The 72,089-nt window shown below is 46.2% G+C and overlaps 2 protein-coding genes across 2 annotated transcripts; one reads left to right on the top strand and one right to left on the bottom strand.

Annotated features, from left to right (window-relative positions):
- Window positions 1-26,040: 26,040 nt before the first annotated feature.
- On the bottom strand, window positions 26,041-46,401 carry OVOL1 (ovo like transcriptional repressor 1). Its single transcript, XM_088468430.1, is given in 5 exon segments — window positions 26,041-26,075; window positions 26,078-26,332; window positions 32,171-32,345; window positions 33,544-33,716; window positions 46,302-46,401. Coding segments are annotated over 5 exon segments (738 nt in total).
- A 4,933-nt stretch (window positions 46,402-51,334) lies between these two features.
- LOC148530728 (uncharacterized) lies at window positions 51,335-59,723 on the top strand. The gene is made up of 2 exons (XM_088468287.1): window positions 51,335-51,413; window positions 58,009-59,723. Exons 1-2 carry the CDS (start codon window positions 51,335-51,337, stop codon window positions 59,073-59,075), a joined length of 1,146 nt encoding a protein of 381 aa, XP_088324413.1. The 3' UTR covers window positions 59,076-59,723.
- The last annotated feature ends 12,366 nt before the right edge of the window (window positions 59,724-72,089 follow it).

The raw sequence follows: 72,089 nt of genomic DNA, 5'->3' as shown, positions 1-72,089 counted from the left end.
GTGACTTATGATAAATAAGGCCCTATGGTGTAAATATACTAAACATCGGTTTTGGTTCTAACCAAAAACCGACAGTCAATGGAAATCACCATCGTTTAGAAGTATAAAAGCTGTATATATTTATCATCAGTTCGGTTTCAGCTTCATTTGAAACCCGATGTTGATGTCAGTCGATTTTGCAATTCTTAATGGCGTTGGTTTGGATCTTTCATTTCAAAACTGACAGCAAAGCCCTCTGAACAGAAACACTGCACACTGCAGGCTTCACTAGATTAAAAAGAAAATAAAGGGTTAACATTTTTTAAAAAATGTGTTGGTTCCCCCCTCCCAAAATCAGTATCCAGCCCGCACCTCTCAACCTGGGTTGGTACTGCAAAATAGGGAGGAAAAACTTCCCCCTATTTTCCAATAACCAGCATCGGGCTGAACCAGATGTTGGGGAAAATGCCTTAGCAGGGAAACACACAGCCCATAGGCATCTTTATAATGGGTGCAAGATGTGCAGTGCACACGGGCCCCTGAGCCCAGGAGGGCCCACACCGCACACCCATGGTTAAAAAAAAAATTGAACGAAGAGACGGCACTCGGAGACTATACTGTATAAAAAAGTATTCAAAGCATTTAAAATATTAGGCGACTATAAAAAATAGAAAATAGCCCAACCTGCGCCTTCACATATATACCAGCTAGTTTATCTCAAAGGCTGGGCACACCCTTAATTATCCCAGTGAAATAACCTATACAAGCAGAACAATAAGTAGAGTAAACCAGCGCTGAACAAGCAGCTATATACAGTATTATATAATAGCCTTGAATTTTTCGGGATCTTTCCTAGTTTAACGCATTTATATTTCAGAAGTCTTGTTGGAATAAATGAACCGAGATTTACATAGTGATTCAGTCTCAAGTACACCTCAAGGTTTCTTTGTCCACCAACAATAAGGTAGCAGCTTGTGTATAAACGACAACACTTATATTTATATTCTGCCCCGCATTCATATAAAAGTATCTTTAGTCTGGATCCCCAAATGGACACAAGAGCAGTTTAGGTATGGATATAGCACTTACATCTGTATTCTGCCTCGCATTCGCAGAAAGGTATCTTTAAACTGGATCCCCAGCGCTATTTATTCACATAGCCCTTACACGATCATATAATACAAACAAATACCATAAAAAAGGTATTGATGAAAGACCCAAGGTACAGGTGAAGCGTTCTAGGTTCACAGTGGAAGACACGTACCCCCGCGTCTTTATGCTGCAGTCAGGGCCTTAACTTGGGTAGTGCGACCTGCGCCATGGCACAGGGCACCGCAGGGCAGGGGGTACTGTTTGGGCCTGTCAATTTTCCAGTTTATTATCATTCTCACTTGTAGTTTCCTCTTCTTTTATCCCCAGCATCTCCTGGCTGCCCCAGAAGTACCCCTATCTCTTCCCTGGCCCTTCCCCATGAGGCCATTCCCCTTTTTCAGGTGCACTATCTTTTGTCCCTATTTAAAAAATGGGGGGTGGGGAGCCAATGCTCTCTCTGGCACAGAGCACCAAAAAGTCTAGTTACAGCTCTGGCTGCAGTTATCGGGAGCAGGAGCAAACGTCCAGGTGTTCCGTTCTCCTATGTAACCGTAATCCACTTCCAAGAGCAAAGTACACAGTCCTCCTTGGTTTCAACAAATAAAAGATGGTTTCAAAGCGCTTCGAGGAGTCTTCCCCTCTTTATCAAGAATTGCCATCATCTGTGAGAAGCTGATGTTTCGGGCCGGTGTTTATTAGGCTACGTTTCGGGGTGCAACCCTCTTCCACAAGCCTTACATGTGACACAGTTCAAGCACTGGTAGCAAACAGGTGCCTTAGTATAGACATTTGGTACATGGGGTATATCTCTCCCAGTGATGTCAGTGTGTACCAGCCGATCTCGTAAATTGTGGCCTCTACGAAAAGCCGCTAATGGTCTACTGGCGCTAAAGACTGGAATTTCTTTATCTGTGGCCACTATCAGCCATAGGGCCCGGGTCACTCTCTTAATAATTGGGCTTGCAGTTGTATAGTTGCTGGTCGAATTTATAAGCTCAGACCAGATTTTCTGGTTATTTTTATTTTTTTATTTCTGGTGGTGATTTAGTATAATTATATGTTCTGCCTAATGGTGTCCCCTACAGCGAACACCCTCAGCATATACCTCCCGGGATCAAGGCCATCTCTTCCATTGGGCTTGTTGATCAGTTGCCCAAGGGCCCGAAACTTGTAGGGGCCCACCAACCTGCCCCCTGCAGCTGTGGCCAGTTGGTAAATTTGTGATATTTTTATAAGCCAGCCGCCGATGCACTGTATTCTGATCTAACCTCCACCACCCCATCCCCCCGATGATGAGTACTCACCTCAGACCCAGTTTCACTTCATCCGCCGGCTTCAGACCAGTCATAGAGAGTCTCTCTGTACACCGGAGCACGTTGATAAATATTGTGAGTGCCGGCATAATTGAGAACTAATATATCCGGTTCTTTTGGAGGATATTTAAGTATTAGTACTATGGTTATATTGATCAATGCTCCTGGGTTTTCAGTAACAATGGGCATATGTATAAATGTGGCGCCATAATGAATGTTATTTTGGACGATATTCAATATTCTACAACCATAACTAATTGGATGTGCCCATTCTCATCCAATCTTGGAAGCTATACAGGCATGGGTCCCTCCAGTACTTGGATGGGGGACCTCCAGGGAATACTGGGTGTTGTAGAAAACGAAAAATCCTACCTTTGACATCTCAAAGCACCTATAATTACAGTATGCTCAACAATCATTTTTTACAGGAGACATTGATTAAAACAACCCATTTCTCCAAAATATACTACAATTAATATTTATTCATCTTGTTTATTAATAGACTGATGGGCAATTTAATTAGTTCATGCAAAAAAATTAAATAAATTTTATATACAAACACCTATTGACATACTATAGAATATATACATATATATTATAAGGGCACAGTCGCGCCCTTATATTAAGGCTGCATCTAAAAAAACGGATTTCTCCACAGAGAATTCTGAAGGGGGGGGCAGGGTGTTCAAGGGGCTACACCTCAAAAGCTATAGGAGGTACGGATCTGAAATTTGGCATAGCCGGGTAGAACTGTCACTGGGTGCTGCATGCCAAATTTCAGGGAAAAAAAATTAAAAAATGAGGATTTGGGAGTAATCTAAATGCTCCAACTGTCAGTTTTTTTGACATTGTCAATTAGGAACCCTTTTGTGCAGTAGTCTATGGGGGATATTTGGGAAGGCAAAACTCAAGTTAGGGGTGCAATTTAGACTTGGGGCTTGTTTTATTAGGTAGCTATTGTGCCAGGGTACGTGCTTTTGGGGTTCAGGTAAACTAGAAAGTGACAGTTTTAAACTATTACCTCAAGAATGCGCCGTTATAAAGATAGGACTTCTCAACTTGTTGCTCAGTCGTAGTAGGAGCTTCCAGCAGGTGTAGTCATAGTTTCTTCACTTGGGTGCAGCAAGATGGCCATCATTTGCGGGCGGTAGCGGGCAAAGCAGCGGCGGGGACCTCAGCGACCGCGGCAGCGGGCGTCGGGTCACGGTTGTTGGCGGTGGACGTGGGTGTCGGCGGGGGCGCGGGTGTTGGCGGCGGAGGGTGTGGCGGCATTGGCGGCGGTGGAGGGTTCAGCGGCGGTGAAGGGTCCAGTGGCGGTGAGGGCGTTGGCGGCGGGCCTGGACCGGAGAGGATTCAGGGCCTGATTCTGACCCGCTCGTGAGCACTGAGTGCGCATGCACACGACGGAGGCGGCTCCGTCGTGCGCATGCGTGAGACCTGAATAACGACGGCCAATCCGTTGTTAAGGGTCTCGCACCAAAGGGGGCGTGCTGTCGATGGTGATTGACAGCACACCCCCTCTGGTGGGCGTGCCGGGGGCGTGGCTGCCCAGATGGAGGCGTTCCAAAAAGGAGCAGGGATGGCCCTGATTCAGAGCGAGCGCTCTGTCAGAGCGTCCGGCTCTTAATCAGGCCCTCAGACCCCTACAGCCATTGTACCGAATACGGCAGCAGCGCCCATTTAAAAAATGGCGCCCCAGCGCTATTTTTGAAATTCAAAGATGGCCGCCGCTAGACAATCACGGCTCGTGGCAGCCATCTTTGAATTTTAAAATGGGCTCCGCTGCCATACTCGGCTCGCCGCTGCCATCTTCTCAGATCCAGGCCCACCGCCGACACCCGAACAGGCGCCGGTCCCGCAGCTGCCGCCGCCGGTGACGTCGCGAGCTGTGATTGGCTCGCTGCGGCCATCTTTGATTTTCATAGATGGCCGCCGCGAGCCAATCACGACTCGTGATGTAATTGGAGGCGGCAGCACCTGCAGAGGACCATAGAAGCCCTGGGGAGGTGGCAGCCACCAGGTGAAGTCATCGAAGCTCTGGCGAGTTGGTGCCCACCAGGCGAATACGCCAAAGCCCTGGCGGGTTGGCGTCTGCCAGGCGAAGATGCCTAAGTCCTGGGGTGGCGGCGGCCATGCAATAGACCTTAAAGGCTGCCGTCCCCCAGGTGAAGACCTGTAAAATAAAATATTACAATATTAAAGTGTGTTGTGTTATTTTAATATTTTTTTTTACAGGTGGACTACAGGTGGCAGTGGGCCCTAATGCCCAGCATGCTGGTACTTGTGGTTTTCAAAGTACCAGCATGCAGGGAGACGTGCTGGGACCTATAGTTCACCTGCAAAAGAAAATATTCTTTAAAATGCACCACACAACACAATCAACCCAGCACCCACTGCCCAGGGGTGCTGTAGATAACCCGGGCTTTCAGCCTGGGCCTGAGGTGCCCTGAGGAGGGGGACCCCTTTATTGGGGGGGTTACCAGCTCCTCTGGGATCCCCGGCCTGCACTGACTAGCTGTCAGGATTGATGCTGCGGCTGGGGGGCCCGGTGAAAGGGCTTCCCTGGCTGTGGCATCAGCCCCCCATTAGAAATAGTCCAGTGCTGGTCCTGGAGAATACAGGGGTACCCTACTCATTTTTTCCCCCTGTATTTCCAGAACCAGGACTGGATCAGAGCCCAGTGCTGGTTGCATAACCTACGGGGGACCCCTACATCAGTTGTCCCCTGTATTTTGGCAACCAGGGCTGGTTCTGACTAGCCCGGTGCTGGTTGTGCCTAAATATGGGGGAACCCTATGTCATTTGTTCCCTGCATTTAAGTGCAACCATGACTGGCTGCATGTGTTTAAAAAAAAAAAATGGCGTGGCCCCACTCGATAGAAAACAACCAGCCCCGGGCTTTGGAGCCCCAGCATTGGTTGTGCTATATACAGGGGACAAACGACGTAGGGGTCCCCTGTATTAACCACAACCAGCACAGGGCTCTGAGCCGGTTCTGGTTCTGGAAATACAGGGGGTAAAAATATGCATAGGGCTCCCCCTGTATTTCCCAGAACCAGCACCGGACTCCGTCTAGCAGGTGGGTGATGCCACAGCCAGGGGAGCCCTTTCACCTGGTCCCCCAGCCGCAGCATCATCCCTGACTGCTAGTCAGCCCAGGCCGGGGATCCCTGGGGAGTTGGGGACCCCCCAATAAAGGGGTCCCCCTCCTCAGGGCACCCCAGGCCCAGGCTGAAAGCCCAGGGCTATCCTCGGCACCCCTGGGCGGTGGGTGCTGGGTTGATTATGTATAGTGTGGTGCATTAGAAAATATAAATATTGTCTTTTGCAATAGTACTACAGGTCCCAGCAGGTATCCCCTGCATGCTGGTACTTGGAGAACCACAAGTACCAGCAGGCGGGGTATTAAGGGCCTGCTGGCACCTATAGTACCCCTGCAAAAGAAATATTCAAATAAAACACACAGACACAGTCTTAGAAATCTTTTATTTACCGGGACCTTCACCTGGAGCGTGGCGGCCAGTAAACTCTTTTGCACGGCCGCCGCACATCCAGGGCTTCTGCGGTGTCTTCACCTGGAGCGCGGCGGCCAGTAAACTCTTTTGCGTGGCCGCCGCACATCCAGGGCTTTCCGTCATCTTCATTCTTCAGCTGGTCTCTCCAGCTCCCCGGTAAAGTGTGGTGCATTTGAAAATATAAATATTGGCTTTTGCAGTGAGACTACAGTTCCCAGCAAGCCTCCCCTGCATGCCGGTACTTGGAGAACCACAAGTATCAGCATGCGGGGCATTACGGGTTTGCTGGTACCTTTAGTTCCACAGCAAAAGCAATATTGAAAAAAACACACACACACCGTAGAAAAGTATAATTTTATTAAAACATACATGCACACACACATGTACTCACACATGCATACAAACTATCTCACATAGGGCTCTATTTATTAACATTATTTTTACTAAAATAAAGTGAAAAAGGGTGTTTTCACACCCTTTTCACATTATTTTAGTTTCACCTGTAGTTATTACAGGGCAATTGGAGTAGAATTAGTAAAATTCTACTCCAACCCCCAGTATCACTTATTTTTAGTAAAGCAGATCGCATTTCCCATAATTGTAATGGGAAATGTGATCTGTGTGCAAGTTACTAAAAATAAATTGTAAAAAAATACCGGGGGAAGCCCTGTGACAATAACGCCACATGGAGGTGGCGTTATCCAGGGTCTCCCCCGGTTACCGGGCTCCTACTCTGCTCTAACGGAGAGAGCAGAGGTGGGAGCCGGTACCAGTAATCAGCTATGTGGTCTAAGTAGACCGCAAGCTGATTACTGTAAAAAAAAGAAAAAAAAATTAAACATTTTTTTTTTTCCTTACCTGAATCCAGGGACCGGTGATCGGGCCTCCGGTGATGGCTCCTCTCCGGTCAGCTGGTCTCCCACAGTGCACTGGGGCCCGGTCATCAGGTGATCGGGTCCCAGTGCAGTATGGGAGATCACCTGATCGGGAAGCCCGGAGAAGATCACCGGAGGCCAGGAGGATGCAGGTAAGGGGGAGGGGGGGTCGCGGGGGTCTGCGATCGCGGGGGGCGGGGCTTAGCACCGGGGGCGGGGCTTAGCATCAGTGGGGGGGTAGTAGCGGTGGTCGGTCGGCGCATGCGCGGGCTCTTAGTCGCGGTATTTTTTCCGAAAATACCGCGACTAGAGTACGGATGGGATCCGCAGGGACAGAGCTTTATCGCAAGCTCTGTCCCTGCAAGGGATTTATAGTAAATCCCTGTGATATTGCCTGAATTCGCAATGCGAATTCACTCGGTAATATCACACTACAATCCGCATTCAATATGCGGATTGTAGTAAATAGAGCCCATACTCACCTATGTATCCCTGAAGCCAATCTGTCCTCTTCTCCAGTAGACAATCCAATGGATTACCTGTGAAAAAAAAATCCATACTCACCTCCTCCTATGCGTGGATCAGGTCCTCTTCACACAATCATGGGTCTTGGCAAAAAAAAAAACGGAGATAACCGGAGCTGCCCGATTGACAGCTCCGCCCGGGATTTCAGTACAGAAATCCAGATGCGGAGCGCTCATTGGCTGAGAGAGGCGAGCCTTCCGCCTCTCAGCCAATCAGCGGTTCTCACCATTGAATTCAATGGTGAGAACCGAGCATGCCCTTTTCACAAATGGCACCTCAGCGCCATTTTTGAAATTCAAAGATGGCCGCCGCGAGCCAATCACGGCTGGCAACGTTATTGCCCCGCCCCCTCTGCTGGCTTAAATACAGCCAGCAGCACGAGCCCCGTCCATTCAGTCGTCGGCCGGGGAGCTGGAAAGACCAGCTGAATAATGAAGACGACGGGAAGCCCTGGATGTGCGGCGGCCGCACAAAAGAGCTTACTGGCCGCCGTGCTCCAGGTGAAGACGCCGTAGAAGTCCTGGATGGGTGACGGCCATGTAAAAGAGCTTAAAGGCCGTCGCCCTCCAGGTGAAGGTGCAGCATAACAAAATACTTTTAAAACCGGTGTTTGTTTTATTTGAATATTTCTTTTGCAGGGGTACTATAGGTGCAAGCAGGCCCTTAATACCCCGCCTGCTGGAACTTGTGGTTCTCCAAGTACCAGCATGCGGGGGATGCCTGCTGGGACCTGTAGTACTATTGCAAAAGACAATATTTATATTTTCTTATGCACCACACTATACATAATCAACCCGGCACCCATCGCCCAGGGGTGCCGGGGATAGCCCCAGGCTATCAGCCTGGGCCTGGGGTGCCTGAGGAGGGGGACCTCTTTATTGAGGGGGTCCCCAACTTCCCAGGGATCCCCGGCCTGAGCTGACTAGCGGTCAGGGGTGATGCTGCGGCTGGGGGGCCCGTTGAAAGGGTTCCCCTGGCTGTGGAATCACCCCCCTGCTAGACAGAGTCCAGTGCTGGTTTTGGGACATACAGGGGGAGCCCTATGCATTCCCCCCCCCCTGTTTTTCCAGAACCAGGACTGGCTCAGAGCCCTGTGCTAGTTGCACCACATACAGGGGACCCCTATGTCATTTGTCCCCCGTATTTTGCCAACCAGGACAGGATCTTAAAAGCCTGGTGCTGGTTGTACTTAATACAGGGGACCCCTACGTCATTTGTCCCCTGTATTTAGCACAACCAGTACTGGGGCTCCAAAGCCCGGGGCTGGTTGTTTTCTATGGGGGTGGCTACGTTTTTTTTATTTTTTTTTATTTACATATTCAATTTATAACATAAATGCGTAGATCTCACTGCTGCATTCGTCCATCTGTAACTTATTGATGTGATTTTCTCATGTGTATACTCACTACCAGTGAGCCCTCTGTCGCCCACTGCTGCTGCTGCTACCCCACACGCCTACAGCCATCTCGCACTCTGCACCTCCCAAACCCATATATCCCAACATTTAAAGATTTTGAGGAGGTACAGGTCGCTCGTCCGAAAAGTGGGCATGGCTTACTGTACTGTACTGTAAAAGGGGCGGATCCTTGCGGCTTCCCCCGTTTTCATCACTCTCCGAGACACTGGCCAGCCCCCAGGCTTTCCCTACACAATGAGCACACAATTCTGTGAATTAGCAGCTCCACCATTTTGTGAGTGACAGCAATCTCATTCTGTGAGAGCGCTGAATCTGCCATTAACCACAGGGTGTGATGGCATACCACATCTGTATTGCGCAAGGAACACGTCCATTAAGACGTCAGCCTTAATGATCATAATTTCATTGCTTTTTGGAGTTTGAGTGGCAGAAAATCAATAGGTTTTGTGAATTTTCAGATAATGTCTAAGCAGCCTTAACGGGACATATGAAACCGTAAGGTTTTTTGTCCATGGAATATATATATATATATATTAGGGGTGAGCGGGTTCGGATTTCTGAAATCCGAACCCCCCCGAGCCCCCCCGATACGAGGCCGATCCGAGTCAGGCTCGACTTTTCCCGCCTGACTCGGATCTGAAATCGAGGCAAAACGTCATCATCCCGCCTTCCGAGTCTCGCGGGTTTTGCATCCTATATAAGGTACCCGCGTCGGCGCCATTTTCTCACTCGGCTGTGGACAGTGAAGAGGGAGGGTGGGAGTTAGGGCTGGCTGGGCTGTGTAGTGTAGCGTAGTGTAGTGCAGAGTAGTGTTGTGCTGTGCTGTGCTGTGCTGCTGTTGTCCACTACTTCAAAGTCCATAGGGGCTGGCTGTGTTGTGCTGTGCTGCTGTTGTTAATAGGGGCTGTGTCCACTACTTCAAAGTCCATAGGGGCTGGCTGGACTGTGTTGTGTAGTCAGTTCTCCATAGGGGCTGTGTTCACTCCAAAGTCCTGTGCAGTATCCCAGTCCTAAAGGGGTGCTGTAGTGTTGTCCAGGGGGTGCTCTGTCCATCAGGGGTGCTCCCCCCAAGTGCTAAAAAAATTATATTTTTTGTGTGTTTGTGAATTGTGTGCGCAGTAGCCGCACGTGCATCAACAAAGTAGTGCCAAGCGTGTGCCTGTGTCATAAGTAAAGGGCCGGCTGGCTTGACCGTTAAAGGGTGCTGTAACCCCCAAAGTACACTCCAGTCCAAACCAAAAAAAAAATATTTTCTGTGTTTGTGAATTGTGTGCGCAGTAGCCGCATGTGCATCAACAAAGTAGTGCCAAGCGTGCGCCTGTGTCATAAGTAAAGGGCCGGCTGGCTTGACCGTTAAAGGGTGCTGTAACCCCCAAAGTACACTCCAGTCCAAACCAAAAAAAATATTATTTTCTGTGTTTGTGAATTGTGTGCGCAGTAGCCGCACGTGCATCAACAAAGTAGTGCCAAGCGTGCGCCTGTGTCATAAGTAAAGGGCCGGCTGGCTTGACCATTAAAGGGTGCTGTAACCCCCAAAGTACACTCCAGTCCAAACCAAAAATAAAATTATTTTCTGTGTTTGTGAATTGTGTGCGCAGTAGCCGCACGTGCATCAACAAAGTAGTGCCAAGCGTGCGCCTGTGTCATAAGTAAAGGGCCGGCTGGCTTGACCGTTAAAGGGTGCTGTAACCCCCAAAGTTCACTCCAGTCCAAACCAAAAAAAAAAATATTTTCTGTGTTTGTGACTTGTGTGCACTGTGGCTGCACGTGCATCAACAAAGGAGCAGCGCCAAGCGTGCGCCTGTGTCCCATAAGTAAAGAGCCGGCTGGCTCATTTCTTAAAGGGTGGTGTAACCCACAAAGTGCACTACTCTCCAGCAAAAATAAAAAAATATTTTCTGTGTTTGTGTGCGGTTTAGCCGCACGAATATATCAATATAACATAAATGGAGGACCAAACTTTGGCCCTCATTCAGAGCCGTACGCTCTGAGCAGAGCGCACGCTCTGAATGAGGGCCGCCCTCCATTAAAATGGAGCGTCCTCCTGGACGCTCGTATAGCTGTGGGTCACCACCCACAGCCTATACGAGCATGCAGTTTGATGGCCGCGATGGTCTTGACCATCGCGACCATCGAAACTGTGAGCCAGAGCCTGCGATTGAGGTTTTCAACTGCAAGCTCCGGAGTGATTTTGGCTCTATTAGAGCCAAAATCACTCCCACTGACATCACTAGTGATGTCAGTGGGCCGGCTTCTGATGGGAGGCGTTCCCGTGGGAACGCCCCCGTTAGGGAGGCATGCCCCCGGCACGCCCACCAGAGGGGGCGTGCTGTCAATCAGCATCGACAGCACGCCCCCTTTGATCAGACACAACGAGCAAAGCTTTCCTTCGCTCGTCGCGTCTGGTGCATGCGCATGCTCAGTGCAGAACATCAACCCACTTGCGAGCGGACAGCCGCTCGCGAGTGGGTCTGAATCAGGCCGTTTCTCCGATAAAACTAAAATAGGGAAAGATCAAGAACCACTTCCTCCTAGTGCTGTTGCTGCTGCTGGGAGTTGTTCATCATCCCATAGAGGAAGTAGGAACATCACTACTTTTACTAAACAATTGATCCTCCAACAGTCCCTAGCGATGAGGATGAAGTACGACAGCAGTCATCCTGAAGCAAAACGTATAACTGAGGCCTTGACTGCTATGTTGGTGTTAGACGTGCGTCCGGTATCCGCCATTAGTGCAGTGGGATTTAGACAATTGATGGAGGTAGTGTGTCCCCGGTTCCAAATCCCATCTAGATTCCACCTGCATCCTCAAAGCAGCAGCGACAAGCGTGCGTCTGTCTGTTAAAGGGTGGTGACACCCTCAAAGTGTGCTACACAAACAATAAAAATATTGTTCTTTTTTTTCTGTCTTTGTGAAATGTGTGGGCTGTAGCCGCACTTGCATCCTCAAAGCAGCAGCGACAAGCGTGCGTCTGTCTGTTAAAGGGTGGTGTAACTCTCAAAGTGCTCCAAAAAATAAAAAACAATTTTTTTAATGTGTTTGTGACTTGTGTGCGATGTAGCCGCACTTGCATCCTCAAAGCAGCAGCGACAAGCGTGCGTCTGTCTGTTAAAGGGTGGTGACACCCTCAAAGTGTGCTACACAAACAATAAAAATATTCTTATTTTTTCTGTCTTTGTGAATTGTGTGGGCTGTAGCCGCACTTGCATCCTCAAAGCAGCAGCGACAAGCGTGCGTCTGTCTGTTAAAGGGTGGTGACACCCTCAAAGTGTGCTACACAAACAATAAAAATATTCTTATTTTTTCTGTCTTTGTGAATTGTGTGGGCTGTAGCCGCACTTGCATCCTCAAAGCAGCAGCGACAAGCGTGCGTCTGTCTGTTAAAGGGTGGTGTAACCCTCAAAGTGCTCCAAAAAATAAAAAACTATTTTTTTTATGTGTTTGTGACTTGTGTGAGATGTAGCCGCACGTGCATCAACATAGTAGCAGCGCCAAGCGTGCGCCTGTGTCATAAGTCAAGGGCTGGTTTGGACATCTGGTCCGGACTGAAGGACGTGCCAACAATTTCTGACAAGTCTACTGTCACTGCATATGATACTGTCCTCAAAGCAGCAGCGACAAGCGTGCGTCTGTCTGTTAAAGGGTGGTGTAACTCTCAAAGTGCTCCAAAAAATAAAAAACAATTTTTTTAATGTCTTTGTGAATTGTGTGGGCTGTAGCTGCACTTGTATCCTCAAGGCAGCAGTGACAAGCGCGCGTCTGTCTGTTAAAGGGTGGTGACACCCTCAAAGTGTGCTACACAAACAATAATAATATTCTTCTTTTCTTTCTGTCTTTGTGAATTGTGTGGGCTGTAGCTGCACTTGCATCCTCAAAGCAGCAGCGACAAGCGTGCGTCTGTCTGTTAAAGGGTGGTGACACCCTCAAAGTGTGCTACACAAACAATAAAAATATTCTTCTTCTTTTTTCTGTCTTTGTGAATTGTGTGGGCTGTAGCCGCACTTGCATCCTCAAAGCAGCAGCGACAAGTGTGCGTCTGTCTGTTAAAGGGTGGTGTAACCCTCAAAGTGCGCTCCACAAACAATAAAAATATTCTTCTTTTTTTTTCTGTCTTTGTGAATTGTGTGGGCTGTAGCCGCACTTGCATCCTCAAAGCAGCAGCGACAAGCGTGCGTCTGTCTGTTAAAGGATTACATCGGTTACAGCATCCAAGTAGGCATGTCAGACAGTCCGTACCTGTACTCGCAGGAAAAAGAAGCAATTTGGAGGTCCCTGTACAAACTGGCTCTATTTTACCTGAGTTGCCCCCCCTCCAGTGTGTACTCCGAAAGAGTGTTTAGTGCAACCGGGAACCTTGTCAGCGAAAGGCGTAGGAGGTTGCTTCCACAAAATGTGGAGAAGATGATGTTCATAAAATGAATTATCAACTCTTCCAGGGAGACCAGCCTCCAGAACGTACAGAGGGACCTGTGGTTGTGGATTCCAGCGGGGACGAATTAATACTCTGTGAGGATGAGGATGTACACAACACTGAAGAGGATGAGGAATCGGTGGATGAGGAGGATGAGGACGACATCTTGCCTCCGTAGAGCCAGTTTGTGCAGGGACAGATTAATTGCCAGCTTGTTTTGTGGGGGCCCAAACGAACCAATCATTTCAGCCACAGTCGTGTGGCAGACCCTGGCGCTGAAATGTTTGGTTTGTTAAAGTGTGTATGTCCTGTTTATACAAAATAAGGGTGGGTGGGAGGACCCAAGGACAATTCCATGTTGCACCTCTTTTTTTTCTTTGCATTATGTATAGTTTGGGGCCTAGTTTTTCAAACTGCCATCCTGTCTGCCACTGCAGTGTCACTCCTAGATGGACCACGTGTTTGTGCCGCCCACTCGTATCTCTTAGCATAGTCATCCAGCTACCTCGGTGCAACCTTTTGGACATAAAAACACTATTGTGAGGTGTGAGGCGTTCAGAATAGACTGGAAATGAGTGGAAATTAAGGTTATTGAGGTTAATAATAGCATAGGAGCAGAAAAACCCACAAATTCTGTGATTTTAGCTGCTTTTATGCTTTTTTTCAAAAAAATACAGATCCAAAACACAAAACCCAGAACCCAAAACACGGAAGGGTGGTTTTGGCAAAACCAATCCAGATCCAAAACACGAAGAAAGATCCAGATCCAAAACCAAAACACAAAACACGAAAAAAGTGGCCGGTGCACACCCCTAATATATATATATATATATACACACATATATATATATTGTTTCTCATGATTATGTTGATTGTACTGTATATGTCCTCAAAATTTATGAGCCTAAGGGCCTGATTCAGACCCACTCGCGAGCGGCTGTCCGCTCGCAAGTGGGTCGATGGTCTGCACTGAGCATGCGCACGACGGAGGGAGCTCCGTCGTGCGCATGCGCCAGACACGACGAGCGAAGGACTTTCCTTCGCTCGTTGTGTCCGATCAAAGGGGGCGTGCTGTCAATGTTGATTGACAGCACGCCCCCTTTGGTGGGCGTGCCGGGGGCGTGCCTCCCTGACGGGGGCGTGCCCACGGGAACGCCTCCCGTCAGAAGCCGGCCCACTGACATCACTAGTGATGTCAGTGGGAGTGATTTTGGCTCTGATAGAGCCAAAATCACTCCGGAGCTTGCGGTTGAAAACCTCAACCGCAGGCTCCGGCTCGCAATTTCGATGGTCGCGATGGTCACGACCATCGCGGCCATCAAAATGCACGCTCGTATAGCCTGTGGGTGGTGACCCACAGCTATACGAGCGTCCAGGAGGACGCTCCATGAAAATGGAGCCCGGCCCTCATTCAGAGCGTGCGCTCTGCTCAGAGCGTACGGCTCTGAATGAGGGCCTAAGTCATCTAAGCAATAAGTTCTTATTCCCAAATAACGAGCCAGCTACTTATTTCATAAGATTATCCACTAACCCTCTACCTTTCTATATAGGAATATTCTTTATTAGGTAAAAGTGGACAGATACATTGAAAGTTATATGAATTACAAAAATGAACAAAGATGGATGATCTTGGATACAGGAGGGAAACGTCCGCTTTCCAAACAGCGGAAGCACCTGATGCGGTCCAAGTGTGTTCCAGACATACACACATCCGGGATAAGCCAGCAGCAAGCTGTGTTGGAAATAGACACGCAGAAACAACTGAGTGGAACACAAAGATTGCATCCACGCATGCGCAATACAGGCGAGCAGACACAGGAAGTGGGGCTGATGTGACATCTCGACCAGATGTTCCTCCCCCCCAAAAACGAGCCAGCTACTTATTTTATAATAACCGAGTGGTACACAAAGATGGTGTCCATGCATGCGCAATACAGGCGAGTGGACACAGGAAGCGGGGCGGATGTGATGTCTCGGCCGGACAACCGGAAGTGCTTGCGAACTCCGGTCCCCGGCATTTTGTTTAGAGATATGTGCATTACAAACTAATCAAAAGATGGACATAATAAGCAGAGCATGAGCTAAGGAAGCATATAATATATGGCTACAATGAATATTCTGTCTGAATATGTAACGTGGAGATCGAAACTGGAAGTGACATCATGATTGGTTTTCAATTGGCTCTGATATGTCTTGGTATAAAATCTGAACTGTCCCATAGCACATAATCCCCTTAATGAAGTCCAGAGTGTGATGAAACGCGTTGGGATCTAACCTTGCCTGCCTAAGATGAACTTTATGAGAGTAAGATAAGATTTTTTAAAAACATATTGTATATCAATTGTCTTAAGGTTTTAAGATAATACATTCCATATATATTCTCTAAATTCCTGGTAATATATATATATATATATATATATATATATATCCCGTGTAATGTTTGAAAGGCACTCCTACGGTAAAGAAATAAATTCACACCACCTGGCGTCTGTAGTCATAATTTATTTATTTATTCTTACTCTTCATATTTCTATTTTAAATTGTTTATTGTATACTTTTGTTTTTTATTTATTTTATATATATTAATGTTCATTGAATATCTAGTATGTGTATAAAGTGATTGTAATAAATGTGTATGTTTTAAGATATCAGCCACATAGAGAGTCGGGATTGATCGGCGGGTACGGAGCCGTGATGGTCGAGGGGAAAGTGGCCGGCTGCAGTAGAAGTCGGATTGTCATATAAAATATATTGCTGTCCCTCCATTTCCGCCGGCAATACAACCCCCATAGGTTTCTATAGGGGATGCGATGCTACCAAATTTATTAAGTTATGGAATACAAAACATTCCGGACCTTGATGTATGCAGCCTAAGCTATCTGAAGATGGCGTAAGCCATTGTAGCCTATGGGCTACACATCACAAATCTGTCTGGGAGAGGGTTTCATAGGAACCTTCCCTCAGCAATGGCCACAGCACATGCGTGGTCTGCAGACCACGTATGCGCAGGATACCGGCACAGGAGTGAAGTGACCGCTGTCTCTGGCGGTGCAAATTCATACATCTGGGTGGTATGATCGCATCCTGCAATGCAATCATGGGCGCTAATATGGCGCCCAGATCGCATTGCAAATGGGGGGAGTGCAGCTGTGATTGCGAGTGTGCACCTTGGGGGGGGCTGCAGCTGTGATCATGCGGTGGGGGGTTCACCTGTGATAGCGGGGGGTGATACTTATTATTAGAGATGTGCACTGACTCCCATGTTTTGGTTTTGGATCTAGATTGGTCTTGCCAAAACCTCACCTCCATGTTTTGTTTTTCGGTTTTGGTTTTGGATCTGGATTTTTTCTTCAAAAATCATAAAAACAGCTAAAATCACATACAATGTGCCTTTTTTTGTTCCTACAGTATTATTAACCTCAATAACATTTATTTCCACTCATTTTTCCAGTCAATTTTGACCACCTCACAGCTCACAATATTGTTTTTTTCATCTAGTTAAAGGGCCAAAATGTTGCATCCAACTATCTGGCTCAAAACTGATTGATCAATAGAATTGAGGACTGTGCAAAGATGATGTTTGGGGTGCCCCTTGAGGATTGAAGAATTGATAGTTGATAGTTGGCGCAGCCACTGACTGAAGTAAGAAGAGTTGATACTTGATAATTGGTGCAGCCCCTGGCTGAAGAATTGATAATTGGTGCAGCCACTGGCTGAAGCATTAATAATTGGTGAAGCCCCTGGCTGAATTGATAATTGGTGCAGCGGCTGGGTGGCTGAAGAATTGATAATTGGCGCAGCCCCTGGCTGGCTGAAGAATTGATAATTGGTGGTGCAGCCCCTGGCTGGCTGAAGAATTGATAATTGGTGGTGCAGCCCCTGGCTGAAGAATTGATAATTGGTGCAGCCCCTGGCTGGCTGAAGAATTGATAATTGGTGCAGCCCCTGGCTGAAGAATTGATTCTTGGTGGTGCAGCCCCTGGCTGAATTGATAATTGGTGGTGCAGCCCCTGGCTGAATAATTGATAATTGGTGCAGCCCCTGGCTGGCTGAAGAATTGATAATTAATGCAGCCCCTGGCTGAATCGATAATTGGTGCAGCCCCTGGCTGAAGAATTGATAGTTGATGGTTAATTGTTGATGAAACCTCCTGAGTAGTAGTGGAATACAGAGCTATGATTAGTCCTGCAACAGCCTTGAGGCCTAGAACTCTTGGCAAGTTGTGGCCATTACAGCCTTGGGGACTGGTGAGGAGTGACGACAGCTGGCCTTTGGGCTGTGAAGCAGGATGCGACCTTTGGGCTATGTAGCAGCCGTAAGGGCTGAGAACCCTTGGCTGAATGTCACTGTTGTGCGACTTGTGCCGTCGGGGTGACTCAACAAGCAGCAATTGGTTAAAAATTTTCTATTAAAAAAATGAAAGGGGCATGCAGGAGATGCTGTCCGTGGCCATTACAATTTCTGGACATTCATAAACCATAACAATAAAAATGTCAGGCAGCAATGCCCCAATCAGCACATAATGGAAAGGAAAAAGGTACAATATGGAGTTGTCCTTGGGCCCTCCAACTCACCCTTACGTTGTATATATGAAACCGGACATTCACAGTTTAACAAACCAATCACTTCAGACCCCCCACAAAATAAGCTGCCAATGCGCAGTGGACATTGGTGGCAATGATCCTATACACAAACTGGCTTTACAACATAGGTAAGATCAGATGTCGTAATCATCATCATCATTATTATCCCCATCAGTGTGTACATCCTCTTCTTCACACAATACTAATTTGTCCCCGCTGTAATCCACCATTACAGAGTCAGATGCTAATGTCTTTTTTGGACTTAAGTGCTGGTATAGGTCTTCCTCATGGAATTTGTAATACATTTTGATGAACATCATATTTTCCACATTTTGGGGAAGTAACCTCCTACGACGATCACTGACAAGGTTCCCGGCTGCGCTGAAAACTCTTTCAGAGTACACACTGGAGGGTGGGCAACTTAAGTACAGCAAAGCCAGTTTGTGTAAGGGGCTCCAAATTGCCACTTTTTCCTGCCAGTAGTGAAACGGACTGTCTGACATGCCTATTTGGATGCTATCCCTAAAATAGTTGTCCAACACTCTCTGAATGGTGACAATATCAGACCAAGTCATGGTAGACATGCCACTCATTGTAGGCAGTTCTTTCAGACCCAACCAGATGTCATTAGATTTTGCTGACTGATCTACATCACCACCAGCAGTGGGTCTCTTAGTAAAATGTAGTTTTTTCCTGGCAGCTGTAGAAACTGAAGGAAGAGATGCTGCCATGTCACATTCCACTTGAGCTGACAATTTTTTCACCACAAGCTCTTTGCATCTTTTCAGATTTATGTCCATCGGAAAGAAAGACACAAGGTATGACTTAAAGCTAGGATCAAGTATGGTCGCCAAAATATAGTGATCTGATTTCAAGAGATTGATGACCCTTGGATCCTGTCGAAGCGAATGAAGGGCTTGATCTACAAGTCCCACATACTTAGTGGAATCACTCTGTTTCAGATCCTCCTTCAGTTTCTCCAGCTGCTTTTGAAAAAGTCTGATGATGGGAATGACCTGACTCAAGCTGGCAGTGTCTGAACTAACTTCACGTGTGGCAAGTTCAAAGGGTTTGAGAACCTTGCACAACATGGAAACTATTCTCCACTGTGCTTGACTAAGGTGCATTCCCGCTCCTCTCCCTATGTCATAGGCCGTAGTGTAGCCTTGGATGGCCTTTTTCTGCTCCTCCATCCGCTGAAGCATATAGAGTGTAGAATTCCACCTAGTTATTACCTCTTGTTTCAGCTGATGGGAGGGCAAATTCAACAGTTCCTGCTGGTGCTGCATTCTTTGACACGTCTTCAAAAATGTCCAGAAATCTTTCGTGCCACCGAGAGCATCTCCTGCAAGCCCCTGTCATTTTTAAAAAAATGTTGCACCACCAGATTAATTGTGTGAGCAAAACATGGGATGTGATTGAATTCGCCCACATGTAATGCTCTCACAATATTGGTGGCATTGTCAGAAATCACAAATCCCGAGGAGAGTCCAAGTGGGGTAAGCCATTTTGCAATGATTTCCCTAAGTTTCTCTAAGAGGTTCTCAGCGGTATGCCTCTTAGTGAAACCAGTGATGCACAGAGTAGCCTGCCTCTGAATGAGCTGGCATCTGTTAGATGCTGCTGCTGCTGTTTGCACTGTTGGAGGCAATACACCTACCCAGTGGGCTGTCACAGTCATGTAATCTTTAGTTTGTCCTGTCCCACTTGTCCACATATCTGTGGTTAAGTGGACAGTGGGCACAACAGCAATTCGGAGGACACTAATAAGATTTTTTTGAATGTCCTTGTACAGATTGGGAATTGCTATTCTAGAGAAGTGGAATCTAGAAGGCACATTGTAACAGGGACACAGGATCTCCATTAACTGGGTAAAACCTACTGCATTAATGGAGGAGACTGGACGCACATCTAATACCAGCATAGCTGTTATGGCGTCAGTAATCCGCTGTGCAGCTGGGTGTTTGCTGTCATACTTGTTCGCCAATGCAAGGGACTGTGTGATAGTCAATTGTTTTGTTGAACTTCCTGAGCTACTAAAAGTAGGCTTCTTCCTGGTCCCCTTCTGGGATGAAGATCCACTTATAGCAACAGCAGCAGCAGGCGTAACACTCAAGGATCCTTCTGAGGAACAACAGAAAGGAGAGGAGTCAGTCCTTATGATATTGGATGTAGGACTACTTCCGAACACGAATGAAGAAGTCGATGATGATGCAGGTGTTGGTAGTGGATATTGCAGATGCTGGACTGATTGTTGTTTGTTTTCTGTCCCCAAAGTTTCTGTACCCTTCCCGATTTGATGAATGCGCTGCAAGTGACATAACAGGGAGGAGGGTCCAAGATGGTTAAGGGCCTTACCTCTACTCACTGTTACTTGGCAACGGTTACAAATGGCTTGGCAAAGGTTGTCTGGATTTGGGTGGAAATATTTCCACACATGAGAAGTGGATTTTTTGGTCCTTTGCCCAGGCATGGTAACAATGGGATTTTTCCCACCATGGGCAACAACTGTTGCCTGATTTACAGTTTTTACACAAACATCCTCGCCATCAACATCCTCATCATCGTCAACATCTTCATCATCCTTGTTGTTATCGCCAACTACATAAATATCCTCCTCATCCTCCTCGTGCAATTCCACAGAAGCATCCTTGATTTCTACATCAGAAGGCACACAAATGGTGGAAGGACAATCCTCTTCAAGTACAGTATTAGAAAGGTCAGGCTCACACATGGCAACTAGAACAATAGTTGGTGAAAATCAAACATGTTTGATTTTCACCAACTAGGTGGAACAACCGTTTTTGGCAGTTTTTCAGCATGTGGGAGCAAACGGCTGACTATCGTTTGCTCCGACACACTAGACAATTATCATTCCAACCACCCAACTACTTGGATGGTTGGAATTATATCGTTCTAGTGTGTGGCCAGCTTAAGGTCAACTAGTTGGCTGGTTGGACAGATAATCTTTAGATGTGTGGCCAGCTTTATGTATGATTGTAGTCACCTGTGTTGAACTAGGTAATTGATAAGACAGGCGTTTCACCACAGGTGTCTGCAATAATATATTAAGAGGGAAGTCCAGGAGCAGAGCATTTTGTACCTAATGGAACAGGTCATGTTGGAGGGTCTGGGAATATACCATTTGGATGTTACCATCCCATTCCATGATTCAAATTAACTTATTAATTCTAACAAATAGGAATTATAAAATCAATTGTGTTTATTTTTTTTTACATCAACATACAATTTAATAATTACAAATGGGATACAGGAAATGTGTTTATTTATTTGCTTCTGGTAAGTGCAGGAGAGGGGTGGGGGGGCTAGGTGTAATGCAGAGAAACCCACGGACAAATACAACAGACTGAGGGGCCTATTCATCATCGGAGGCCTGTATGTGGGAGATACTTAAGTATTCAACCCACAGTGGGGGAAAAGGGACACTGAAGCAATTCATCATTGCTCCGGTGCGGGGACAGCTGCTCCAAAAAGCAGCTGTCCCCTCAGATAGTATCGCATCTACAGATGTAGCTGCGATACTCACCTCCTTCCCGTTGTCCTGGCTACGCATGCGTGACCCGAGGTCACATATGCGCACAGCCGCCAGGAAGGTAGTGAGGAGGCAGCGGAGGAATCCGCTTGAATCCCTCTTCGCATTCCCAGAATTCCTTCCGATAGGAAGGAGCGAGGATAAGAGAATAAGCGCCACCTGAAGATGGCGCTTGTTCTCGGAAGCAAACTCCAAAAAGTTTGGTTTTCGGAGTTTGCTGAATATTAGGGGGTCCTTTTCAGACCCCTGATGATGAATGGCTCATTAAGTAAAATATGCGGAAACTAGCGTTTCTGCATGGTTACCGGGCCATTTAGTGTCGATGAATAGGCCCCTGATAAAGAAACAAAATGTAGAAGTGTATATGTGACACAGCACATGAGGTATTAAACCACTACACAATAAACAAGTCTAACATTGGTGCAGCTGAAAATACAATTTGTACAAGTAAATACAAATAATAAAAAAAAAAAAAAAACATTTACAATTAAACAACAGTAAAAAATGAAAACCAGGTTGGGGTTGATGAAAACCATGGATAGGAAGGAACAGTGGTGGGGTGTAGAGTGAATAAGGAGGGTTGGAGGGGACATTTATGGAGGAAGATAGGTTGGGGCAGATTCAATTAGAGGCAAAAAGTGGCGGCCGGCAAAATGCATTAGCCACTGCAATCTTTTCGCCTCATTCACCTGTTTGGAAGCAAAGTTTTCACATACTTTCACAATGCGCACACCCGCTTTTTGCCCTATTCAATTCCAAAACAGGCGAAAACGCATATGTACAAATGCCACGAATGGTGAAACCAGCAAACAGGACAGGTTATATTGGGGAAATCAGCCTGCACCCCATAAAAAGCCTAACTGACCCTGGAACTCAATATAGAAGTTTATTAATAGACGGTTCTTAAATTGAGTCAAAGGGCTGTTATATGCATATTTGCATAAGTGGAAAAATGTTCTAAAGCAATTTCTTTTGTGAAAAATAATTGCTGTAGGTAAAGTGGGGGTACATTTAAATGGTTATTAGTATATTTTTGGATCTCTAAAGTGCCTTTTAAAAACCACCTGCTGCAGCCACTTGCAATCCTAAAAACACCTGTCCCATCCATACAGCCCCCCAAAATACCCGACCCAGTACTTTATACACATTTTCAAACACTTTTTACATTGTCACCCCAAAAATGACATGAGGTTTTTAGGGGGAATATATATATATATATATACATACATATATATATATATATATATATATATATATATATATAATATAATATATACTTTTTATTGCATAATTAGTCATTAGGGGGGTGTCCAAAGAGTTCTGAGCCATGTCCCCACATTTGTAGTAAAAAAAATAGGGATTTTGCACATCTTTTCTCCTGCCTTTGGGTGGTGACATTTTTTTCGCCTGTTTTGCCTATGGAGTTTTCGCACATGCGAAAACGTCCTGGAATTGAATAGGGAGGGAATGTAGCAAAAACTTCGCATTGGCTAATGCTTTTCGACACAAAAAATTTAATACGCCCCTAAAACGGGACACATATGAATTAAACAGGTTCTGTGGTTAATTAAAACCAGGTGAAATGCAGGCTTGAAGTCAGCCAGCCACAGAACCTGTGTAATTCATGTGTGTTCGGGTTAAAAGGAATAGTATGGTAAGCCTATATAACATGGAATGCTTGGTGGAACACAGATCCAGATGGTGAAACAGGGCCAGATTATGGGCCACATCATGGGCCTGGAAATAATCTATGGCCTATAGTGAGAAGCAGCGGAGGCGTGACCAGTGTTGTGTGGATGTGGCCAGTGCACGGTGGGCTAGAACACCAGCCTAAATGTCTCACTATATTTGTTAAAGCAGAAAAATTGACCGACCCATATTCTGGCCACTGGAACCAGCAACAATAACGTCACTACTGGTTCCTGTGGCCAGACATATCGGGCAGCTGATTAGTAAGTGTGTATTCCATTATTGTTTGTGCAGAACACTTATAGGTCATTGGATTGGTCGGGCACTTGGAACAGGCAGACGTCCGATCCATCATTCAGTTGTGTACCCCACATAACACTGTGATATATAAAGGTTTTGACCACCAGAGGGGAACAGCAACACACAAGATTTCCTGGGCATTATAACTCATTATAAACTCATCCTAAGCCTGGCAGGCAAGCTAAGACTCAGTTACAAAAAAAGTTTGTCACATTCCTACTTTCCTAGCAATCTAGTATATTAAGGGAACAAAGAAAATCATATATTATATATATATATATCATGTAATTAAATTTATGCATATATTTTATTTTATCAAATGACATAATAGTATAGAGAAAACATTCTGTGGCATAAATTGTATTTAAAATAGGGTGAAATTAGAGGATACCTAATATTTTAGTGAGGGTATTCTTAAGCATGCAATTCCTGCCCTCTTTCCCACACCCATGCTCAGCCCAACTACCTCTCCTGCTCAGTGTACTGTATTATTATCTTCTGTTTATGAAGTGTCAGAAACTGGTTCATCATTCACATCAGTTTATTCCCCAATGTTCTCTCCCACTATGGCCTGTATTCAATTAGTTTCGCACCCGCGATACTATTTCGCATGCCGAAGTTTTCACCTACATCGCGTATTTTAGCTGTGGAAACTTTTCGCACACATCCCAGTGATTCACCGTATGTGATTCCAAAATACGCCAAAATGCAATCCGGCGAATGCAAACCAGGCAAAAAGTGCTGTCAGAATTGGGGAAATCAGCCTGACACCCCCTAAAAGTTGCACTAACATTGGTGATCAATGTACATGCCCCCGAATAGCCCTAATAAAGCTATTTGGGGTACTTAAGTTGTGTCCATTGTCTCTAATTAGCGCCTTTACACATGTGATGAAGAATAGCATAATGCAGGTTTTTTTTGTGAAAATAAGTTGTCCTGTCAAATTTGGGGTACTTGAAATTGGGTGCAAGCATGGTTTAAAGTCACTAAAGTGATGTTTAAATTAACGTAAAAAACGCACCTCAAACAAGCACCTGCAATCAAAAAACACCTCACACATACTTGCAGACCCCCCAAAAGTCTGTTTCGCTAGTTTAAAAGTTTGTTTCCCCACTTTGCACTTTTTCATCCCCATTTTCAAAGTGCTTTTTGGGGGTGTACATTTTTTGGGGGGCTTTTTAGATGCAGTTATCCTTTGGGGGCTGTCCCAAGGGTGCTGTGTGGTTTCCCCACCTTTGCACCCCTAAATAGCGATTTTGCACTTTTTTTCGACACCTATTCATAGGAGAATATTTTTTGCCTATTACATTGCATTGCTTTTTTGCGTACGCGAAAAGTGAATGCAATTGCATACCGCAATACTTTTCCGACAGGCGAAAAGTCACAATCGGCAAAACTATTTTGCGGATCTCAGCTTTTCGCACCTAATTGAATGCGGGCCTATGTTTCCTTTCCCCATCCAAATTCCATATATTCTTTCCCCATTCATGCCACTTCCTACAGTACTGCCTCTATGTATATAGAATGCATTTAATGCAGTGAGGTTCCAGTACTGATTGAAAAACACACATCCAATTAGCTATGAAGCTTCTGCTACAGAAGTATAATCACCTGCAGGTGCTCAGCAAACTGGGTGGGTCCCCGATGCCTGAGGCCTGTAGACCGCGGGTCGAGAAACACTGATCTAGACAAGCTGATCAAACAGGTCACTATCTAAGTAGCTGATCTGGCCTGAAATAAGTTACCGCATAATATTTTGAAAGAACCAGTAGAACAGTTCTTGCTGCAGTAACTACTGTGTGGTGATACAATTAATAGAAATTGTTATATTGAAATATTAACAATTGTATAGTTTCATTAATATACAAATGAATGAAAAGTACTGACAATATTGAGATTACATAATATAATGCCACAATAAACATGTTCCAAACTGGCAATGAATGTCGGGTACCGAGGGGCATTCAAATGGTACGCAACACCATTAGTCCACATTATTGTTTACCAACCAGATGTTTTTTTACATATCCTGTGCCCCCATCAGTGTGACGTTAACAGGTATCCTCCAATACTGTTTCTTGACCGGCTGTAAACTGACCCTGTTTATCGGTGACATGAGTGGAAAATGGCTTACCATCTAGCTGTATGGTATTTGGGTGGCGATGAGGGAGTCATGTTCTCCCGAGACACTCGCACCTGAAGACCAAACAGTGTTACTCTGCCTGATAAATTAATGCTGAGATGTCTGGTGCCATTATCATGGTGCATTCAAAGTCAAGGTCATTGTTTGTCCTGCACTTTGTCCCTCTGATACAAAAGGACACAGGTTCTGCCTTTTTGATACCTCTTGTTCCATCACTCATGCAGCTGGACATGGCTACCCAGGATAGGAATAACACTATCAGTTATCTAGCAATAAGATGTGCCTATTGCTGGTAGCTAACACAGATAAACTTAAGACTTGCCTTACTGTGTAAATAGGACTTTGTGCACAGATTAAGCAGTCACGCTTTTTTTATCCAATAAAGCAGCCACTTTGCAATATACCAGATAAATTGGCTACTATGTGTATATAGCATGCATGATATTATACAGAAAAGGATATATAAAGACGTGGTACATGTACTGTGTATTAGATAAATCTTAATATGGCAGTGCTCATCTTGAATTAAGAAAGGTAACATAGTATTGGTCATTTTCTTTCTTGCAAAGTACAGTAGCTGCAAAATCACCGTCCTTTTGAAATGGCTCCGTGATAGTGTCCACTCTGCTCAATATTAGTGCTAGTCAGATGAGATGGTTGCTGTGTAGTAAGGGCTGACGCTTTGCAGTGTGACGCCCAGTTTCTTAGAGGCACGCTGGATGAGAGCACTGTTGGGGTGCTGAAGTTGGAGGTGATGAAGGTAGCTGTCCTGGCTGTCCGCTGTAAATCCACAGTCTTCACACACGTAGAGTTTGTTCCTGCGCTCCTTATAGGCATAATTCTGTTGTACTCCATGTATCTTTTTCAAGTGCGACTCCAGTGAGCAGCGCTGGGTAAAGGCCTTGTCACACAGGTGACACTTATAAGGACGGACTCCTAGAGAGGAGAAAGGTAGCTGTCAGTTTTCCTCTCAGTTTTATCATTGTATGTATGTTTTTTTGCTACATTTAAAGTAAATACAAACAGAAATAATAAATTGGGAGATTAAAAATATTTTAATATTTTTAACCCCTTACTCACAGCACACATCACAGCTCATTCATCTGGTCCCTCTGCCCCAGGGCTGGATTATGAGATAGGGCAGGTAGTGGAGCTTGCATTGTCACCACCCAATTGCCAACCCGAAACGCCCAATTTCATGAAAAAAAATGGATCTGACCAAGTTCCGTATGACTCAGAATAGGACTGACATACAACATTCTCTGTAAACTTACATCTGCGTATACGCTGTATGCAGAGCCAGATTACCCACAAGGCAGTAAAAGCGAACGTTTAGGGCCCGGTGGTTCTAGGGGCCAGGGATCGCCTGCCACTGCAGGGCTGGATTATCCATAAAATGGTGGAACAGGTGTCTGGGGCTCGCCCACCGTGAACAACATCAGGGAAAGGGCAATGATGGGGTGTATTCACAGCAGCTCCTTCCTGCTGCTGCTCTATGGTGAGACACCCGGGGGTCAGAGGAGCGTGTGCTGAGCCCTGATATGGAGGAGCTAAGCATTCATGGTTGCTGCTGGATCCTAGTTGGAGAAAGGACCTCTCTGACGTTCCAACCATGTGACCGCTTTGGCAGCGCCAGTGTTACCATCCATGTGGGCATAGAGGGGGAATATATTTTTGTAGCGAGCCACCATGCCTGAAGTGTGGCGAGCAAAGCAAGCCTGTGAGGGGCCACTTTTGACCCCCCATTCGTATCCTTGCCCCTCCCACTTTGGTTGCGAGTTACATGGGTGTGACATCAGAGGTCCTTTGCAGCATCCAATTCTAGACCTAGCCAAGCACGCATGCTCTGACCTGAGCAGGGGGCGGGGCTACACTGGCTTGTTCAACTCTCCAGTCCAGGCAGCATGGAGGATGAAGGATCTGCTGGAAGCTCCACATCAAGGTTAGTGTGGAGGAAACTACTGGGGAACACAGTTTGTGACCCCCGCTCTGTCTGTGTGTGACCTTGTCTATGTTTGTGTGTGTATAACTCTATATGTAACCCTTCTGTTGTCTCTATATGTAACCCTGCCTGTATATGTGTATGTCTCTATATGCAACCCTGCCTGTATGTGTGTTTCTATATGTAACCCTGCCTGGATGTGTTTTTGTGTGTCTGTATGTTACCCTGTATGTGTGTGTATGTCTCTATATGCAACCCTGCCTGTATGTGTGTGCTTCTATATGTAACCCTGCCTGTATGTGTTTTTGTGTGTCTGTATGTTACCCTGTATGTGTGTGTATGTCTCTATATGCAACCCTGCCTGTATGTGTGTGCTTCTATATGTAACCCTGCCTGTATGTGTGTGTGTGTCTATATGTTACCCTGTATGTGTGTATGTCTCTATATGCAACCCTGCCTGTATGTGTGCTTCTATATGTAACCCTGCCTGTATGTGTGTGTCTCTATATGTAACCCTGCCTATATGTCAGTATCTAAATGAAACCCTGCCTATATGTCTGTCTCTAAATTAAACCCTGCTTGTATGTGTGTCTCTCTCTATATGTAACCCTGCCTGTATGAGTGTCTCTATATGTAACCCTGCCTGTATGAGTGTCTCTATATGTAACCCTGCCTGTATGTGTGTCTCTATATGTTCCCCTGCCTATATGAGTGTCTCTATATGTAACCCTGCCTGTATGTGTGTATGTCTTTCTATATAACCCTGCCTGTATGTGTATGTCTCAATATGTAACCCTGTCTATATGTGTATGTCTCTATATGCAACCTTGCCTGTATGTATGTGCTTCTATATGTAACCCTGTCTGTATGTGTGTGTGTCTATGTTACCCTGTATGTGTGTGTATGTCTCTATATGCAACCCTGCCTGTATGTGTGTGCTTCTATATGTAACCCTGCCTGTATGTGTGTGTCTCTATATGTAACCCTGCCTATATGTCAGTATCTAAATGAAACCCTGCCTATATGTCTGTTTCTAAATTAAACACTGCTTGTATGTGTGTCTCTCTCTATATATGTAACCATTCCTGTATGAGTGTCTCTATATGTAACCCTGCCTGTATGAGTGTCTCTATATGTAACCCTGCCTGTATGTCTTTCTATATAACCCTGCCTGTATGTGTATGTCTCTATATGTAACCCTGTCTGTATGTGTATGTCTCTATATGTAACCCTGACTGTATGTGTTTATATGTCTATATATGTAAACCTGTCTGTATATATATAGGTTTTACACTATATGTAACCCTGCCGATATATGTGTATGTCTCTATATGTAACCCTGCCTGTATGTGTCTCTATATGTAACCTGCCTGTATGTGTGTATGTCTCTGTATGTAACCCTGACTATATGTATGTGTCTGTATATGTAACCCAGTCTGTATGTGTGAGTCTCTATATGTAACCCTGACTGTATGTGTGTGTATGTCTCTATATGTAACCATGCCTGTATGTGTGTATGTATGGCTCTATATGTAACCCTGACTGTATGTGTGTATATATGTCTAGATATGTAACCCTGCCTCTATGAATGTGCGTTTCACTATATGTAACCCTGCCAGTATATGTGTGTGTGTCTCTTTATGTTCCCTCCTCTGTGTTTCTATAGATGGGACCCAAACTAGAATCTTGCTTAGGGCCCCATGGGGTCCTAATCCAGCTCTGGCTGTATACGAAACCACTCTGTTGGCGCCCATACAGACATCCGGCTAACTCAGAATTAGGCCCATTGTGTGCTCCATTACCATAACCTTTTATAGCTCCCTATCTAACTCTCTTCTTATAGTAAACACCTATCACATCTTCTCTTTCTTCAATTGAACATCCTCCTAACCCTAGGCCAACTTTCCAGTGTGATTGGATTATACAGCCCACCAAGAATATCTGCAATTGGGCTGGACCTATTTGCAATAGCACCTCTCCTTGTGTATCAACACCTATTTCCCTATAGATTGTAAGCTTGTGAGCAGGGCCCTCTTACCCTTATGTATGTCATGTATGTATGTCTTTTACAACCCAGTATAATGTTAATCTTGATTCAAATTGTAAAGCGCAACGGAATTTGCTGCACTATATAAGAAACTGTTAATAAATAAATAATAAATGTATAAAATGAACTATGTAACACAGGGCTGATTCAGAGGTGGCCATTGGTGCTGCATCTTCTTATGCTCTGAGATGTTATGCAAATGTCGCAGCCGCCATCTATTGTATAGAGACGCCCAGCACCATATTCACAGTTCCACCGCTTGCATTCGAAGATGCAGCATCGGATATCCAGGCTGGCACCATGTAATTAGACCCCTCCCCCTCTGCAAAATGCAGCAATTCACGTGTCACTCGGGAGGGGGTGGGTCCAAATGACACAATTCTAATTGAATCACGTCATATTGCCTTCGCCTCCTCCCTATTGACCTGCGAATCACTGCATTTTGCCGCGAGGGGGGCGTTGCTTAAAAACATGGTGCCTGCTCTCAAGCTTGTCAGGGGGGGTTTCTGGGTACTACTGCATGTGCTACTGTAGCTACAGGCAGAGCTTTTGCCATGCTGTAATATATACTGTGTATATATATATATATATATATATATATATATATATATGAAAACACAATCTGCTGGCACTCCAGTGAATCAAAAAGCAACTTGCTCCGGTGCATCTAGTGTGACACACGAAATCCAGAGAGAATGTAAACTGGCACTCAGAGACAGCAAATAGACAAAAACGATGTATTGTATCAAACGTTTTCGAGGTTACCACCCCGTCATCAGAACAAAGGCCCTCATTCAGAGCCGTACGCTCTGAGCAGAGCGCACGCTCTGCATGAGGGCCGGGCTCCTTTTTCATGGAGCGTCCTCCTGGACGCTCGTATAGCTGTGGGTCACCACCCACAGGCTATACGAGCGTGCATTTTGATGGCCGCGATGGTCGTGACCATCGCGACCATCGAAATTGCGAGCCGGAGCCTGCGGTTGAGGTTTTCAACCGCAAGCTCCGGAGTGATTTTGGCTCTATCAGAGCCAAAATCACTCCCACTGACATCACTAGTGATATCAGTGGGCCGGCTTCTGACGGGAGGCGTTCCCGTGGGAACGCCCCCGTCAGGGAGGCACGCCCCCGGCACGCCCACCAAAGGGGGCGTGCTGTCAATCAACATTGACAGCACTCCCCCTTTGATCGGACACAACGAGCGAAGGAAAGTCCTTCGCTCGTCGTGTCTGGCGCATGCGCACGACGGAGCTCCCTCCGTCGTGCGCATGCTCAGTGCAGACCATCGACCCACTTGCGAGCGTACAGCCGCTCGCGAGTGGGTCTGAATCAGGCCCAAAATACATACATATATATATATATATATATATACACACAGTACAGTATATACAGTATATACTGTATAGATATATAATGTGTGTGTGTATATATATATAATATATATATATATATATATATATATATATATATATATATAGAAACCCCTCCATTAAAATCCTGTGTTTGCACCTAAGATATTCAGTTAATAGCGATACCCCGCGCAGTAAGTCTCAGAGGGTGCACTTAGTGCATATTTTCCTCACGGCAGCTGAACATCCACGTTAAGTGCACCCTCTGGGGCTTAGCGCGTGATGTAACCCATAGATGTCGGACACTTGGAATCTATGGGTGCATTAACCGCGGGGTTACCACACAGGTAAACTGTCTAATAATTGAATAGCTCTGGACGTTAAACCCAGAGGTTTAGCTGTAAGCTCCACAGCTGCCCCATGAATGTCGATATAGTGAAAGTCTACAATCTGACTGCATACCCCGACAGCATGTCAGCAGCAGAAACATTTGTGTCTCCAATCTACAGGTCTAACAGCATACTGGAAAAAACCCTTTAAAAGTTTTTATTCTTGAACAAAGATGACAGGACAGAGAGTAGGTTAGATATACATTTGTTTAGGGCAAAGAACAACCGCGAGCTAAATATTCTTTTCCCTAGCAAACAGCTTTTTATTACTGCATTTGATCTTTTGAAAAATCGGTATGATATACCGGCTGTCGGGATGCCTACTGTCAGAATACCGATAGCGGCATTCCAATGGTGGTATCCCGACAGGGGTCGGGTAAGTATACTTACCCTCCCCCCTAACCCTAACCCTCCCCACCCTGCACCCTAACCCCCCCCACCCTGCACCCTAACCCTCCCCAGTCTAAATGCCAATGCTGATATCCCGACAAGGGAGTTTAGATAGGCGTCGAAATGCCAACGCCTATCTTAAAACTGACGCCAGAGACCAGACGGACGTATGCCTGAATGAGTTAAGTCCGGGGCGCCCACCCTTTTAGCCGCGGGATGGGGGGGGTTAGGGCAGTTAGCGTTAGGTTTTGAAGGGGAGGTTAGGGTTAGACACCCCTAGGGGGCAGGGTTAGGGTCAGGCACCACTGGGGGGGTTTAGATTTAGGCACTAAAGGAGGAGTGTTAGGTTTAGACATGAAGGAGGGGGACTTAGGTTCAGGAACTAACTGGGAGTATTAATGTGCGGGGTGGGGAGGGGAGGGTTAGGGTTAGGCTACCAGAAGGGAGGGTTAGGGTTAGGGGGGGAGGGTCAGTATACTTACCCGACTCCTGTCGGGATACCAACCATAGGGATGCCGCTGTCAGTATTCTGATAGGAGGCATCCCGACAGCCGGGATATCATACCGATTCCATTGCCACCAGCTTAGTTCCATGGTCTCATCCTTTCAGATTCTTCTATCAAAGCTTTGACTAACATTGATATTCTTATTTTTCCTCACCTGTATGGGTGCGCACGTGCCTCTTAAGGTCAAAAGTATCATTGAATCCTTTGCCACAATGCTCACACCGATGCCTCTTCACCTCGCTATGACACTTCATATGGCGGTTCAGCATCCTCTGGTAGGAAAAGCTCTTGTCACAAAGGCTGCAGCGGAACAGCAGTCTCTGCTCCCCCTGTTATGGTATGGAGGAAATACTCAGCATGAACAGATGACAAAAGATAAATGTCTGTATGCACCAGTGCAAGGAGTCAAACTCATATACATTCACTTTTTGCACCAAAAACCTGGGCACAGCATTCAGATTCCCAAATTATTAAGGACATTTTTACTTGGAAAAAAAAAGCTTAGTACAACCGGGGATACCTCCTTTCACCGTCTTCAAGGAAAAACTATTTTATTTGTTCAGAATGGATTGGCTAGAGGCTTCTTTGGCCAAAGAGTCTAGAGTCACTAGTTTTTTTGAAGTGTGGGAGAGCTATATGTCTATACTGCCCCCACAGACACCACATCTGCTTACTCAATGCTTTTCTTCTACCCCGTGGTACTTAATGAGACTAGTGGACAATAATCCTCTAATCTCTAAGAGATATCCTCTTAAGGCCCCCATACATCAGCAATTGATTGCAGCAATTGTGCAATTTGCAATCGATTGTGTATAAAATTCTTTCCCTTTTTCAATCGATTGTGGCAATTCTGCAATCTGCAATCGATTGAAAAAGGGAAAGATTTTTATACACAAGCAATTGCAAATTGCACAATTGCTGCAATCAATTGCTAATGTATGGGGGCCTTAAGTTCCCAGGACCTTCCTAATTTTTAATTCTTGATTTTTACTTTTTAAGGTGTAGTTTTAATTCTTAATTCTCAATTTTTGTTTTCTAATTCATATCTCTCAATTTTAGATTATGCCCATTGTACTACTAATTATACCTGTGTCACTGCTTTTGTATTGTTAATTTTTACAAAATATTTCAAAATGTTTCTTTCTTTGCTTCTGTAATGATTGATGTATTATTGAATGTGCTTCAGAACCAATAAAAACAATATTAAAAATATAAATTGTCAGTTGCTTTTTAAAAAACAAAGAAAAAAAAACAAAATAAAGATAATTTACAATATATAGGGGCCTATTGATCAAATAACATTTGTGGCATATCCTCTGAGAACACCCATTTTCGGGTGGTACCTGCAAATATTAATGATCCCCTGAATGTATGTAGCCAGGACTGCAGATGATCTCTCCATATCTGCCCCAGTCCCTTCATTTACAACAGCAGTCACAGCTGTATATTAGATGGCAGAAATAATTTCATAACATGCTTAGAGAAAAGGATGAGAAGACAGACTAACATATGATATCCTTTCCACACCTGAGTAGAATATCTCTGGTCCTGACTTTCAGGTGCTTGTCCAATCCCCGGCCCAGTCCCTCGATATGGAGAGGAGCCTCCTACACAACGCAGGTGGTGCAGAGACAAATCCAGAGCCACCTCGTTGTCATACTCAGGTTCTGCCTCTTTTCGTGTAATATATTCCAAGGTGACTGCAGGGTAATAAACAGACTGTAAGTACAAATGTTATGGATGGTCTCAATGCATAATTCTAATGGGGAGCATCCACTAGACGATTTTAGCAGGCGATTGAACGATAACGATATTGTTTAAAAATCTTTTGCAAATCGTGCAGTAATTGTTTCTAACGATGAGCGATGCGCACTCCCGCTGCTCGGTTGATCGTCTCCTCCATCGACTGAACATGCAGGTCGATTTCACTTGATCGCTTTCATATCGCTTGGAGATCGCTTACAAATCGTGTACACATCGTTCACGCTGAACGATCAAATGATGAACCACTCCCTCACACTCCCAAACCTCCCAAACCCACTATAGCTGAAAGCTGTCAATCACAGATTGAAACAACATCGTTTATCGTTAGATCGTTTGCAAATCGTTCAGAGTGGAAGATCAAATTTCAAGGGAAAATTCAAGGGAAAATCGTTTAGAGGTTGGACAGGGATAAAATCGTCTAGTGGATGCCCCCCTTTAAGGGTAAATTTACTAAAGTGAGAGTTGTCAGAAGTGGAGATGTTGCCCATAGCAACCAATCAGGTTCTAGCTATTATCTTCTAGAAGGTGTTAGTTAAATGTTAAGTAGAATCTGATTGGTTGCTATGGGCAACATCTTCACTTCTAAAAACTCTCAGCTGAATTTACCCCCAAGGGTAAGGTGATTCATTGTCTGGGGGTGGATATAAAATGTCATGAACTATTAAACAAGACAAGCAACATTTGTTACATACAGAAACTACATTCACCATATCAGTGGCCTACATAGGGCCGTATTCAATTAGTGTCGCACCCGCGATACTTTTTCGCATGACGGACTTTTCGCCTACATCACGTATTTTAGCTGTGGAAACTTATCGCGCTCATCCCCGCAATTCGCGATATTCAATTACAAAAGACGTGAAAACGCAACCTGGCGAATGCAAAACAGGCGAAAAGTGCTGTCAGAATTAGGGAAATCAGCCTGACACCCCCTAATAGATGCACTAACATTGGGGATCAATGTAGATGCCCCCAATTAGCCCTAATAAAGCTATTTGGGGTACTTAAGGTGTGTCAATATCTTCTAATTAGCGTCTTTGCACAAGTGGTGAAGAATAGCATTAAGCATTTTTTTTGGGTGAAAATAAGTAGTCCTGTCAAATTTGGGGTACTTGAAAATGGGTGAAAGTATGGTTAAAAGTCGCTAAAGTAAAGTTTAAAAAAATGAAAAAAAATGCACCTTCACCAAGCACCTGCAATCAAAGAAACACCTCCCCCATCCTTGCACACCCCCCAAAAGACTATTTGGCTACTTTTTGAGTTTGTACCCCCACTTTGCACTTTTTCGCCCCCATTTTAAAAGTAATTTTTTTGGGGTGTTCCTCACTTTTGTAAAGGTTTTTTTTGACACAGTTATCCTTTGGGGGGTTGTCCCTAGGGTGCTGATTGGTGTCCTCACCCTTTTACCCCAAAATAGCGATTTTGCACTTTTTTCGACACCTATTCATAGGCGAATCTATTTCGCCTATTACATTGCATTACATTTTCGCGTACTCGAAAAGTGTTTGCAATTGAATACGGAGATAAGTTTCTCGCCTGGCGAAAAGTCGCAATCAGCGAATACTTTTTCACGGAATCTGACTTTTCGCGGCTAATATAGTGCTGATTTAATTTTTCACTAATTCCTTTTGTTTCATTTGCATGGTCCCTTGCTGCCTGCACAAACCCCACAATATTTAAAATAGTATCTTTATTATACCCCTTTTACACCGGAGCTAAAACCCGGGTTTTTGAAGGGTTAACCCGGGCAGCTCCTTGGTGTAAAACGGGAGTGGGTTGGATAGCTGGGTCGAGTTACCAACCCAGGCAACTAGCAGGGTTTAACACGGGCGTAGCCCGTGAAACCCTGCTGTGAGAACAGCGCACTCCGGGTCACGATGACCTGGAGTGCGCTGCTAGCCGGCCGATTGGTCCGGCTTCAGTGGCGCTTGGAGATGACGTCATCTCCTAGCGACCACTTTCACTCCGCAAAAGCCGGGTCTATGCAGACCCGACTGCGGTGTGAGCGGCGCTGACTCGGGAATATCCTGAGTCGGCGCCGGCAAAATTCCGGGTCTGATCCAGATAGGAACTTTGGGCCTGATTCAGAGCCGCTCGTAAGCGGCCGCTCGTTCGTTCCGAGCGATGTTAGCCCAACTGCGCATGCGTACGGATCATTATACGCATGCGCTAACCAGTCAGTGCGGCCGAAATTCATGTGCTCGCAAAATAGCGAATGCCTGCTATTTTGAGTGACAGAAAGAGGCGTATGTGGGTGGTAACAGGGGAAGGTGCTTGAAAATGGGGAGTGGAAATCAGAACGCAGGCGTGCTTAAAGGTCAAAACGGGCGTTTTATGGGTGTGCATATTTAAAACAGCAGCGTCATTGACCACGTCACTGGGTTATTTTATAGGCAGAACTGCTCGCAAAATTGTGGTAGCAAACACCAACCCCAAGAATAGCGAGCAGTTCATACCCTTGTCGATGTACTCGATTAATCTAATAAATAGCGGACATGACGTAGGATGCGAGCGGCCAGGGGGCGTATTTTTCCAAAAAACGAACGCAAGTTTTGTTCGCTCGTTCAGACATAGAGGCGTGAACAGACCGCAAACAGCAAACGGTTCATTTGAATAGCCACCCCTTGTTTTAGAACGAACGACCGCAAATAGCGAGTGGCTCTGAATGAGGGCCTTTGTTCCAACTCCGGGTCAGACCCGGAATTTAGGTGGAAAAGGGGTATAATTCTTCTATGATCCATAGAGGGATAAATAAATACACTATTTTAAATACTGTGAAGTTTGCTAGGACAGCAAGGGACCATGCAAATTAAACAAATGAATAGACCATAGATTATACCATAGACTATGGTATTATTCTTAGAATTACAACATCCTTCATCCACCACACCCCAGGCCTGGAAGCAGACAGAGAGGTGGGGCTGGACTATTCCCTTCCTCGTGCTGCTCAGTCACAGCTCTCCTGTGACTTCACTCAGGTTTCTATTTTTTTAATCACAAACTATTTGGATTTCTCCTGTGTGTTGCTATGATCTATGGGTCTGATTCAGGTTGGATCACAAGGCTGCGTTCGCACGCAACCAGCCGATGTTTGCACTCTGCGCATGCGTATCAGACTCAGTGCGCATGCGCGAACCTGCCACTGCGATCGGGAAGCGATCGCAGTGAACACGCAGATACCTCACACAGCGATTGACAGGAAGTGACCTTTGAAGGTGGTAACGGGGGGTGGTCAGAGAAACGCAGGCGTGTCTGGGCGTTTAAACGCCTATACAGGGGCGTGCATAATTAAGCTCCTGCGATAGTATACGCTGGCAGAGGTCTAGATGGTGACAGGAAGTTTAGCAGTTTCTGCGGTACAGTCAAGTCAACCACAACTGCGGATGGTTCCGATGTTAATCAATGTTACCGATGTTCTCGCTGACTTGCAGATGCATGTCATGGGAAGTGGGCGGCTTTATACAGTGATGGGCATCTTGATATAGAGCTGCGTTTGCCGTTCGATTATATTCATTAGCATATTTTTGCAGCGAGAGGGGTGCGTGAATAAGGCCCACTGTCCCCCTGATCACCACATGAACATTTTTCAGCCTGGCTCTCCCGGAATGGCACGCTGTCCCCATACACTAGTATCACAGACATCTCCTACTTACCTTCCTCTGGCGGAATGGCCCGCTGTCCCCATACACTAGTATCACAGATATCTCCTACTTACCTTTCTCTCCCGGAATGGCACGCTGTCCCCATACACTAGTATCACAGATATCTCCTACGTACCTTTCTCTCCCGGAATGGCACGCTGTCCCCATACACTAGTATCACAGATATCTCCTACTTACCTTCCTCTTGCAGAATGGCACGCTGTCCCCATACACTAGTATCACAGATATCTCCTACTTACCTTTCTCTCCCAGAATGGCCCGCTATCCCCATACACTAGTATCTCAGATATCTCCTGCTTACCTTCCGCTGGCAGAATGGCCCGCTATCCCCATACACTAGTATCACAGATATCTCCTGCTTACCTTCCTCTTACGGAATGGCCCACTATCCCCATACACTAGTATCTCAGATATCTCCTACTTACCTTCCTCTTGCAGAATGGCACGCTGTCCCCATACACTGAAGGTAAGTAGTGGGGTTAGGGGGAGGGTTAGGGGTTGGTTTAGGCACTAGGGGGAGGGTTAGGCACTAAGGGGGAAAGGTTAGGTTTAGGGTGTGAGGAGGGGGAGGTTAGGTTGAGGCACTAGGGGGAGGATAGGTTTAGGCACCAGGAATGGAGGGCTAGGGGTAGGGAATGGGGGGTTAGGATACTGACCGATAGTGCTGGCTGGGACACAATCTAAAAAAACAAAGAAAAGTAAGATTTCAGTGGCCCCAACATGGTCCGGCTCACAGGGGAAATTCCCAGTGAAGTCTATGGCCAATCCGCCCCTGCCAGTGGCGGATCCAGTGGGGGGCGATTGGAGCGATCGCCCCCCTTAGCACAGTCCGGATCATGCGCTGAGCAGGCTGTGTTCGTGTTCAGCCTGTGCTGTGATCGGAGCCTATGTAGTGCGCGGGTAGCACAGCACAGGCTGAACACAGCCTGCTCAGCTCAGTGCATGATCCGGGGGGGGGGGTGTGTCAGTGTCATGCTGAGGAGGGAGAGTGCACAGCCAGTCAGCTCCGTGCACCCTGCTACTACAGGACTGACCAAGTACCTAGAACCCCCCCCCTGATGACCAATCCCCCCTTCTACTTTTGCCGAAATGGGGGCGGGGCCAACATGACAAGCCCCATATTACCCGCGAATCGTGGCAGTACAGCGTGAGGGTACGGGGCCTACTAAAGTGAGCAGCAGCTGCATAGAATGTAAGTTTACTATAGTCTATCTGTGTATATGTATGTGTTTAAGTGTATATATGTGTTATTGTATACTGTATACAGTACTGTATGTGTTAGTGTGTGTATATGTGTATGTGTTATTATATATACAGTATGTGTTAGTGTGTGTATACTGTGTATGTGTTAGTGTGTCTGTATGTGTTAATGATTATATACAGTATGTGCTAGTGTGTGTATGTGTGTATACTGTGTATGTAAATGTGTTAGTGTGTATGTGTTTGTGTGTGTATACTGTACATGTGTGTGTTAGTATGTATGTTATAGAAAACATATGTTTGCTACATATGTATTATATGTGTGTGTGCGTGTTTAACGTGTGGCGGGGGAGGGGGGTAGGCTCCATGTGGCTTGGTGGGGGCCCCCACAACTTAGTTGCCCCAGGGCCCCCACAAGCCTTAATCCTGCCCTGCAGAAAGTAGACTGTCATCCCTGCACAATGGCATTGTCTGTGCCCTACTGACATAGAGACATTACAGCCTCCATCCTACACCGCTGCTATACTGCTCCCCACACAGGGGGCAGGGGGGATGGCTTCTGCTGCCTTCAGGCAGAGGAAGAAGGGAAGCAGGAAGATGGCTGGGGAAGGGGGGAGCAGGGAGATGGTTGGGGGAGCAGGGAGATGGCTGCTTCTGCCCCTGCACAAAGGGGAGGATGGCTAGGGCAGGAAGGGGAGTTGCAGCGAGATGGCTGGGGGAGGGGGGAGCAGGGAGATGGCAGCTGGTACTAAAACCGTGTATTCACAGTCACATAGTGAATACATAAATATATACATTGTTATAATCAATGTGGCCACAAAAAAAAAACTGTAAAGGGGAGGTGTTGGGACAAGAAAGGGGAGGTGCCAATAGAGGAAAGAGGAAGCGTCAAAATTAATTATCAAATCGCCCCCCCTAAAAGAATAGTCTAGATCCACCCCTGCGCTATCCCCATACACTAGTATCACAGATATCTCCTGCTTACCTTCTTCTGGTGGAATGGCCCGTTGTCCCCATACACTAGTAACACAGATATCTACTACTTACCTTCCTCTTGCGGAATGGCCCGCTGTCCCCATACACTAGTATCACAGATATCTCCTGCTTACTTTCTTCTGGCGGAATGGCCCGTTGTCCCCATACACTAGTATCACAGACATCTCCTACTTACCTTCCTCTGGTGGAATGGCCCGCTGTCCCCATACACTAGTATCACAGACATCTCCTGCTTACCTTCTTCTGGCGGAATGGCCCGTTGTCCCCATACACTAGTATCACAGATATCTCCTGCTTACCTTCTTCTGGCGGAATGACCCGCTGTCCCCATACACTATTATCACAGATATCTCCTGCTTACCTTCCTCTGGCGGAATGGCCCGTTGTCCCCATACACTAGTATCACAGATATCTCCTGCTTCCCTTCTTCTGGCGGAATGGCCCGTTGTCCCCATACACTAGTATCACAGACATCTCCTACTTACCTTCCTCTGGTGGAATGGCCCGCTGTCCCCATACACTAGTATCACAGACATCTCCTGCTTACCTTCTTCTGGCGGAATGGCCCGTTGTCCCCATACACTAGTATCACAGATATCTCCTGCTTACCTTCTTCTGGCGGAATGACCCGCTGTCCCCATACACTATTATCACAGATATCTCCTGCTTACCTTCCTCTGGCGGAATGGCCCGTTGTCCCCATACACTAGTATCACAGATATCTCCTGCTTCCCTTCTTCTGGCGGAATGGCCCGTTGTCCCCATACACTAGTATCACAGACATCTCCTGCTTACCTTCTTCTGGCGGAATGGCCCATTGTCCCCATACACTAGTATGGGGACAGAATTCATCAAGCTCCGAAAATATAATATTTTGCCAGCTTGAGTGCGGGAGCATTTGCCATCTTCAGATGCTCCCAATACCCGCTCCTTCCCTATGGGAAGGAGTCCCGGTTCGCGAAGAGGGATACTTTCGGATCCCTCTGCCCCTCTCCGGCTCCTTCCGTCGGACGTCGGGGCTCTTGTGTACATGCATGACCTGTAGGTCACGCATGCATACTCCCATCACTGCTCCCAAAAATATGAGTTGCTCCGGAATCTGCGGCGAGTTAGAATGTTAATTATTGGGGGGCCCTTAGTCTTGTTTTCTCTTCAATATATTCTGATTTTGATTTATTTATCACTGTTTTTCCTCTCTCAGACCATCACTAGTAATGATTCCTCCATCACTTGGACCTCTTTATTCTGTAATTCAACCAAGTGTTCTCATCAGGGGCGTAACTAGCTATTTGAAGGCCCCATAGCAAAAGTGTGTAAGGGCCCCTGTGTACGACCCAATGGTGAAAAATATATATAACGCATGTAACTTTGACAAGGAAGATGCCCCCCTCCCCCTCAGCACTGGTCCCCTTGCACTTATGGTAATTACACCCTACAGATACCGCAGTACAGCTAATTGACAAACAACTTTCCACCTCTGTGGAACAATTTCTCTCCCCAATACATAACATTTTTCTCTAAGTAGAGTATTTATCAAAGCTGAGAGAGATAAAATTGTGAAAGATAAAGTACCAACCAATCAGCTTCTAACTTACAGTTTACAGACTGTGGGGGAGATTTATCAAAGGTTCAACAGAGATAAAGAGATTGGCGATAAAGTACCAACAAATCAGCTCCTGTCATTTTTCAAACACAGCCTGTAACATGGCAGTTAGGAGCTGATTGGTTGGTACTTTATCTCTCTGCACTTGATCTCTCTCCAAGTTTTGATAAATCTCCCCCAAAGAGCTGATTGGTTGGTACTTTATCTCTCTCTCTCTCTGTTTTGATAAATTTCCCCCTTAAACTGTCTGTTGGATATATTTTGTCCCATCCCAGCAATATCTCTGAGTCAAGTGTCAACTACAAGCCATTGCACATAAATGTTATTCATTAGTTTTAAAAATTAACATAACATTGTTATTGATGATGTTGAAATATACGGATATCTAGTATCTACCACTTCTACTAAGGTGCTGTGGACATTGCCAAACAAATATATGTCTAATCTGTTATCTCCACACAGGTTTTTCACTTCAAATGTCTCTTTACTACATTTAAATCTCACCCCAAGCTTCCCACACCGGCCCCTCCGCCCGCAACTCCAGCCTAAAGGTGCGTATTCACTTGACGATTAAAGTCAGCGATTGAACGATTACGACATCGTAATCGTTCAATCACTCATTAATCGTTCAGTAATGGCATAGTTTAATGTCAACAACGTGTGCATGTTCGGGGATGATGGAGGGTGCATGCACTAAATATATCTATCAGTGTAGGCACTATACAGGATGAGGAACGACTGTACGATTACAATGTTGTAGCAGCGAGCAGTCTCCCACTACAGCCGAGCACACATCAGCACGGTGAGATTTTTTTACCTAAGGGGGCGTGGCCACGCCTCCCACTATTAGGCCACACCTCCTTTTTTACCGGGGCTCGACCACTCCAACAAGCCTGGGCCGAGGTACTTAGTACCTGCTCCACCCCACTCGGCGCCCCTGGGCATAATGTAAATAAGGGGCTATATTGTGTGACATAATTTTCAATAAGGGGTACTACTGTGTGGCATAATGTGTATAAGGAGTACTCCTGTGATGTATAATGTGAAAGGGGCTTTACTGTGTGGCGTAATTTGAATAGATAATGTGAGGCCACACCCCTTCCCTTTAAGGCCACACCCCTATTTTACGCTGTTTGTAATTAAAAGGGGTGGGGGGGGGCACCAATGCTATTTCTTGCGCAGTGCACCAAATTGTCTAGTTACGGTTCGTGGTAATCAGGAAAAATCAGGCTACATTGCAGAAGGGGTATATTTTCTATGCTGCAGTTGTCAAAGCCAATTATCAGAGGCTTTGACTAATAGTTTTAAAATGTCAATAGGAATTAAAGTTAAATGTGTACAAGGCAAACTCGTATTGCAAACAAACGCATTAAAAATTGCAAGTTTGTGTTTGTGGGATGAGATATTTAAATGACATTCAAGGGTGGTTGGCTCATTACTGGAACTTTCCCTGAAAAAATGTGCATGTTCTCAGAGGTGACACAGTAAAGCTGGCCACACACTAGACCAACTTACATCCAACCAGCCAACTAGTTGATTGGTTGGAATGAAAACCTGGTAAGGTATGGGAGTAAGTGATGAAAATGGTCGTTCAGACAAGTTTGTTAAATGTTTGATCTAAACTATTTGTTCAAACAACAGTTTTGGTCCATTTTCCAGCATTTGGGAGCAAATTGCTGATTGTATACCTTACCAGATTTTCATTCCAACCAATCAACTAGTTGGCTGGTTGGACAGATAATCTTTAGATGTGTGGCCATCTTTAGACTTCACCTATACTGTAATAATGGAACAACATTTGCAGCACTTTGTATGGAAAGTTAGGAACGCATATGTTAAGCACATTTATACTAATGTATTAAACAAAAACATTAAAAGGTATTATAGTGTATAGTATTATAGCCACAATGTTCCCTCATGTTCATGAGTATTTTAATTTAAACGAGATAACAGGCTATAGCTAAATTATTTCCATTGTGCATGTTTCCATCTGGACCTACAATCCTACAACAGAAAGTTCAGAGTAATTTTTTTTATGAACCTCCCAAAACAGGAATATGGGTGTACACCTGTGTATGCATTTGTAGGACAAACAGATGCATTGACTGTTATGAAATATTAAAGATACTCTGCAACTTTCAGGATTATATACAGGGCTTGTGATAGAAAAAGTGGCAGATTGAGTAATTTCATTAGATGTCAGATGATATCCACTGTTTATACTGGTTGCCATGACATCATGTAAAGTCCCTGATACCAAGGTCCTTAGCATCACTGGTCAGCACTGTGAGGGCTGGGTTGATTAAACTTATTGGGATTGGTTTCAGGTGGTTTTGTTAGGCAGTCAGCAGCACGCTTCCATTGCCAGTTATAGCGGTAGCTTGCTTAGACACTTTTTTACTTTCTTTGTCTGACATTAATTTCTTTGGTAAGTTGCAAGAAGCCACGTTACTTTCTAAATCAGACTGTAGGTAGAATTTGTTCAGCAGCAAAGAGAAGGTTGAATGGAAAATAGCATTTTCAGTACTAAGGGGCTTATCAAGACAGTTTTTTAGAATTTCACAGAAATTCACCGTGAAAAAATCTCCTGCATAAGTCTCATTAGCGATGCAGTCTGTATTCCCTATTATTATCAATGGGGACTTCAGAGTGAACACTATGGCCCTCATTCAGACCCGCTCGCAAGCGCTATGCGCTCGCAAGTGGGTCAATGGTGGGGCACTGCGCATGCTCCAGGGCTCGCTACAAACGGGGCGGCTGTTGATGTTGATCGACAGCTCGCCCCGTTTTGTAGGCGGGGAGAGGGGGTGGCTGGACAAACGGAGGCGTTCCCGAAGGAACGCCTGCCATTTGTGGGCGGCCCTACTGACATCACTCGTGATGTCAGTAGTGAGCTTCCTGCTCTATTAGAGCAGAAAATTCACTGGGGCTTGCGGCAGACGAGACCCTACGACAAGAGTCTCACCGCAAGCCCGATGGTCGCGATGGCCACGACCATCGCAACCATCACCTGGCCGCTCGCAGCTTAGCGAGCGGCCAGAAGGCCGGCTAAAAAAAAAAGCGTCCGCCCTCATTCAGAGCGAGCGCTCGCTTTTTGCGTGCGGCTCTGAATGAGGTCCTATGTACCAAACACCAAAAAGCAAAGATGTTCCTAGTTAGGCCACGTTGGTTTACTCCATCCTCAGATGGCGTATAACCACTTTATATCTATGGAGGAATTCTCTTAGGAGAGGCCTTCCCCAAAAATTACATTGTGCAGCGTCAGTTTCTCAGGGGGAATCTTCCACATATGTGAAATACTCCCCTGAAGTAACTCATAGGTTCAGCGGTTATTGCTAGTTACAGTTAGTAAATTGGAAAAGTCTGCCGTGATTATTAATTCAAAGGCCCCATAGTGATGCCTTTTGGATTATGTAAAGGCCCGTACACACTGGACGATATCCATGAACGATAACCATATTGTTGAACAATATATATCATTCAAATCGTCCAGTGTGTATGCACTCACCGACGAACGATACGCGCTCCCAAAGGTTGTTAACGATATTCCCAGTGAGTCGGCTGTACATGCAACCAAATCTGGGGATATCGTTAACGATGCCATGCTGCTAAATGCAGCATGCCCCGCTCCCCTCCCACCGTCGTCCGTCGTGGCCAGCATCGGCAAGTGTATATGCACTTGCAGATGCCGGCAACCCCACTGGGCCCGCCGCTGACGACATCGCCCTGTACACAAATCATCCTGTGTGTCTGGCCCTTAAGACACCAGCTGGGTTTCAAAAATGTTAATCTTGCCAATGTATAACAGAGATGCTGCTGTCTAATTGGTCTAATTGGTTGTAATTATCATGTGATAGGTAAACAGCGAGAACATCCACCAGCATGTTTGAATATGATGATAATGTCAAACGGGTATGGTAAGTACAGCAGGCAATAGCTAACAACAAATTCCTGATTATACTACATTTCTATGACACACAGGGCCTGATTCAGAGATGTGCGCAATGCCGATATTTATGCAGCTGAGTGGTTATCGGTAAACTATGCATGTATCTAAGTCACACGGCGCCTGTGTAAAGGCACATCACCGTAGTCGCTCGCAGTGATTTTTTAATCGCAGCATGATTGACAGTCAAGGAGCGTTTCTCGGAGTGGCGGCAAAGAACGCAGGTGTGTCACAAACGTTTTCGGGCATGTCACGCACCCATTCTGCATAACCATAGAACTACTAAGAAGACCGATAATTAAATGATCTGTGACCAATTCTGTGTCTTTGTACTTAGATGCCTAAATTTGCAAAACAGCAGGTGGGCGCCTTAATATATTCCTCAGCGTCTGCGATATTTGCATATTTTCACACAGCAGCTGCGCACGGGATGGCATCTGCGATGGCATTAGCGTACATTATTACAATACAATATCCACTCAGCAGAGCAATGTGTAAATAAGTGCTAGGGCGGGAAGTACTAAAGTTGCGGTGACCATTCCTCCAGTCACCGCAACCTTACTAATCACATTTGTACTAACTTATGAGATTAGTATCACAAAGGACAGCTCTTGTGAAAAGAGTTGGCCTTTGCGAAGCAGCCGACACAGAGTGAGGGGGTCTCCGTGGGACCCCACCCCCTCCAAGCCTCGGGAACTTCCTGCTGGTGACCTGTGCAGGAAGTCCCGGGCTCCTCCTCGTCCCTGCATCGGGAAGAAGATTAGGAGGAGGCGGAGGACCCAGGAGGAGCACGAGCCAGCATGCAGGACACTCAGGTGAGTGAGAGCCAGGGCTGGGCGACGGCGGGGCAGCGGCGAAGCATCGGATGCGGGGTGCAGTAAGAAGCCCATAGAAATCTACAGGGTAACTCCAGGTTTTTATGGCGTTACCCTCCGCACCAATAAACGGGGTTTTTACCGCATTTTTCCTTTAGTACATCCCGCCCCTAAAGAGCTATGGGGATTCTGCAGTTCAAATAGTAAAATCACCCATGTTTCCAACAAATGCTCTGCTGAATGTTTGTGAAGCTATAGATTTATATCACAGTGATTTAAACAATAAACAAATTATTCACCTGGTATATACATCTCTCCTCTGTCTTCATCAGACACCTCACCCCACTTTTTCTTCCCTGATCCCAAACTTGACTTCTTCACTAGGAATGCCCGGGGCATCTTGTCCTCCCTTAGTGTTTCCTGGTATTATCCAGTAATAGAGCTGGTGACAACTTCACAATCAATCCGCTGGGTCTGCAGTGATTCCTTGCTTGTAATATACTTAATATGTTGTATGATGTTAGTCCATTAAGATCTCCTCATCGGATTGTTCCAAGGTTGAATTGTTATATTATATTATTATATTACTGTTTCTCAATGTACATTCATCCAAAAATGATTATATAAACTTTTTTTTAATATTGTGATTTAAACCAGGTCTGCTTGATGTTTATATAATTTTGTGTCTTTACATTTATCCTTGTATAGGTACTAATTGAATTCTAGAGCGATTTGTCTAGGCAAATATAATCGCCCACGTTAATTAATAGTAGAATGTTTGTCACTTACAAAAAAAAAATTAATAAAGTCACAAAATATACCAGAAATACAAATAAATAAAAAACGGACAGAATAACCAACTTCAATCAATGCAAGTAATATTTAGATTATCTTATTTTTCTTTCCATTGGTAAAATGTTGTATTCAGGACATGACCCAGTTTAAGAATAAAAATTCCACGTTGTTCTGTTATCTTGAGCAGTCTCCAAGTCTTTGGATGAATGGTGATGGCAATAATGAAGATCCAGTTTAACATAAAAGTGAAATCCAGTAAATGTTTTGCTATAATTTAAGTCTGTTATATGTTACAAATCCAAGTTCTAGATGTTCAAGAGGAATAGAACCAATCTTCAAATCAATTACTGGTTATGTCTGAGGTCCAGATTATAAAATGAGATTAACACGTGAAATCTCTTAGGTGTCCTACAAGGTGCCCACTTGCAACGCCTGAATATTCATGGATGAAGTGTGAGTGTCTGCTGAAAAGGAACCAGTTGTGAAATAACGGTGGGGGGAGGATCCACCTCTGTATTATTATTTTTCTCATCATCTTCTTTCAACCTGCTAAACTGGTTTCAAAACCGCTTGGAGTGAGGTGTAAACGCTTCAGGGAGGAGAGGAAGATTGGTAAGGTGGGGACATGGCTTCTGGGTGGGAGAAAGAGAGGACCCACACCCTGACCTGCATACATACTGCCACATGAAAATCAGGTAGCTCTTGTAGGGAGTATGTGCATGAGCCTGTTAGAAGGGTGTGTGTGTTTTTGTGGTGTGAAAACAGTGACACACAGTTGCACAGTGTTTTTATGTAGGACACGTAACTGTCATTCCTTAATGCTTTCTAACAAGCCCCCTGACATAAAGTAGACTAATACATACATGTTAACCCAATCTAATAATGTTTCACCTAATACTACAGAACTGGTCAGACCCAGGTCTATTGTCTCCTTATGTCCAGGCATTCGGACACAGACCTCTCACTCTTAATTCACAGACATCACAGTTCAGCCTTTCACCCCTCCCTGATAATACACAGACAGCAGGATACAGATTTGTAATTTGCTCATAAAGAAACATTAACTAAAACGTATTATTTAATATAACTATTGGCCTGAGTCAGAGGTTAACGCAATGCCGACATTTGCGCAGTCCAGCGATTATTTGGTACTGCGCATGCACAAAAAGTCCTGGAAACTCTACGATGCACACGTACCACTGAGTGTATGCTGAGGCCGCTGTTGCGTATGGAATCGCACCCATTTCAGCTTCCAGGGGACGGTCATGGTCGTTCCTGGGCAGTTATTAGGAGGTGGTCTGAACACAATAAAAGGCCGTCTCATGGGCGTGTTATGGGAGAGTCACGAACATGTGTGTAAACTTGGCTGCGATCTAAAATGCAGATCCACAACCAAAGAGGCCATGTTTAGAGTATGGTGGAGAGCCCACGACCACTAAAAATGGGCATCTCAGAGCTTGCACAGTCCGTCTTATGCAATATGCATATTACCGCCACTGCACACACACACACGCACACACACACACACAATGTTGCACCTTTGGCCTCATTATGAGTCGGACACATGGTCGATGTTTTACAACTGCGCATGCATCTAAGTAGCAATAAATCGCACATCGCTGTAGTGATTGATAAGCACGGTCTACTGGAAATGTATTGGATGTTCCTGGGAAGTGACTGGGAGGTGGATATTCTTATGGGCATAGTATGGGCGTGTCACTGAACTGGTTGCAAACTCAGGTGCTTAATCGTTTACATTGGAGACCGTACTCTAGACAGGTTCTGTATATTTGCAGACATTCATCATGTCGACATTAATAGTGTTGACATAGGAATGTCGACATGATCATAATGTTGACATGCTGCATATCAACATGTTTGGCAAATTTACATTAACCACGTCAACATTCATCATGTCGACACTGATCAAATGTCAACATCTTCATGGTGATCTAACAGTGACTTACCTGGTTTGACGGGTCTGGCGGCTCCAGCAGCATCTTCTGGGTCCAGCGGTCAGCTGAAAATTACTTCCGGTTGATCCTGCAGTGGTTCCGGTGGTGAGTATCCCTAACCCTCCCCTTTGTGCCTAACCCTTTCCTCCCCTACTGCAAGCTAACCCTCTCCATAGTGCCTAACCCTCCTCTCCTGTAACCTAAGACTAACCCTAACCCACAACTGCCAATGTTGGCATGTCGGCATAACTGTGGCGGTGTCGACTTTACTATTGTTGAAATTGTAAATGTCGACATATTGACTGGATCAATATGGACAGAGATTCTGTACCTAGCATGGGGCAGGTGCAAGTTTTGGTGCTTCGTCCGATGGTTGCGCACAAAGTGCAAAGTGGGCATTTATATGTGCACTTGTACACCAGGGGAAGGGCTGATACTAGCATTAGCATCAGGTCACAGACATGACTTCGGCAAAAGACACAAAGGCAGTCAGAGATGTGTGACTTAAGGTGCCCACACACATAGCGATATTTTACCCGATCTGGCCGATTCCGACGCATTGGACCGACAGATCGTGTAAAATATACCAAAATCGTGAGTCATCCCCACTCACAATCACGATGCGATGCGCGTCCCCGCTGGTCGCACATCGCATCGTCAGATCTGCCGTGCTGTAGGGCAGATCTGACAATCTAGGATACAATACACAGTGAAAAGTCTGCATGCAGGAGAGATCGTTTGAAGATTGGACACCAAATTGTGTGCATATCGTGTGCAGATCGTGTGCAGAGCTGCCGGGGAGAGTTTCAAGGGAAATAGTTCATAAATCGTACACATCGGCTGAGCGTTAGCACATCGGTATGTGTGTGGGCACCTAAGAATCAGCCCCCTAGAACGCAATGCCAACTATGCTATTTACATAATAGAATATGTTTTGGGGACATAGATATGGGGATATCTATAGGTGTGGAAATAAAAGAGAATAAAGTAGCTAAATCGGGGAACATTAGTAATGATTTGGGGAAAAACAAAACATTTACTTAAAAGGGATTGAGAGGTCTTGAATATAACACTAGAAGGAACAACAAAATATGTAAAAATCAAATCAGGTCAGCTACAACAAAACCTGAAAAACTGCCTGCAGATGACAGTAAGTATAGTCCCAGGGACATTCTTGTACATAAATAGGAAATACCACAACATGTATATAATACTGGGCTAATAACAGGTTAATTGTAGGTGAGAGTGAGAGAGAGAGAGAGAGAGAGAGAGAGAGAGAGAGAGAGAGAGAGAGAGAAGAGAGAGGTAATCTTTGAAATGGTTAATTATGTTTATAAAATAAGTACCACTGCTACAAAGTATTAATAGCAAACATATCAGGGCTGGTGCTATCACTAGGTGCACTAAGGCAGTCTAGAGATAATAGAGGGCCTGATTCATTACGGATCGCTATTGCGATCACAGCTTCGATTACGCACGCAGTTCTGCTGCAAAAATATGCTAATGTTTGCAACTGCTCAACCGGTATAGAGACGCCCACTTCCACTTTCTCACATCCGTAAGACCTCGCAGTCCTGCGTATACATCGATAACATCGAGTAACATATTCCCCTCATGCAGAATTACAGCAGGTCTGACCCGTCTCAGAAATTGCAAGTCTTGTCGCACGCAGTGAGTACACAATTTACGTACGCTAACGCAGTGGCTAATTTATGCACACCCATGTACCGGTTTTCAAATGGACAGGCACGCCTGCGTTTCTCTGGCCACTCCCCCTGTCACCTCCCCCAAAGATGACATTGCGACCATCACCCTGGTCGGTCGCTAAAGCTGTGGGTGGTAACCCACAGCTTAGCTAGCGACCAGGAGGCCGCACTTAAATATAGAAGCGGCCGCCCTCATTCAGAACGAGCGCTCGCTTCTTGCGAGCGCCTCTGAATGAGGGCCTGAGTCTCCTAGGTACAAAACTTACAGTACTTACATTAATATGAGTCTTGTTATTGCATTAGCGATCCCTCGGGGGGTAATACATTATTGCACCGCTCTAATTTCTTAATTCCATATTTAATGATTTGATAAAGGGGACTACGATTGTGATCTATCCTACTGGATTTCATGCAAAGTGGCTGTATTTGTGTGAAGCCATGGAAGCCAGATTTACTACCTTATGCTGCTAATGCGTGTTTCCGCAGGGCTAATGCCAGTTTACATATGGTTTCTATTGGGAAACTGCTCAGTCCACTGATTTTCTGTCCATAGCTGCAATTGTCATCATTAGTATAGACACTTACAGCGACCCATGCTAGTTGTTTCCAGGGAGGGTGCTAAGTTACTAATTAAATAATTTAACAAACTTGGTAAGTGTTAAACTACTAAGCAATTCTGTGTAGATTAGAATCAAATACCTACATATTAGTTAGGCTGACAAATACATAACTGTGTGTGGGGGAAGGGGGGGCAAGGGGGCGGTGCAGAAAGCCTGATGCGGTGCAGGTGTCCTTGGGCACTTACCTCTACCACTCGCTCTCACCTTCAGGCTTCTGGGGATACTCCGGTCGACGGTCCTGGAACACGGGTAAGACATGGATGCTGAAGCCTGCAACGCCTGCTCACGGACCCTGCAAGGAACACATGCGCTGAGCCAAGATGACCTCCACTGGGGTAATCATTGTCACTTTTGGCCTCAGACTTGTTACACCGATGTTCCAAGCACAAGGGTGCAATCCGAACAATAACGTTTGAAGGAATGGGGGAATGGATTACGCACAACACAAATTACGCGACAACACGTTTTAGGCTCACCAAATTACACTGGTACGCTTGATGCATGAGTGGTCCTGAACTCGCTTGATGCATGAGTGGTCCTGATCTCGCTTGATGCATGAGCGGTCCTGATCTCGCTTGATGCATGAATAGTCCTGATCTCGTTTGATGCATGAGTGGTCCTGATCTGGGCACCTGCAAATAAAACCAACAAACAGCCCAACCTCATGATACAATGCCTTGAGCTCTTTCCTTAGTGTGTGCCACCCACAACACCCTGACTACTCATTCACATAGCAGGCACTAACTCTCACTGGCCCGGTGGACAACAACAATCTACATACTGGATGTAGTGCACTCCCTTGACACGCTATTCCGAGCCTTTCCAAACAGTGCATTCACCCAATAATAGTAGTAACAGCTATGAAACAATGCAAGCATACAGTAACAATACCTAAATTACAAGCAGGTACCTTACCAACAGCCTACCTTTAATTGGGGCCTGATTGCAGGAGATTCAGCGACTTCTACGGGCGACCTTTAATGGTGGCTTGACTGTGGTGGGAATACAATAATTTAGCGCATCCTACGTTTAATGGGGGCCTGGCTGTGGTGAGAATACAATGAATACAATGACTTAACACAGCCTAACTAGGCCCGGCTGCCTAACCAAAGGACTACTCAACATGCAATTAATATAATCTTATAGGGCCCAATGCCTTCTGCGTCACAGCCCATTGCTGTTTGAGGAATTCCGACTTCTTCACCGACCCCACTTCCAGAGGGTGTCAGTTCTTTGATCTTCACCCGCAGGCAACAGCCTGTTTAAACTGTTTTGCAATGGCCCGCTGCCCTCCAGGACTTCCGGTGTCTTCTCATTTGTTCTTCTTTCTTCATGATCGCTTCACTGCTTCTTCCCTGCCGTCGGACTGACCGACACTCCCTCACGCTGGCTATAACAAACCAGTACCAGAGGGCGGGGCGATAACGTGGCAAGCCGCAAATGGCTCACCTCGGTCATCCTTTATTGGATGTCGGTCCATGAGCCGACATTGGCTCGCAGATGTCACCAAATTCAAAATGCTGCACGCCGGTTGGCGGGGCCAGAATCCTGGCGGATTCATGTCGCCATCATGCATGTGTAGCAGCAGTGGAAATCTACTGTTACCTCCATGCCCACTGCCGAGCTCTGCTGCTATGGTGGGAGGGGACTGGATCATACAAGATCCCGGCCCGCTTCCCTGCCTGCTGTTGCAGCTGGGTGCCGCTGCATCAATGAACGGAGCTAGGATCTCTCTCTGGATCTCGTCCCGCCACAATGCTTAGAGCCCCCTCAGAACCCTGGTACCCCTATCCTCCAGACATGAAGGGTGAGGAGGCACAATAGCAGGGCCAGTGACCGTAAAAGTACATTGGCCCCTGCTCCATAACAATGATTGCTATGTTATTTTTCCAGCTAATTGCTACTACTGCTAAAGCGCTGAAAAGACCGATGGTGTAAATTTAGACAGGGCTTGATTCAGCAAGGAATGCAGTTGTGTATACTCACGCAATCTTCCAATTAATTTGCACTTGCATGCATATGCATCGCAGTGCGCGTGCTCGAACTAGCAATTGCAATGGGAACTTCATCTGCAGAGGCTACGCAGACCCAGAGCAGAGTGATTGACAGCAAATGCCGTTTGTGGGTGATGATGGGGGTGGTCGGGTGAACGCAGGCATGCCAGTGCATTTCAACGCCGTTGCATGGGCGTGCATAAATTAACCTCCTGAGGTCTCATAGCGTGTGCTGAACTAAGCAATTCCTGAGTGAGGTACAGGAAGTGTTGATTGGCAGTAAATTTTATAAAAATTTTTTATTCTGAAGTAAATTTATGAGGGAGAAGGGGAGGGGAGGCATTTACAAAAAAATTTGACACATTCACATCAGTCCTTGCCCCAGAAGAATCCTTGAGCGACATGCCTGCTGCTGGGAGTGGATTTTTTTTTTCATCCCAGAAGGGGACCAGGAAGACTTCTAGTAGTGCTTCCAAACAATTGACTGTTAAATAATCCTTTGCAAAGCTTCCACATGAAAAAGCATTTCCCAACCTATACAGGGACATTAAAAAAAAAAAACATAGTTAGTTAGTGGCCTCCAAACTGCAAACTTAACCAGCACAGATATGTGGACAAGCACAAGATTTAAGAATTTAAGGTCTTACGTTGTGTCTTTCTTTAGAATCCTGAACCTGCTTCTGCTGCTAGGAGTGGATTTTCATCCCAGAAGGAGACCAGGAAGAGTGCTACTGCTTTCCAAAACAATTGACTGTTAATTAATCCGTTACAAAGCTTCCACATGAAAAGCATTTCCCAACATATACAGGGACATTAAAAAAAACATAGTTAATTAGTTAGTGGCCTTCAAACTGCTGTTGTGCCCACTGTCCACTTAACCAGACAGATATGTGGACAAGCGGAACAGAGCAGCAAATGCAACATTTCAGGTTTAAGTCTTACGTTGTGTCTTTCTTGAGAATTCTTGAGCACCATGCCTGCTGCTGGGAGTGGATTTTTATCCCAGAAGGGATGAAGACATTGTTTCATCTTCCCAACAGACACAGATCTGAAGAGATGTGAAGAACTACTGGCAGGAAAAAGAGGCAATTCGTAGGCCCTTACACCAACTGCCTTTGCTTTACTTGAGCTGCCCACCTTTCAATGTGTACTCAGAAAGAGTTTTCAGCACAGCCGGGAACCTTGTCAGTGATTGGCCTGAGACTACTTCCCCAAAATGTGAAAAAGATGATGTCCATCAAAATGAGCTACAAATTCTAAGAGAGAGACTATTACTGTCAATTACGTGAAAAATGATAGAGGCACTTGTAATGGTGGATTTCAGCAGGGACAAATTAATATTGTGTGAAGAAGAAGATGTATACATCACCCTAGATTATACCATCACCCAAGCCTATATCGTCATCCCATTCTGTGTTGTGTATAAATTACAGCTGAGCTCCCTGTTAGATTGGGATTCATTGTCCACTTTAATGGATCTGAGCTCCATTTTAGTCCATATCACCACACCCCCTACACATTTTCTGACCTGGGCTACAGGAGGAGCAGCTGCACTCTGGAATACGGTTGCATGGAGTTGTCCCTCTGACTCACTGAACGAGGTTTTAGCTGCTTTATTCCATTTTTTTAACCATATCCTCTATTTTTGCCTTTTGAAAAACACACACAGAGAACAAAAACACTTTGATTGATTGATTAATTTTTTTGGCACTTGATGGGAGAGCACCTCTGAACGACACAGCAGCCCCTTGAAAAATGACACAGGCAGCACCCCTGCACAGCTACATTGCTGGTGATAAGTGTGACTTATGCGCACACACACACAAAAAAAAAATGCATTGATTGATTGATCAATTTTTTTTGTTACACTTAGGGGGCAGAGCACCCCTGAATGAGGCAGCAGCCCCTTGATAAATGACACAGGCAACACCCCTGTGCAGCTACATTGCTGGTGATAAGTGTGGCTAATGCGCACACACACACAAAGCAATAAATAAACACTTTGATTTATTTTATTTGGGGGGGCACTTGGTGGGAGAGCACACCTAAACGAGGCAGCAGTCCCTTGATAAATGACACAGGCAGCACCCCTGCGCAGCTATGTTGCTGATAAGTGTGGCTAATGTGCATACACACACACACACAAACAGAGAAAAAAAACTTTATTTTTTTCACACTGGGGATGAAGAGCACCCCTGATGGACAGAGCACCCAGTGGACAGCACAGCAGCACAGCCAGCCAGCCCCTATGGACAGAACAACAGCCAGCCAGCCCCTATAGACAACAGCCAGCCCCTATGGACATTAAGCAGCCAGCCCCTGACAAGTGACAACAGTAGCTAGCCCCTATGCACAGCAACAGCACAGCGATCACAACCCGCTCCTTCCTCTTCACTCTCCACAGCAGGAATGAAAATGGTGGCAATTGCGTGAAACATTTATACAATCCAAAACCCGCGAGAATCCGACAGCGGGATGATGACGTTTTGCCTCATTTTGAGAACCGAGACAGGCGGGAAAACCTGAGCCGACTCGGATCTCGGCTTGGATTGCTAAGTTCGGTTGGGTTCGGATCTCTGATATCCGAACCCGCTCATCTCTAATCTAGACACGTTCATTTGCCATGCAAGTTTAAGCGCAACACCCCTTCCATTATTTTTCTGCCAATTATTAGGAATAGGGTCACCTATTGGTGTAGCAGCTTACCTTTATATTAGAACTCAGTACACAGATACAACTAAAATACATTGAAATGTCAACAGTGTCAGAATGTTGACATTAGGGCTAGACTGCGGACAGGTGGGTTAGGGCTAGACTGCGGGCAGGAGGGTTAGGCTACGGGCAAGAGGGTTAGGGTTATGCTGCGGGTAAGAGGGTTAGGGATAGGCTGTGGGCAGGAGGGTTAGGCTGCGGGCAGGAGGGTTAGGGTTAGGCTGCGGGGGAAGGTTAGGGTTAGGCTGCGGGGGAGGTCAAGGTTAGGCTGCGAGATGGAGGGGGGTCAGGGTTAGGCTGCAAGTGGAAGGGTTGGGTTAGGCTGCTGGAAGAGGTTAGGGTTAGGTTGCAGGAAGGAGGGGGTTAGGGTTAGGCACTAGTGTGACACCCATGAAACGGACACCCCTAGGACTGTGAGGGGTTAATACCACCTTGGGCAAGGAAGGAGTTAATACATATCTCCCCAGCACGTGTGAAGCAAGGGGACAGCTGGTGCTGATTGGATGAGCCTGTCCTGTCTCTCAAGCGGTGGGTGTGGTCAGGTGCCCGCGAAGAAGAGGGTGAAATATAGAGGGCGTGCCAGGAGCTGAGGAGAAGTGTGGCATGCAGCACGAGGACAGCGGGCAGAGACCGTCAAGCTGCAAAGCTCTAGTGGAGTGTGGAGCAGCCGAGCCGGGAGCGTGGACGCCGGGGACCCGCGGAAGATAGACCGGGTCAGGTGAGCCACAGCAGTGGGAAGTTGGGACCAAGAGCAGCACACCATTAAGGCGTCCAGCGCAGCAGCAAGAGCTGCTCGTGGAGGTACACAGCCACAGTGGCAACACGCAGTACAGGGTAATCATCCTCCCTGCGCCATACCACAGCAGCAGCCATCATAGGGTAACTTCAAAGCACCCTCATTTGTTATACTACTTATAAGAGAAGGCGCTGTCCTATTGTGATTTATAACTTTTTCTGCCAACCACAAGATGGCCACAGGCCAACAGCAACACTTGCTTTGAGTTGCCATGCTGCCAACCACAAGATGGCCACCAATTAACTGCAGTGTAGACATACAGCTCCAGCAGTGGAGAAGTTACATAGCCTTGCACCAGAGGTAACTACAGGAGTGGTGAGTGGAAGATTGATTGCACCACAGGCAGAGCTGCACTGACACTCAGTAGTACTGGACTTTCTCATACCTTGTTGCAAATAGCAGAACCTCAGTGTTACTTTCACTTTCAGTATATAGGAGTTATCTGCTTCACTGACCAAGCTCACCAATATTTACCCTGCATGTTTTCCGGATCACACCAAGACTGTCCTATTTCACAGCACAGTGATTCTTTGATACTTGAAAGCTGGAATACACTACTGAAAGGAGATAATATAGCCCTTCAACCTGGGATAGAACTGCAGGACACTTTACAGTAACAGTTGTTTAGGAATATTGAATAACCTGATTGCCTGAGAATTGAATGTGCTTATAGAGAGAAAAGTGGAATTAACATTCAGTGACTGAATTGCTGTACTGTGTACAGGACTTCCATATACACATTGGTGATTCTTCCCTCCCAGATTTAATAATAACAAATGTTACACTAAGTGGGACTAGTACCATGGTCAACTTAAACTGATCTATAAGAGCTCCACCAGCTGCAGCAGCGAAGACGGGTAGGAATACAGTGTTTTGTGTTTAAGGTCATCTGGACATTGAAACTGTTAGTTTAGTACTGACATCATTGCTGAATTGTTTTCTTGTAGTGTGCAACCATTTGAGATAAGAATGTATGCTCAATACTGAATTCAACTGTGAATAGTAACGTAAAAGTTGCCTTACATTGTATGGTCATACTGCCGAAGTATTATTACACCAATCCGTATGGTGCCGTGCAAATCCCATTGTTTTTATGTGTAATCTCATTATTGATGTTTTTCCCACTGATGCAATACAAAGGCTGCCTCATTGAATGCGGAGTGTTATTTATGCAAGTGCCCTGCCGACTCTCTAATAAACCTGTGTTCACAAAATAAAAACCACAAGCTGCCTCGTCACCCCTTCATGTGCTTCCATTACTCTCACCTCTCCGTAAGTCGAGTGAAGATTGAACCACAACACACAAGGTAAACTCTTTACTTACCACATAAAGTCAAAGTTACCACAACTGGCGTCACGAACAGGATTAACGGAGTCCAAAGTGAGAAGGTTGGAAGTATAGAAGAGCCATGTCGACCGATCCACCAGCCCAGGCAGTACCGCCTGCTGGTGCAGGAGCACCGATCAACCCCCCTGTGGCACAGATCAATCCTATCATGCTCCCCTATTACTTCGGAGCCCCGTGGCTCCCCACGTATTCTGGTGAGGACCATGGCACAGAAGGAAGCACTCTCACCGAGTTTAAAAGGAAGATGACCTCTATGTTCCGTTTGTACCCGCTAAGTGATCAGCAGCGGGTCGAGATCCTCATTGGGCAATTGAAAAATTTGGCACTCAGGGAAGTGACGTCCTGGCCCGCCAGAGAAAAACAGAACATAGAACAAGTCCTTAAACGACTGGCGACCACTTTTGATGCCTGTACCTTATCCACCTTGAAAATGAGGTTATATGCATGTAAACAAAAACCTGGGGAGAGTCTGCGTGACTACGCCCTCACCCTGCAGGAGGCCTTGAGGGCAATCCAGGCTGTCGATCAGGAAGAAGTCAGGAACCCGGATGAGACCTTGGTCACCCAATTGATAGAGGGAGCTAACAGAGAAGGAACACGAGTTCAACTGCGACTACTGCGACTACAACTTCCGACGCATACTTTCTTAGACTTTAAAGAAGCGGCTATCAAAATGTTGGGCACGGTCGAAGAGCATAATATGGAATTCCCAGAATTACCAAATCAGTCCTACTCGGCAGAAGCTAGCTTACGGAATGCATGTCAGGCACCCAAACAAACCAACCCCGCCTCCCATGGGCTGCAGCTGCCATCCCCTGACCCAATACAATTGTTGAGGAAACAGATGGAAGAAATGATATTGGGAATGGCAGAGATACGTAGGGAGGTGCATAGCCTAGCTCAATCCCAACCGGCGGATTATGAAGAGCCGCGGTGGCGGCCAAGAAGACAAAGGGCTGATGACTGGTGGGAACCACCCCGGGGACAAGGGAGAAGATCAACAGATCGGTTTGATGCTCAAGGCCGTCCCATCTGCAGGCGGTGCCAGAAGGCAGGTCATGTGGAGAGACACTGCAGGCAAGAGGAGACGTTAAACTGCAACACCCCGAGGGTGGGGGTCAAGCCTCGGGGAGAACAGGAGGAGTAGACCCGAATCCTGAAGAGTGGTGGCCCCGGTATGTCGGGACGTGTCCGACAATCCCAATTGTCATAAACGGCGTGGAAGTTTTGGCCATGTTAGACACAGGATCCCAAATCACCACCATACAGCTACCTGCTTTTCAATGCTATTGGAAGGAGGGGCAGTTGCTGATGCCACCTCCCTCATGGCTGCAACTAATTGCTAGTAACGGACTGGGGATCTCCTGCGTGGGGTACTGGGAGGCTAATATGCAGATCGGAGAAACCCTCCTTCCACTACGGGGATGTCTGATCACTGAGAGCAGTGAAGCTAAAGTAGCACCGGTGATTCTAGGAATGAACGTCTTACAGCAATGTCCGGAGGAGCTATTGGCCACACTAAGGAGTGAATTGTCTCAGTTGGTCACCGGGGAGCGAAGAATCATACAGAAGACTATCAGGGTGCTTCAAGGTCATCAGAGGTTCACCCATAGTGAGGGAGAGATTGGAAAGGTTAGACTAATGGATAGTAAGCCCATCAAATTGCAACCCAATTCAGAGACCATCCTCTGGGGCAAGGCACGATGCGGACCAGCTGGCAGAAGCTATGAGGCCTTAATTGAACCCTGTTTAACGTCCGCTCGCCAGGAGGCGGTAGTAGCCAGTACCCTAGTCACTGTGGAGAACGGACGAGTCCCAGTGTGGATCTTAAATCCCCATAATTACGCAATCAAGTTGTATCGACGCCAGCCACTGGCCCGATTGTTGTGGACCTCATTTCAAGATGTCGTATATCCATCCTTACAAGCTAATCAGTGTCAAGTAACCACGGAGAGTAGTACAGCTGACGAGCAGGAAGATGAATGGTGGACAGAGATTCAGGTAGGGGATGGCAGCACACCGAGAGACCATAAGGCCGGAATCCTCCAGGTTGTGAAGAATAATGCTGAGACTTTCAGCCATAGCCCTACAGATCTGGGTATCGTGAAGGAGATACACCATCGTATCCTGACAGGGGATGCCCCACCCATAAAGGAGCGGCATCGCCCATTGGCACCAGCGCTATATCAGCCCGTACGGCAACTGTTGGAGGACATGAAGAGCAATGGCATCATCCGAGAGAGTCACAGCCCATGGGCAGCCCCATTGGTGTTAGTTCGCAAAAAGGATGGCCAGCTAAGATTCTGTGTAGACTACAGGAAGCTGAATGCTATCACACATAAGATTGCCTATCCTCAACCCTGAATTGTGGAGTCTCTGACGGCGCTTAAATCTGCCAAATATTTCTCAACCCTGGATTTGACCAGCGGCTACTGGCAGGTTCAGATGAAGGAAGAGGACAAGGAGAAGACTGCCTTCGTCACAGCAATGGGGCTCTATGAATTCAACCGTATGCCATTTGGCTTATGCAATGCTCCCGCCACCTTCCAACGCGTGATGGAGCATTGTCTAGGCCATAGGAATTTCGATGTGGTTCTCCTATATTTGGATGACATTATCATCTTTTCAAAAACCTACTCTGACCATCTGCAACACTTACGGGAGGTTTTCCAACAGCTGACTAGATTCGGTCTGAAGCTGAAGCCATCCAAGTGCCACCTGCTCAAGCCCCGAGTTCAGTACTTAGGTCACATTGTAAGCCCTGAGGGTGTGACCCCGGACCCTGAAAAGGTGAAAGCGGTATTGGAATGGCCCATCCCGCTGACAGTCAAACGGTTCCTTGGATTTGTAGGATATTATCGACGGTTTGTGAAGGACTTTGCCAAAGTCGCTGCCCCTCTATTAGAAATTCTACGAGGGATCCCTAAGGATAAGTATAACAAACGAATTCCCATTGAGTGGACGACTGAACGACAGACAGCCTTCGACCTGCTGAAGAAAGTCCTGACAGAGGCCCCTGTGCTGGCCTACCCAGATTACAACCACCCGTTCCGGCTGTACACGGATGCCAGCAAGCAAGGGTTGGGAGCTGTACTTGCCCAAGTTCAGGAAAATCAAGAGCGTGTGATCGCTTACGCTAGTCGCAGTCTACGTCCCACTGAACGGAACGACGCCAATTACAGCGCCTACAAACTCGAGTTTCTTGCCTTGGTGTGGGCAGTGACAGAAAAAATTCAGAGACTATCTAGCGGCAACACCGTTTGTAGCTTATACGGACTGTAACCCACTGGCTCATCAAGCCACCACCCCTCTAGGAGCTTTGGCACAAAGGTGGTCCTCCAGACTGGCCAACTACCAGTTCAAAGTAGTATACAGAAGTGGGCGAAGTAACGCGAATGCCGATGCACTCTCCCGGCTACAGACAGGCGAAAGTGAATTGGAAGGAATAGACAGGTGGGAGCAGATTGAAACTCCCAACTTCAGTTTGAAAAGAAGAGCACCGGAACAGAATGCTATGGTTCCCATCCCTGCGAGAGTGCAGGAAGTTCAGGGCGTGGAGATGGAAGGAGATTGGACTATCTGGCAGGACGCAAGCCCAACCTTAAAAAGGGTGAAACAGTTGCTGGCCTCTCGTCAGGGGTTGACCCGAATTCAGAGACAAGCTGCAACCCCGGAATTAAATCCAATTGTGGCAACAAAAGGACCGTTTAACGTTGCGAAAGAGGCCTATTGCTATGATAGAGCACAGATCCAAAGACACATCTGTTGATTGAGCAGTTGGTGGTGCCCCCTGCAAAAATTGATCTTATCCTATGGGCCTATCATGATCACTCTGGCCATTTTGGCTGTCAAAAGACCGAGGCGACCCTACGTCGAAGATTTTACTGGGGGAATATGCGTCAGGATGTGGAAGACTGGTGCAAATCTTGCGACATATGCACAGCATGTAGACCGGCTCCATCAGAAGAGAAGGCACCGCTGCACCCCATTGTTACCCGACAACCACTGGAACTCGTAACTATCGACCATGTGAAGCTAGAACCAAGTAGCAATGGATATCAATATGCTGTAACCATAATTGACCATTACACCAAGTTTGCCGTTGTACTGCCAGTTCGGGATCTCACGGCAAAGACGACAGCAGAAATCGTCTGGCGAGCATTTGTACGGCCCTACGGGTACCCTGCTAGTATTCTGATGGATCAGGGGCCTGCGTTTGAAGCCCTACTCTTCCAAGAACTATGCCAGTTGTACGGGTGTGTGAAATTACGCACTACAGCATACCATCCTCAGGGCAACGGGGCCTGCGAAAGGATGAACCAAACTGTGATAAATTTACTCCGAGCGGTGCCCCTTCCACAAAGACGTGAGTGGCCCACTCTGCTAGCAGAACTGATCTTTGTCTACAACAACACTGTGCACAGCTCCACAGGATACACGCCATATTATCTGCTTTTTGGACGATCTGGGAAACTACCCGCTGACGTTCACTTAGGCCTGGCTTCGGATGATGCTACAGATTCTTGCTTCCAAGGGGATTGGGTCGTAGAACACCAGCGTAGATTACAGACTGCTCGAGCTCTTGTGGACCAACGTATGGATGCTATCCGTGATCGACAAAAGGATCGATACGATGCGGCCGCACATGCCAGACCATTAACCGTAGGAGATGTCGTGCTAAGGCGAAATAATCGGCGGCACAGCAAATTGGATTCGCAATGGGAGCCTGATCCATATGTAGTTACCGGCATACCCAACGCTGAAATAGCCGTGTACCAGATTGATAAGGTAGAAGGTGGTCAACCGAAAGTTGTACATCGGGATCAACTCAAATTGTGCCCTAACCATCACAGAGCCCCAGAATTACTACCTGATTCTCCACCATCACACCCAGCCCGAGATCAGTTGTCGATACTAAATGACCCATTGAGTCTTGTCCTGAGTATGTATTGGCCTGTCGTAGCCGGTTCCCCGACCCCAGAAATGAGGCATCCGCCTATGGTTGAGGAAGTCATTGCAGACGTCCCTGAAATTGGTGAAGTGAGACGCTCGACCAGGAGCACCCAAGGAATACTGCCCACACGTTACAGACAATAGAGAGGTCGGTAGAGGCACCTTTAGTACTGTTTATATTTTCCTGATTGCACTAATCTGTTTGACATTGATATGTTGTATTTATGTGTACATTTGTGCTAGTGTGATAGTTAATGGTTAGGCGTAGTCAGGGTCATGATCTATTCATCCTATGTTCATTGATGCCCAGGATTTGTGACTTACAGATGCCAATACTCTGTTATTTGGGAATTATCCTTTGTCCTGTTTCCCTTTATTATTGGACCAAGTGTGAGGACACGCATCATTTCAGTATGGAGGGATGTGACACCCATGAAACGGACACCCCTAGGACTGTGAGGGGTTAATACCACCTTGGGCAAGGAAGGAGTTAATACATATCTCCCCAGCACGTGTGAAGCAAGGGGACATCTGGTGCTGATTGGATGAGCCTGTCCTGTCTCTCAAGCGGTGGGTGTGGTCAGGTGCCCGCGAAGAAGAGGGTGAAATATAGAGGGCGTGCCAGGAGCTGAGGAGAAGTGTGGCATGCAGCACGAGGACAGCAGGCAGAGACCGTCAAGCTGCAAAGCTCTAATGGAGTGTGGAGCAGCCGAGCTGGGAGCGTGGACGCCGGGGACCCGCGGAAGATAGACCGGGTCAGGTGAGCCACAGCAGTGGGAAGTTGGGACCAAGAGCAGCACACCATTAAGGCGTCCAGCGCAGCAGCAAGAGCCGCTCGTGGAGGTACACAGCCACAGTGGCAACACGCAGTACAGGGTAATCATCCTCCCTGCGCCATACCACAGCAGCAGCCATCATAGGGTAACTTCAAAGCACCCTCATTTGTTATACTACTTATAAGAGAAGGCGCTGTCCTATTGTGATTTATAACTTTTTCTGCCAACCACAAGATGGCCACAGGCCAACAGCAACACTTGCTTTGAGTTGCCATGCTGCCAACCACAAGATGGCCACCGATTAACTGCAGTGTAGACATACAGCTCCAGCAGTGGAGAAGTTACATAGCCTTGCACCAGAGGTAACTACAGGAGTGGTGAGTGGAAGATTGATTGCACCACAGGCAGAGCTGCACTGACACTCAGTAGTACTGGACTTTCTCATACCTTGTTGCAAATAGCAGAACCTCAGTGTTACTTTCACTTTCAGTATATAGGAGTTATCTGCTTCACTGACCAAGCTCACCAATATTTACCCTGCATGTTTTCCGGATCACACCAAGACTGTCCTATTTCACAGCACAGTGATTCTTTGATACTTGAAAGCTGGAATACACTACTGAAAGGAGATAATATAGCCCTTCAACCTGGGATAGAACTGCAGGACACTTTACAGTAACAGTTGTTTAGGAATATTGAATAACCTGATTGCCTGAGAATTGAATGTGCTTATAGAGAGAAAAGTGGAATTAACATTCAGTGACTGAATTTCTGTACTGTGTACAGGACTTCCATATACACATTGGTGATTCTTCCCTCCCAGATTTAATACTAACAAACGTTACACTAAGTGGGACTAGTACCATGGTCAACTTAAACTGATCTATAAGAGCTCCACCAGCTGCAGCAGCGAAGACGGGTAGGAATACAGTGTTTTGTGTTTAAGGTCATCTGGACATTGAAACTGTTAGTTTAGTACTGACATCATTGCTGAATTGTTTTCTTGTAGTGTGCAACCGTTTGAGATAAGAATGTATGCTCAATACTGAATTCAACTGTGAATAGTAACGTAAAAGTTGCCTTACATTGTATGGTCATACTGCCGAAGTATTATTACACCAATCCGTATGGTGCCGTGCAAATCCCATTGTTTTTATGTGTAATCTCATTATTGATGTTTTTCCCACTGATGCAATACAAAGGCTGCCTCATTGAATGCGGAGTGTTATTTATGCAAGTGCCCTGCCGACTCTCTAATAAACCTGTGTTCACAAAACAAAAACCACAAGCTGCCTCGTCACCCCTTCATGTGCTTCCATTACTCTCACCTCTCCGTAAGTCGAGTGAAGATTGAACCACAACACACAAGGTAAACTCTTTACTTACCACATAAAGTCAAGGTTACCACACTAGTGGGAGGGTTAGGGTTAGGGATACTTCGTCATAGCCTTCTAGCTCTCATCCTAACCCGCTACTACATGCTCCTTCCTCCTTGTCTACCCCACCTGTGTCACACCTGTTTGTCTGCCCTTCCCCTAAGCCATACTTACCTACTTTTGAATACTAGTTTCAGGGAGATTAAAATCAGTGCTGTTGAGGGGGTGTACCATGCTCCGCCCAAAGGGCGTGTCTAGCTTCACCCATGGGTGCGTCCTGCAGTGGCAGTCCACTGGCACTAGTCCTATGAGTGCGGTTCTGCGTCTGAGTCTGAAACTACCCCTGCGAGACTCCCACTACACGCCAATAACATGTGAACCAAGCATTCACCTATGGTAACTAAATATTGGTGGTGGCTGGAGATTGTATGTTGAGGTACAGAAATAAAGATGATAAAAGGTACCATATACATAACTATAGGACATGAGTATGAGATAGCACATATTTGACTATAGGACAGCACATACATGACTATATAGGACATGACTATGAAACAGCACATATGAATATAGGACACCATATACATGACTATAGAAAAGTACTAACATGATACAGGACAGTACATACACGAGTATAGGCTAGTCCATTCATGACTGTAGAACACTACATACATGACTGAGGACATGACTATACCACTGTACATGCATGCCTATGGGACAGTACAGACATGACTAGAGCACAGCATATAAATGACAGTACATATTTAGGGCCTGATTCAGACCCACTCGCAAGCGGCTGTCCGCTCGCAAGTGGGTCGATGGTGTGCACTGCGCATGCGCACGACGGCGGGAGCTCGTTGTGTCTGATCAAATGGGGCGTGCTGTCGATGTTGATTGACAGCACGCCCCCTTTGGTGGGCGTGCCTCCCAGACGGGGGCGTTCCCAAGGGAACGCCTACCGTCAGAAGCCGGCCCACTGACATCACTAGTGATGTCAGTGGGAGTGATTTTGGCTCTGATAGAGCCAAAATCACTTCGGGCCTTGCGGTTGAGAAACTCAACCGCAGGCTCCGGCTCGCAGTGGCGATGGCCGCGATGGTCAAGACCATCGCGGCCATCAACCTGCACGCTCGTATAGGCTGTGGGTGGTGACCCACAGCTATACGAGCGTCCAGGAGGACGCCCCATAATTATGGAGGACGGCCCTCATTCAGAGCGTGCGCTCTGCTCAGAGCGTCCGGCTCTGAATGAGGGCCTTAGTCCTCTATATAATAGAGCACACACATAGGACGTTTTCCCACACCACTTTCTACTGACCACACCCTCACCAACTTATGCTGTCCATTCCTGGCTAGCAGCCGACCCCAGACTTCCCGCCCATATACTGAATGAAAACCGAGGCAGCCAATGAGAGAAGGACCATCTGTCACATCACGACCCTGCTCTCATGTACCCCGGTAACTGTGGAGCACTGGGAGCTGACTCACCCACCTGCTGGAAGTGCGGCCACCTTAACACGAATGGAGGGTTATCTGCCATGTCCGCCCCCGCCACGGGTGGGGAAGAGGCGGGTGTGACCGGAGCTGCAGACCTTGTAGGGAGTCGCCGACTGCCTGCCCCATTCCCCGGCTGTTGCTGCTTTGTGAGTGGAGGAAGAGCCGCATGGGCAGAACTGCTTCCGCAGTGCAGTGTGGGAGATTATCAGACGCAGACCCGTGGGCTGACGGAAGATGTAGTCCCGAGGCCCTTTTTAAGGACCCTAACCCTCTGCCCACAGCACTGCTGTTATTGAAGTGGCCATCTCCTCTCATCCAGACCCGCCCCCATCACATTCTGACTTGCGGAAGCGCAGTCCAGATTCCCGATAGAGAAATGAGGAATTCGGGGGAATATATCATTTTCCGGGGTAGTGGGAGACTCTACAATGACCCGAGAGTCTCCCGCAGGAAGCGGGAGGGGAGGCAACTATGCCCTAAGCTCTCACAAGCAGGGCCCTCTTTCCCTCATATGCTTCTCCTTACTTATACTTTCATCTACTCCTTACTCCCCACTAGGGCACCTAACACTTGGTTGTTGACGCCCTACTGTTTATTTTGAGTGTTATGATCACTAATTCAGCAATGTGTATAAACCATGTCATTGCCCTGCATTGTATTGTACTGCAATTCACTGGTTTCTTGTTCATTAGTTTGTGTACTTTGTAAGGCACTGCGGAACACTTGTGGTGCCATATAAATAAAGGATAATAATATATACACATATACATGTGTGTGTATATATATATATAATATATATATATATATATATATATATATATATATATATATTAGGGGTGAGCGGGTTCGGATTTCTGAAATCCGAACCCCCCTGAGCCCCCCCGATCCGAGTCAGGCTCGACTTTTCCCGCCTGACTCGGATTCTGAAATCGAGGCAAAACGTCATCATCCTGCCTTCCGAGTCTTGCGGGTTTTGGATCCTATATAAGGTACCCACGTCGGCGCCATTTTCTCACTCGGCTGTGGACAGTGAAGAGGGAGGGTGGGAGTTAGGGCTGGCTGGGCTGTGTAGTGTAGTGTAGTGTAGTGCAGAGTAGTGTTGTGCTGTGCTGCGCTGTGCTGCTGTTGTCCATAGGGGCTGTGTCCACTACTTCAAAGTCCATAGGGGCTGGCTGTGTTGTGCTGTGCTGCTGTTGTTAATAGGGGCTGTGTCCACTACTTCAAAGTCCATAGGGGCTGGCTGGACTGGGTTGTGCAGTCAGTTGTCCATAGGGGCTGTGTCCACTCCAAAGTCCTGTGCAGTGTCCCAGTCCTAAAGGGGTGCTGTAGTGTTGTCCAGGGGGTGCTCTGTCCATCAGGGGTGCTCCCCCCAAGTGATAAAAAAAAAATATTTTTTGTGTGTTTGTGAATTGTGTGCGCAGTAGCCGCACGTGCATCAACAAAGTAGTGCCAAGCGTGCGCCTGTGTCATAAGTAAAGGGCCGGCTGGCTTGACCGTTAAAGGGTGCTGTAACCCCCAAAGTACACTCCAAACCAAATTAAAAATATTTTCTGTGTTTGTGAATTGTGTGCGCAGTAGCCGCACGTGCATCAACAAAGTAGTGCCAAGCGTGCGCCTGTGTCATAAGTAAAGGGCCAGCTGGCTTGATCGTTAAAGGGTGCTGTAACCCCCAAAGTACACTCCAAACCAAATAAAAATTTTTTTTCTGTGTTTGTGAATTGTGTGCGCAGTAGCCGCACGTGCATCATCAAAGTAGTGCCAAGCGTGCGCCTGTGTCATAAGTAAAGGGCCGGCTGGCTTGACCGTTAAAGGGTGCTGTAACCCCCAAAGTACACTCCAAACCAAATAAAAAAATATTTTCTGTATTTGTGAATTGTGTGCGCAGTAGCCGCACGTGCATCAACAAAGTAGTGTCAAGCGTGCGCCTGTGTCATAAGTAAAGGGCCGGCTGGCTTGACCGTTAAAGGGTGCTGTAACCCCCAAAGTACACTCCAAACCAAATAAAAAATTTTTTTCTGTGTTTGTGAATTGTGTGCGCAGTAGCCGCACGTGCATCATCAAAGTAGTGCCAAGCGTGCGCCTGTGTCATAAGTAAAGGGCCGGCTGGCTTGACCGTTAAAGGGTGCTGTAACCCCCAAAGTACACTCCAAACCAAATAAAAAAATATTTTCTGTATTTGTGAATTGTGTGCGCAGTAGCCGCACGTGCATCAACAAAGTAGTGTCAAGCGTGCGCCTGTGTCATAAGTAAAGGGCCGGCTGGCTTGACCGTTAAAGGGTGCTGTAACCCCCAAAGTACACTCCAAACCAAATAAAAATTTTTTTTCTGTGTTTGTGAATTGTGTGCGCAGTAGCCGCACGTGCATCAACAAAGTAGTGCCAAGCGTGCGCCTGTGTCATAAGTAAAGGGCCGCCTGGCTTGACCGTTAAAGGGTGCTGTAACCCCCAAAGTACACTCCAGTCCAAAGCAAATAAAAAAATATTTTCTGTGTTTGTGAATTGTGTGCACAGTAGCCGCACGTGCATCAACAAAGTAGTGCAAAGCATGCGCCTGTGTCCCATAAGTAAAGGGCCGGCTGGCTCATTTCTTAAAGGGTGGTGTAACCCACAAAGTGCACTAGTCTCCAACAAAAATAAAAAATTATTTTCTGTGTTTGTGTGCGCCTTAGCCGCACGTATATATCAATATAACATAAATGGAGGACCAAACTTTCTCCGATAAAAATAAAATAGGGAAAGATCAAGAACCACTTCCTCCTAGTGCTGAAGCTGCTGCCACTAGTCATGACATAGACGATAACATGCCATCAACGTCGTCTGCCAAGGCCGATGCCCAAGGACAATTCCATCTTACACCTCTTTTTTTCTTGGTTTGGGGCCTAGTTTTTCAAACTGCCTTCCTGTCTGCCACTGCAGTGTCACTCCTAGATGGGCCACGTGTTTGTGCCGCCCACTCGTGTCGCTTAGCATAGTCATCCAGCTACCTCGGTGCAACCTTTTGGCCATAAAAACAATATTGTGAGGTGTTCAGAATAGACTGGAAATGAGTGGAAATGAAGGTTATTGAGGTTAATAATAGCATAGGAGCAGAAAAACCCACAAATTCTGTGATTTTAGCTGTTTTTATGCTTTTTTAAAAAAAAATACAGATCCAAAACACAAAACCCAGAACCCAAAACACGCAAGGGTGGTTTTGGCAAAACCAATCCAGATCCAAAACACGAAGAAAGATCCAGATCCAAAACCAAAACACAAAACACGAAAAGTGGCCGGTGCACACCCCTAATATATATATATATATATATATATATATATATATATATAAAACTGAAGGACTACTACTCCCAGCACACTCTGCTTGCACATTATAGTTATGGGCCCAGTAACCATGTGCAGACACCATCACCCCAGACTATCTTTCTAACTACCAGGTTAATGCAAGTGGGATCTGTACCAAGGCTGACACCATAAACAAATTTGGCTGCCAAAAGTCCAGATACCCTTGGTGTGAAACACGCCAATACCAAGATCAACAAGACTGCAGATGGCAAGGAAAAAGAGGATCTGAGTGAGCACAGACAGACCCTTATACATCTGTGTGATAGAAATAGACAGTGCAGAGGGCAGCATGAGTTTTGTAAAGCTGACAGGTGCGGAAAACTATGCTGCATGGAAGTTTGCCATGGAAATACAGTTTAAGCGAGAGAAAATGTGGACGGTCACTAGCAAGTCTGATAGACCAGCAAGTGAGAGCTGTGTGAAATGGAAGCAAACATGTTGCACCTTTCCTGAGTTTGCATCCAGAACACTAAGGCCCTGATTCAGAGCCGGGCGCTCTGACCAGAGCGCTCGCTCTGAATCAGGGCCCACCTCCATAATTATGGAGCGTCCTCCTGGACGCTCGTATAGCTGTGGGTCACCACCCACAGCCTATACGAGCGTGCAGGATGATGGTCGCGATGGTCTTGACCATCGCGACCATCGCCACTGCGAGCCGAAGCCTGCAGTTGAGTTTCTCAACCGCAAGGCCCGGAGTGATTTTGGCTCTATCAGAGCCAAAATCACTCCCACTGACATCACTAGTGATGTCAGTGGGGCCGGCTTCTGACGGTAGGCATTCCGTCTGGGAGGCACGCCCCCGGCACGCCCACCAAAGGGGGCGTGCTGTCAATCAACATCGACAGCACGCCCCCTTTGATCAGACACAACGAGCGAAGGAAAGTCCTTCGCTCGTCGGGTCTCGCGCATGCGCACGACGGAGCTCCCTCCGTCGTGCGCATGCGCAGTGCACACCATCGACCCACTTGCGAGCGGACAGCCGCTCGCGAGTGGGTCTGAATCAGGCCCTAAGTGCTATTGGAAATTTGTACATACTGATTTGTGTGAACCAATGGATGTTGAATCCATGAGTGGCAAGCGTTATTTTCTGACACTCATCAATGATGCTACAAGGAAGGATGAAACATGTTTATATCTTGAAGAACAAAAACGAAGTAACTAGTAGGGTCAAAGTGTACAAGAATCTCTTTGAAAACCAAACAGGTCAAAAGCTGAAAGTTGTAAGATCTGATAATGGTGGAGAATACGAGAATAGGGAACTAGCCAAGTACCTAAGAGAAAATGGCATCCAGTATCAGCTATCGCCTATACACCAGGATAAAATGGTGTCAGTGAAAGAGTTAACAGTGCAATAGTGGAGAGAACCAGAGCTATGCTGAGTGATTCAAATCTCGATAATATATTTTAGACTGAAGCAGTAAGAATAGCTACCTGAAAAATCGTTCACCTACAGTGACAGTCTAGGAGATGACACTATTGGAAGCATGGACAGATAAAAAAAAAGAGCTTAGCCATTTACGTGTGTTTGGAAGTAGAGCTTATGCTCATGTACCCAAGGAAAGAAGACACAAACTTAGTTTCAAGTCCATTGACTGCATCGTACTTGGGGCCTGATTCACACTTGGGAATAGAAAGTGATATCTCTCTCAACTGTGAACCTGAACAAACATGGACCCCGGTACTAGTAGGCGAAGGCTGATTAAGCGTGAGAATATTGTAAGATTACTGGTGTTTTGCTGTATGGCTGTCTATGACAGCCTTGTTGCTGAGCAGATTATAGTGCTGGCTGGTCAGATGTCTGGTAGAGCCAATGACATTGCTTGAGGGAGTGGTCGGTCTATCAATATATATTGGCTCGTTTGCATGATGACAGCCTCCTTGGTGATGGATCTTTGAAATCAGGCTGAGTATTGCTGATCCATTGTCTGTTTTATTGTGTTATAGCTGTGTTATTTCTGTTTCTTTCTTCCCCTGTACTCCTGTGGCTGTCCCTGGCTCTATTTTTTCCCTTCATGGCTGTCCCTGGCTTTATTTTTTCCCTTCATGTCTGTCCCTGGCTCTACTTTTTCCCTTTATGGCTGTCCCTGGCCATGCTGTTCTTTTGCACACGCGTAGTCCCCCCTCCTCTCTCCTTATGAGTTCCCCCCTTTTATGCTAGGTCTCCCACGGCACCTGCACTATCAGTTGCACTTATCCCCTCCGCGCCAGCGGGAGCGGCGGCT

Source organism: Taudactylus pleione, unplaced genomic scaffold, assembly GCF_031769625.1.
Source record: "Taudactylus pleione unplaced genomic scaffold, aTauple2 ptg000085l, whole genome shotgun sequence".
NCBI lineage: Eukaryota > Metazoa > Chordata > Amphibia > Anura > Myobatrachidae > Taudactylus > Taudactylus pleione.
The sequence above is the reverse complement of the archived record's forward strand: the minus strand, read 5'-3'. Positions and strand labels throughout refer to the sequence as shown.

Bases quoted from the DNA above. Each gene is read 5' to 3' on its own strand.
- LOC148530728 (XM_088468287.1), top strand. From the start codon at position 51,335: ATGGATGCTGAAGCCTGCAACGCCTGCTCACGGACCCTGCAAGGAACA. The intron at 51,414-58,008 runs GTAATCATTGTC...CCGATCCACCAG, and splicing joins CCAAGATGACCTCCACTGGG to CCCAGGCAGTACCGCCTGCT.